The following is a 63,707-nucleotide window of genomic DNA, read 5'->3' on the forward strand; positions in this document are numbered from 1 at the left end:
TTTTTTTTTTTTTTTTTTTTTTTTGAAAGGGGGTGTGTGTGGTGGAAGGGAGAAATAAGGATGAGGGAGGGACGAATCCCATCCGAGCCCATATCCACATGTATGGACATTTGTTTACCAGTTTTATAAGCAACAAAAAAGTTTGAAAGTAGTGGCAATTTTTGGTTTTACAGCATAAGAATAGCAATGACTGTTCAATGATGGTTAAACCTACAGAAAAGTACTGGTATCACAAAGGAAGGAGGCAAAGTCAGCCAATTTTAAAAAAAAAAATGTAAAACTGACAACCCATTAATCCCAGGGGTATGTGTTGGCTATTTTCAACCCTTCAAACTAATAAATGGCCTGGACGCTAGGCAGTGTAATTAGGGCATATGCCCAGCAAAAATAGGCAAAACCAAAGCCAGGATTTTATTGAGCAATTCAATGGTTCAACCCAAACCCAACACATCCTATCCTGACTTTTGCAACACAATTAGTTGAATCAATGGATGTGGGTTCTTTCACATTATCAGTGATCAGCTGAACTCCACCCACTGCAACCCATTCATACGATCAAAGGTTCTTCGCTGAATAGGCTGACCCAACTTAGAAATTGATACCTGAACTTTGGCATCAAACAAAGAAAAATTGCCAACATGAACCTTCTATTAGGATCTCACTGAGAAATGAAGGCCTATGAAAAGGTAATTTTCTACACATCCACCCCGCCCCATGTGGTACTCGGCATAAGGAAAATATTTTGGTCCCCATTTTGCAAACACAAACAGGGGAGGCTACTACCAGTTTCCATATTTTACCATCTAATGTTAATGATTTCAGGTTATTCATAACCACAATAAAGTAAGAAAGTAAAAAATGACCTAATGATAACAGAAAGTATGGCCTTAAGATGCACAAGGAAATAAGAGAATGAAATTTCTGGAGCTACCCCCAATTAGTGGGGATAAACCTTGTCGAGTTGAGTTGGGTTTAATTAACTAGAGATCACAATGCACCACTTGTTTCCACCCCTTTTCTTGAGAATACATTGTATTAGAGGGTAAGAAAAAGAAGAGGGGTAGGAAATTCCTGAACTGCAACAAACCAACAGGAACTACCTGAGTTCGAACACAAACCAGAGAACATTACACAAACATGTCTTCCCAGACTCAAAGAGAAAACACTGACTAAATGGTTCGTAATGCAGCAATCCTTTTTATAATACCCTCAGCGCATTAATGGCTTTCAATTTTTTACATTAAAGCACCAAGGATTGTAAGTGATGCCTTTACTCCTTTTGCCCAAGCGCAGATTTCCAGGAAGACACTCTAAAGATTGTAAATGTTGGCTCATGAAAGAAAAAGCTCTCAAATAAAGGCATTCTTTTATGACAAAAGGAACAGAGAACTACTAACTATTTCCACACAATAATGTAAATACCACAATTCCGTGTAAAAAACATACCTGAAAAAGGAAATATTGGCAGTGATCATTGGTAAGTGCCTGAGAAGATTTGATAATCTGATGGAGATCGGTATCCATGAGTTCGTAAACCAGATAAACATCCTTGAAACTTCTCCTATGGATAGGCATCATAACATCCTTCAAAGCAATCACATTCTCATGTCTCAGATGCCGAAGGAGCTTCAGTTCCCGCAGGGTCCTTAATGCATCAATACGATTGTCGAAGGCATTATTAATCTTCTTAATTGCAACTTTCTCATCTGTTTCTCTGTTGATAGAAGAGCACACAATACCATAAGCTCCTCTACCGATGGGCTTAATGGGCACATATTTTGTATCAATCTCAAACAATGTTTGCCACATAGAGTAGTAATGTTTCCCTCGTGATCCCATCCCATTAGGTGGCTCGACCAGAGTAGCCATTTCCCTGCAAGCAGCGACAATCCAGACAAGATCATTGAACAAGGTGAAGAACCAATTCCGCGATAGATCATTCAAAAGGAAAATAGGACTGCTGATAATGCATAATGGATCAAAATCACCATCCTAAATGATTTCTCATCTAGGATTCTGCAACCAAGATAATATGGGATTTAAACTCGTGCCATAAAAGATCCGAATAAAGCTTCCATCTTATGAGTTACCGAAAAGCAGAACCCAAAAAAAAAAAAAAAAAGGAAAAAAATCAAGGGCAATACATAAGAGATTATTCTCATGAAAGTTACCGAAATCAACGGTGTTTGTCTTAAAGTTTGGAACCACTAGGACATTAATGAAGATGGGGAAAAAAGAAATCGTCTCCCTAAAAAGGTGCGGGGGCGACGTCAACACATAAAGCAAGAAAACAGGGTAAACGAAAGCAACTGAAGAGAAACACAGGTGAATGGATAATTAGATAAAGGGTTTCTTACTTGTAGCGAGAAAGTAAAGCTCTAGATATCCGTCACGAAATCTTCGAATTCTTCTCTACTTGTAGCGAGAAAGTAAAGCTCTGCGATTCACGTCAATGTCTGAAATCCTACATCTTCAGAACAATCCCCAAGTCCAAGCTCTAAGCTTTCTACTGTAATTCTGGTGATAAAATTGAAGAAATACGCTCGATCGAATCCCCCTCACCCAATAAGGAAATATCGAAAAAAGAAAGGAAAATAAAAGGTTAATGGAATGGTTTAAGAGTATAAACTATCCCCAACGAATCCCCAAGGGTAGAGGAACCTCTTCTTCCCTCGAAGTCGAACTCCACCCCCATTCGCTCAAATTGGTTTACTGAATTCTTGGAAGAAAACTTTGAGATCCGAAGGTTATTCAGATCTAGAAAGCTAACGATATCCTTTCAGTTCAGTCATGGCGATCGCAGTCGGAGATACAGAGAAAGAAAACGGTGGGGAGTTTAGGAATCTGGTATCAACCTGGATTTCGCTCCGCTAACAACAGCTAATCAATCGTCTCTTTCTCTATCAAAAATTAAAAATCACTAGACTTTGGCTGTATTTATTCAGATTATCAGATCGACTTCCTTTCGTACCCTTTCCTTCTCCGTCTCTGCTTCTAATTTCTTACCAAAACGAAAATAGAAAGCTTCTAAATTCTAGATTTTGTTTTCTCCAAATCCAGGGACTAAGGTTGCCAAACGGTTAGTTCCGTCCGGTTTGATTCGGGTTGAATCGGTCTTCAAGCTGAACTGAGCCGGGAAAATTGGGTTTCGATTGATTTGGTTTTTATCCTTTTGTACCGCTTTTGGTCTGGTTTCTCAGTTTTGATCCCGTTTTCAATTGGTTCAATTTGGTCCGATTTCCAACAAGTGTAGCTGGACCAATAGGGAACTGATTTGATTTGACTTGGATTTGTTTATCAGTTTGACCGATTTGTTTAGGTTTGACACCCTACCAGATCCAGATCCAGATCCAGATCCCAACCTCTCTCTCTTCCCTTTTTTTATTAATTCCCTCCACCCCACCTAAAAAAAGCCCACGTCAACCGGCATAGTGGTAACTCTAGATTATCATCTAAACTTTACTCAATTAAAGGATGATTTGGCTAATTCAATCATATAGAAATCTAGATAGTTATGTGTCGATGTGAATTGTGCATGTATCTAATTTTAGTGTTAGATTTAAATATGAGAAGGGGTTTTCCAAGACGCTTAAATGAAGAAGAATTTACACGTCACACTAATGATAATGCAATAGAGTGCAGAGAATGATATCATCTAAATAGAGCTCAAATGGATCAAAACAGGAGATAGTGTATCGATGTAAACCTCATATCTCATTGTATAAGAGGATGTATGTTGAAATCTATACTCTGGTGTCGTGGGCTTCTTATTTGTCTTTAAATATACACCCTCATGTAAATGTAATGATATATTCCTTATCTAAGATTGTAGATTCTGCGTTTGCAAGTGATAAATGACAAAGGAATAACTAACTGTGCTAGCGTAGAGATACCCTCTTGAGTCTTTGACAACAATTTGTCCTTTTCTTTTTTTAATTAAAAAAATGATCGAAATTAAATAAAATATTAAATAATGCAAGAGACACGTGTTTTCTCACAAGATCCTTTGTTACTTTATGTGAGGTTGGGCACTCAAATAAGCAAAAGTCTTCAATTGCGGAAAAAATTTAGCTGTTATCGGGTTACATCTATTAATAGTCAAATAATGGAACATTTCTTTGATGGACACAAACTTGGTTGCAACTCGGGCAGAGTGTCCCCATAGCCTTGATATAATGGGTGAAATGACCACCCTACCTTTTATGAAAGGTAAAAACCCAACACTGTATAGAGAGAGAGAGAGAGAGAGAGAGGGTATTAATGTACTAATGTAGGCTTGTCAATAGGTTGGCCCAATCGATTACTGTCAGGCTTAATCAGTTCCCACAAATTTAAAGTTCCACATAATTTTCGTCTATTTACGAAATTGAGCCTCGTAGACTAGGGCATAAACATGTTTTTATTTGGTCGATTGATTCTTGAACCAAATCGAGCTCATATTAATCGAGTTTTAAACTAGTTAAAAGACTAATCAAGCTATAAACAATCAATTATCGGTCGATCATAGTATTTGATCATTCCAATCTGATGATTGTCAGAACATTACCCTACATTGAAAACACTTAATTTTTATCGGTATATTTGCTTGAACCCAACACATTCAATAATTGATTATTTATATTTATCTTGAACTTTAACCGGTGAGACCTACTGGTGCAAATCAACTTTTGACACCTCTATGCTAGTCTACCTTCTACATTAGACTCATCTTGGTGTAGTGTCCATCCATGAACGGCCAAATAAAAGCCACAGTTTTCTTTGCTGAGGAGTACGGACCCCTCACCACCCACCAACCTAATCTTAGTGGATCAATCTGTTGCTACTGTTCTGTTCTTTAATTAATATTTCATTTTCTTTTATCCTCAGAAAAAAATAAAATAAAACTGAAGTTTTTCGCCCTAAGGAGGAAAACAAAACCGATTGAAACTGGTGGAATTGGTTAATTTGAATGCAAAATCAGTTAACCTAGGCTCTGTTTAGTATGATTTCTATTTTTATTTATTAGCTATTTTTTTAGAAATTATTTGTTACAATAAATTATGGATCACAAATAATATTTATTTGGTTACTATTTATAAAATAGATTATACAATGAGAAAATATATTGCAGTTTTCACTTCAGATTTGAGCTTCGAGCGAGAGAAATAATAAGATTTGTAGTTTTTTATTGGAAAAGTGTAAAACATACTAAAGTTACCTAATTACTATTGATTTTGCGTAGTTTAGCACACACACGTGCTCATTTAAGGTAGCAAAAATCAACATAAATGATTTGTAGCCACAAATCACAAATAGCTTGAGAGTAATTTGTGATTTGTGATTTATTTTAATTTATTATTAATAGAGATAAGTGCTTTAAATTATACCAAACACTTGTAAAAATAGAAATAAATCACATAAATACAAATAAACATCATACCAATGAGAGCCCTAGATTTTTATTATGTTGGATTTCTAAACTATTTTTTTAACCATTTTTCCTTGTCATAGTAGCACAATTATTGTCGAAGTTACACTTTGTAAGTGTGCGTGGACATGTATAGAGACACACACTAATACATGGGTGAGTATTTTGATTAAAGGGAAAAGATTCTCTAAGCTATTGAGGCAAGATACGTTAACACCCCTCAAATGCATGTCTTTTTCCTCTTCACATGAAATAACTTTACTACCTTCCCATATATGGTGCCATTTTATCGCATTCCATTAATGCAATTATGTTGCTTGCTCAAGAACCCTCCTCTCCTTGATTGAATTATGTTAAAATTTAACGCGTGGCTGGTCCCAACAACGACTTATCAATCAAATAGTCAAAATAGTCACATCACATGTTAAGGTTTTTTCTCTAACATAAAATCTTGGAGGTTAATTAAGAAATTCAAAACACAGGCCTAGACATGAGACACACACATCACATGTTTGGGTTGATTGTTAATTGAAACCCCAATTTAAAATCTTAGTTAGGTATAAGTAAGTACAAGACTTTTAATCTTAAACCCTAAAAAGTTTGAAGTAAAAAGAAAAATCTTTTTTATGTATTGTAGGGGTGTCAACGGTCCGGGTCGGTGCGGTTTCGGTCCGGTTCCACCGGTTTCGGTGTGAGTTTGGAAGAGACCGAAACCGACCCAATAAGGATTTATCGGTTTCGGTCCGGTGTCGGTTTCGGTGCGGTTTGGGTTCGGGTTGGTACCGGTTTGGATTTATTAGGTTCATTTCGGTTTGGATCGGTTTTTTAAACCGGTATGAAGCCATTAGGAAACAACCAAATGATGAATTGTTGAACTTCGATTTCTTAAATCGATTTGTAACCGGGTTGGTTTTGATTTTTGGTCTAGTTTGAATTCGATTTTCCATACAAATGTATACAAAACTATTCAAATTTAAATTTTTTTAATGAATTTTGGAGTGTTTCGGTTTCTTACCGGTTTGGTTTCGGTTTCGGTTTCGGTCCGGGTTTTGAGCCGGTTTCGGTTTGGTTTCGGGTTCATCCGGTTTTCGGTGCGGTTCGGTTTGGTTTTGGGGTCACAATACTTGAAACCGAACCGAACCAATAAGGCTTCGGTTCGGTTCGGTCCGGGTTGTTATCGGTTCGGTCCGGCCGGTTTTACCGGTTCGGTTTAGGAATTGACACCCCTAGTGTGACAGGGAGGGAGAGTGTAAGAACAGCATGGGAAAAAACGTAGGTATAAGATAATGTAAATATCCAAATAATGGGTGAAACAAGGTCGAGTTCGATCGGGTTTCTTAAAACCCTAACTTAACCCTAAGTCTTTAAAATTCAATTCAGGCCCAATTCAACCTTGTCGGGTTCATGTTTAAACCCAACCCTGTCGAATTCATACCAATCCAACCCGACCCTAATTGATCTTGTCAGGGCTGGATTGGGTCGGACTGGGTTGGGTTGACTCTGGCTTCTGTAATGGTTGGATTAACCTGTTTTTTCCATTTATATCATATAAATTAAATCATTATAGAAAAATAAAAATACCAATGAGAGCCCTAAATTCTAATATAAAAATTCAAGGTTAAATTTCGCATTGGATTGGGTTGGATTGAGCCGTGCTAAGGCCTCAACCTGAGTCCAACCCAATTCTGACCCAGGGTTGGGGTTTTTCAAGCCTAACCCGTTCTTAGGATTAGAAACTTAACTCAAACCCTATTTAGGTTCAAAAGGGGCCAAAACAAGTTCGAATTATCAAGACCAAAGTTTCACACTTAATCCAAACACTTGTTTAAAAGGTAAATATAAGGATTTTTTTTTTTTTGGGAACCTAAACATGTTAATAAGGTTCTTCAAACATCACTTTTCAAACTTAGGATACTGAAACATCACTTTCTCCAACTAGGGTTCTAGGTGCAATTAAATATTTTCACTTCCCTAGATGATAATTTGAAGAATGATCGAGGCACCTCAATTTAAAATATTATGCATGTGATAGTTCTTTTTTTTTTATTTAAGTTTAATTCTTTTATTCTAATGTTAGTACAAGTACCAAGACTCACTCCGTGGCTTCAAAAATTTAATAAGATGAAAGTTTTGGTCAATTTTGGCCTTAATCCAAATAAAACCTATACATATTTTGGTAAAAAATAAAGAATATACTAACAAGACCCAAGATGTGACCTTTCTTGTGTCATCCTTACCAACATACAATAGCATCATCGCGATCGTTTACATCCAGGACTCTTATGCAAGAGAGAGATGCCAACGCCATGGGATTCATGAAGCATCATGCATGCTATTTTATTTATTTATATTTTATAAAGGATTTTTTTTTTTTTTTTATATTTAGAATAAGTAGAGATTCACCAATGAAAAGTAAGAAAAGTGATGCAGAGAGAACTTAATTAGTGCTTGAACATGTGACCATTTGGTCATAATAGAGTAATATTACTGTTGTACGTGTATACTCATTGTTAAAATTTCAGTTTGAAATGTGTAAAGAAAGTAGTTCATAATTAAATTAATTTTTTTTCATAACTGTTTAAAATTACCACTTGAACGAAATGAATATAAAAATAAGAAAATTGGTTTCCATAGAGGAAGTGTACATGGTCCTGCACCTAGAAACATGGGAGGGTGAAATGATTGGCTCCCTCTCTCTGAAATGAAAATATGACGCCTCTATTGATGCATCCTTGTGTGTTACTATTGGCCCTTGCCATATGCAGGAGCTACACTTTCCTACATGAAACACTTCAATCCGTGTATATATTCAACATTTCTGTATTCGTTGGAAGCATTATAATTTTGAAGAACTAATATCATTGTTATATACTCTACTATACTAACACTTTATATTTAGAGCATATTTGTGTATATTCAATTGTCATTGGATTCTTTATTAAACCTGGACTACGGCCAACATGTATATTTGTCTCCCCCCGCCTTTTTTATATATTTTTAAGCACATCCACCCATAAAAATAAATTTTTTTATACTTTTTGGAGACGAATAAAAACAAATATACTTTAATTAATTTAAGGAAGAAAGAATGCTACCCGCTAGCATGCGTCTATGCTTAAACATAACAGATCTGAAAAGACAACATTGTAGATGCTCACGCATGCTCTCCCATAACTGACTGGCGTGTACTTGGGCCAAAGGGTAGTGTTCTCTTGCCCTTAATTTAATTTAATGTGTAATTTTTTTTTTATAACTCTTCTATGCATGCTCTTGTTGGAAGATGGCCAACATGTGTATTATCAGATCTAAGCAATATATAATATATACGTTTTTTTCTTAATACATGATCTGCTGCCATGATCCACATGAAACCTTGAAAAGTTTGATTATTTAATATCTCTTGGAGAGAAGAATTTCATTCACCAAGTTGTCAAAATTGACATGGGAGGGGCCACCAGGAGCAGTGGCCTCCTCTGCTTTCTTCTTCCATTCCATGGCCTTCTTCTTCATCTCCTTACCCTTAGCCCCCACCATCAACTCCCTCACAAGCCTCTCAACATCTTCCCTCTTCACATCTGGGTGAATTTCATCCCCTATCCCCCAATTAACACATGAATACCTACAGTTGGTTAGTTGCTCAGCGAAGAAAGGCCAACAGATCATAGGCACACCACCACAGATGCTATCAAGTGTAGAGTTCCAACCACTATGTGTTAAAAACCCACCAATGGCTGGGTGACTCAGGACTTTCTCTTGTGGGCACCAACCCCCCAACATACCTCTCTCTTTGGTCTGAGTCATGAACTCGGTTGGTAACACGGCCGAGTCACCCACCACAAGATTAGGTCTTATGATCCACAAGAATGTCTGCTCACTATTAGCGAGTCCCCAAGCAAACTCAGTGAGTTGTTGAGTCGTCATTACCGTGATGCTACCAAAATTCACGTAGACCACCGAACCGAGTTCTTTGGAATTGAGCCATTCAAGACAATCCGATTCTTCTCTCCATAGATTGGAACCTATAGACTTCAAATCATCATCAATCTGCAACTGGTTCAACAACAATTGTAGAGGTCCAATGGTGTAAACACGAGGCAACATAGTGGAGAGTACATCCAAGATGTCTTGATCAAGGGCATCAAAGGTGTTTAAAATGACTGCCGTAGCTTTCTTGGTTCTCTTTGTTTCTCCATTGATGAAGTCGAGCATTAAGTCATTGGGATCGGTAGCTCGGGCAGTACTGGGTAGATCTCTCAAGCGCATGTTCTTCATTCCTGGGATGCAGTCAATGGGAGTGTCTAGATACCCATTTGTCAAGTAGCTTGCATCTAGCATGATATAGTGAACAAAGAAACAACAACATAGCAAATTAGCGATAGAAATAATCCCACATCAGGTGTGAGTAGCCCGATGTGAAGGCATGCAAATCCCTCAGGGAAGATCACAGTTCCCACATGTATTTCTACATTGTTAATTTGCATTTCAAAAGACTGATCTGATGAGAGGCGTTCAAGATAATTGAGGAATGTGGGACTAACAATCCCCCTCAGGTTCACACGTTTGCTTCTACATCGTAAATTTTCATCTCAAAAGACCGATATGATGAGAGGAGGTGTTCAGAGGTAAATGAGTGGATGTCACTAGAAAGGGGATAGTATCGGACGAGATCATGTAAATTTTCATTTCGAAAGACCAATCTAATAAGATGAGGTGATCGATCACATGTATATGACAGAAAGTGTTTTCTCCTCAATATCTATGTGGGATTAACATGCACCTTTTCCTAATAGCTAGCTTTCAAGGATGAGTTCTACCGAAGTTCCAACATGCCATACACAAATTCACATCTAACTAAGTATTCTCATGAAAAGATTTTCCTTACCTTTGAGAGGTATAAAGCCTTTTTCCATGAGGAAGTGATAGTTCAAGTAAGCGAAAAAGCCACAAGCACTATGCGTCCAAAACATAACTTGAGGGACTCCAAGTTCCTCAGCTGCTTGAAGAGTGAAGCTCATGCAACCATCAGAAACTATGCCGGTGACCGGAGGGATGTTGACATCGGCGTTGAGTTGAGAGAGGAGGTTGCGGAAGGGAACTAAACAAGTCTTCCTGGTGGAGTCACATAGGGAAGGAACGTCTTGGGTAGTATCAATGTTATCTGAATGTGGGAGACCATCAGGAATGGTGTGGAAGTGAAAGTCAGGTAAGCCCTTTAGAGAATCAGGACCTCTTGACTTAAGTAAGCGTCTGTGATTGTATTCAGTGTTGACAAAGGTGATATGGAAGCCTCTGTGATGAAGAAGCTTTGCTACCTTGAGCATAGCGCTAAGGTGGCCTTGGGCTGGGACTGGGATGCATACGGCATGGGGCTTCTTCTCCTCCCTTACAGTAGAACCCATCTCTCTCTTTGGAGGCTTAGTGCTTGTGGAGGTTCGTGGATTTATGCTTCACAAGAGAGACAGAGAGAGAGAGAGAGAGAGAGAGAATGAGTTGTTCCATCACCAAACCCCAACCCCCAACAAGAAGTGGTTTTTGGAAGGAGCAAAGGAAAAGGTAAGGTTTGCTGGTTTGGATAAAAGTAAAGAAAATGCTTAACCAGAAATAATCGTGGGAGCCGTGTACTCAGACGTGTGTGGATCAGATTCTTTTATGAGAATGATTGGAATGGTTTCTGTACGATCTGATCCGTACAAATGGAATTCATTGCATAACTTTTTCCTATCGTGGATCAGAATCGTATAAGAATGGTTCTGTACCTGGTCCATGGTCCACTTTCCATTCAGACTACCACCTGCATGTATGGGTAGATGAAATTTTGTTAGCAAACTCGGTCACCGACTTATTGAGTGAAAAATACCTTAATTATAAGGTAGGTTGTGACAAAGCCTACCCACTCAAAAAAAAAATATGTATATTTAAATTTTGAATTAATTAGATAAACATACCTTCATGGGTGACCTAATCACTACTTTACATTTTTAGTTTCCTTATCAACTCAATTAGATAAGAGTGTGAAGCCAAAAGATTATAACACAAATAAGATTCTTGAGTGACCAAATTTTTTTTTTGGACCGAAGAGTGATCACTTTTGCTAGGTTAATAATTAATTTTTGTCGGATCCTATCGAGAACCCATAGGCCACTAGAGTCTTATTCTAAATCAAGAAAGGGAGGCCGCCAGGGGGGGTGTGAGGAGTTCAGATCCTTCACGTAAAAATAAATCTCCTTGGTCTAGGGTCTTTGTTAACAACTCATCTGAATCGGTTCAATTTTGTGAGTAACAAAATTCAAGACATCATACCCCCAACACTACTGATCACATCTGAATGTAGCGGTCATTTCGATGCTAGATCTACAGATTAACTGCACCTTAGGTTGCGTTTGGTAGCCAAGAGAAGAAAAGAAAAGAAAAAAGAATCTAGAAAAGAAAAGAAAAGAATTCAAAAAAAATTGAATTTTAAGAGAGAGGTATACACATAGGAAATCATTGTGTAATCATTCATTTTTTTGTTTTATTATCTTTTTATATTTTCTCATGTTTTCTTGTGTTTTTGGCAAGAACTTTTTTTGAGGGGAAGAAAATTTCACAATTCCCAAGACATACCAAATACGAAGAAAAATTCTTAACCTAAGGAAAAAAGTACAAAAAATATTATTTTTTCTTTTCTTTTCTCCTCTTGGCTACCAAACACAGCCTTAGTGGCGACTAAATTAAAATATATAAATTCCATAACTCTTTTGGAAGACATGGCCGACATGTTAATTAGAAAAACCAAACACTAATAATTTTATTATAATAAAACCATATGATATGATAAATTTACTATAACCAAGACAATATCCACATGCAGCGCAATTATTGGATCCTCCTACTAGTGACAATGGACGCCATTAATTAAAAACAATTAAACATAGGAAATGAATTAGATTTCAATATTTTTCTTGGGAAGAAGCACTTGGTTCACCAAGTTATTAAAATTAAGGTACGAGGAACCACCAAGAGCAATGGCCTCCTCAGCTTTCTTCTTCCATTCCATTGCTTTCTTCTTCATCTCCTTACCCTTATCTCCAACCACCAAGTCCCTCACAAGCCTCTCAACATCTTCCCTTTTCACATTATTATCAATCTGGTCGCCGATCCCCCAATGAACACAAGAATACCGGCAATTCGTTTGTTGCTCGGCGAAAAACGGCCAACAAATCACTGGCACACCACCACCTATGCTTTCAAGAGTAGAGTTCCAACCACTATGCGTTAAGAAACCACCTATGGCCGGGTGGTTCAACACTTTCTCTTGTGGGCACCAACTCGCTAACATACCCCTTTCTGTAGTCCGATTCTCAAACTCGGTTGGCAACATTGCTGAGTCACCCCTTACAAGATCGGGTCTTATGATCCACAAGAATGTCTGTTCACTATTAGCGAGTCCCCAAGCGAACTCAACGAGTTGCTGGGCTGTCATAACCGTGATGCTTCCAAAATTCACGTAGACCACCGAACCGGGTTCTTTTGAATTGAGCCATTGGAGACACTCCGATTCTTCTCTCCATAGATTAGACCCAATAGCCTTTAATTTCTCATCCTGAATCCGGTTCAGCAGCAAATGTAGAGGACCAATGCTGTAAATGCAAGGCAATAGAGAGGAGAGAGCATCCAAGACATCTTTCTCAAAGGCATCAAAGGAGTTTACAATAATGGCTGTAGCTTTGTTACTTCTTCTTGATTCTCTATTGAGAAAGTTGAGCATGATGTCATCGCGATGGGTAGTTCGAACGAAACTTGGGAGATCTTGAAAACGAATATCCTTCATTCCTGGTATGCAATCAATCGGAGTGTCTAGATACCCGTTTGTCAAGTAACTCAAATCTGTTAAAAAGAACATAAGTGATTCGATACAATATCTCATCCAAAAATTTTAGAAATGAGGATCTCAATAAACAAGTATTAATGATATATACCTTCTAGAGGTGTAAGGCCTTTTTCTATGAGGAGGTAGTAGTGCATATAGGCTAAGTAGCCACAAGCACTAGGTGTCCAAAACAAAACTTCAGGGATTCCAAGTTCCTCAGCAGCATCAAGAGTGAAGCTCATGCAACCATCAGAGACTATGGAGGTGACAGGGGGGAGGCCGTCGGTGGCGTTGAGTTGGGAGAGGAGGTTGCGAAAGGGGACTAAACAAGTCTTGACGGTGGATTCACATAGGGCAGGGATGTCTTGGGTGCCATCTATGTCTGATGGTGGGAGACCATCAGGGATGGTGTGGAAGTGAAAGTCAGGTAAGCCATTTAGGGAATCAGGGCCTCTTGATTTGAGTAAGCGTTTGTGATTGTATTCAGTGTTGACGAAGGTGATATGGAAGCCTCTGTGATGGAGAAGCTTGGCCACCTGAAGCATTGGGTTTATGTGACCTTGGGCTGGGTATGGGATGCAAACCACATGAGGCTTCCTCTCAGTTACAGGACCCATCTCTCTCTCTCTCTCTCTCTCTCTCTCTCTCTCTATAAGTGGTAAGGGACTTGATCATGGCTTCCTTCCCTCTCTCCCTCGGGTTTTATATAGGGAGAAAACAAAGTTTGCCAAGGCAAAAAGTGGACTAATAATGTTGAAGAATAGCATCTTAGTTGGAATTTTTCGGTAATTAGAAGTACTAAAGAAGGTGGCATGAGATTGGTGTTTCAAAGTTAAAGTAGAAAATTCAAACTCAATATTTTTATAGTATTGTGGATCTTAGATCTAACCTTCTACCAAAAAATAAATAAAATAAAAAAAATCTTAAATCTAATAATGGCCTGAGTGGTCCAACTAGAGAGGAGAGTTTTGCCTACGAAAGAGCAGGGGCGTTTTGGCTGTGTTTAGGAGTGATCTTTCCATCTTCAACAAGTCGATAGTGATCTCAATTTGAAAGAAAGAAAGTCTCAACATGGCGATCTAACTATGGCCCGGCTGATCTCATTGGAAAAGAGAGTTTTTACTCTGAAAGAGGCAAGGGTGGTATTGTATATAAGATCATGACGGTATTTAGGAGTTATCTTTTCCTTTTCAACAAGCCGGTAGTGATCTTATTTTTGAAAGAGAGTTTGGACGTAGCGATGTATACACAGCTTCATAGTGGAATGCTACTTGGCGAAAGTGCTGAATCCATAAGTTTTAATCTTCTCCCTTGTCTTGATTCAAAATATTTTAAAAGTAAGAGGCAAAGGAAGGGTTTAAAAATAATTTATCATTTAATTCTTTTCATCAACTTTTTTATGATAAACAAATCTTTTTTTTTAATTACATATATAAAATTATTCGGATAAAATTTTCCAACAATTTGGGCATGCAACAGGAATTGCCTGTGATTCAATCCTAGCCTACCATATATGTTGAGATTGTGTCCCATCACATGGTGAACAATAAAAAAATTGAATCCCAACTAAAATGGTGGAAAAATCCCTATCACCCTAGTTTTTAGGAAAATTTTATCCTTCTTATCTTGATTGAGAAGAAATATGTCATATTAAAAGGATTAAAATAAAAATTTTGACAAAATTTTTTTCTTTATTTTAATAAAGGAGGTTGTTTACACTTGGTTTAGGGACAAAGGTGTTAATTAAGGACCATTAGTGAATCGCTGTTATTATTATTAAATGCCCTATATTTTATCTCTTTGATAATTTAATACTCACAAGAGAGAATGGGAAACCCTGGCCGGCCAACTTTAAGAAAGATGAGACAATATATAAAGGGGAACTTCCCTTTTAGATGGTTAACCTTGCTTACGCCACCATCCACGAAATAAGGACATATGCAGCGGGATAGGCGGATGATCTATGAGGTTAGTTCTTATTATATGAATTATTGTATGCTATTTTATTTGATAAATCTCTTATATTCTATTTTAGGATGTATAATTGACTAATTGTCACTAAAACTGTCAACAGTTATTTAATGTAATTTGAAGGAAAAATGTGTTCGTCTAGAAATTTGCCACTTGTGTCTAGAGATATCCATCTGCTCCTCATCAAATATGGAAATGTTTATCATTATCGATGCTTTCGTATTTGTTCTGACTAGCCCCCTATAGTGGTGCAGGGGCCATTTTTCTAATGGAGAATTATTTCTCTAATTTGAAAGTGAGTTATCATTATCTGTATTTAACTTTTTCCTTCCCCTCCCCTCTTTGAAATGATCCCCTGACCTTTCTCTATGGAAAAAAAAAAAAGAAGAATGAAATGGGTTTTGAGGGACATGGAGAGCTTTAGATTTACTATACGGAAAGGATTTGTAAAGCCACCGAGTCGATGAAGACTCCAAGTTACTGAGACCACCCAAAAGTTTCACACAGAAGAGGAATGACCTTTCATGTGGACAAGCTCTTGAGAAGATAGAGAAGGGTTAGAAGAATGACCATACTCAGAGGCGAATTGTATTTGATTTGGTAAAAACACTAAGTTGCTTGTGATTCGGACAAATTCGGATCAAATCTAATCATTTTTTTTTAAGACTAAACAAGTTTTCATGAGTCTTAATCACCTGATTTTTCTTTTTTTTTTTTTATTCAACTCGAGTGATTTGCCCACCTAGTTTTCATAGGAGACTTGAATTTGTGAACACACGGAGGTTGAGTCTTGAACAACCATTCCCGCTTCTTCTTTTTCAAGGTCCGGGTCTGAGATTCCATTTTGTTGCATAAAACTTTTCATATATGGAATGCAGATCTGGAACCTAGCAAAAGAAAGAGTAGGAATAGCTTGCCCTAGGTACATGCTCAAATGTCAAGTTTCAGCTTTGATCAAGTTTTCCACTTTTCAGATATGTTCCTAATGTAACAGTATACTATTGAATCAAATGAAAAGACATTGCTGAGAAAGTGATGGTTATTTATGGATGAAATGAAACATTTGATTCATGTAATAGGTGAAAATTTTTCCATTCGTTAACTGAAAAAGATATGTGACCATAAAAGTTATTTTAAGTGGAACAAAATTGATGGCATGACAGAGTCGTCGAAACACTTATTTTGTTGAAAATATAAGATTATGTAGAGTAGTCATAGTACAGTAGTTGAGCATGGACATTCAAGAGAAGATGAATGGTTTAATCTCATTATGAAAATTTTCCTGATTCATTCATATATGACCTTTCATCCAATGATCCACCTAACAAAAGAATAGTTGTGGGTTCAAAAAAGGGTTTCTACCAAGCATGTAGGAATCATTTTCTCATAAAATATAATTTAAAGATATATATATATATATATATTTATATATTGGTGAAATAATTTAAAGATAATTAATAGTTAGAAAGAAACTAGCACCATTCTATATTTATGTCTCTCCAATGAAATAACATATTACCTTTTACTGTAGGATGAAAGAGAAACAAAACCATGCACCCAGCAGCGAATGGAATCCCCCTCCCCCTCCCCTAGCTAGCTTTATCAAGTTGAGCTGTAATATGATTCTATCATTGGAAACTACCTCTGGTGAATTGGGTGTGTTGTGCTATGACCATGATGGTTCTCCTTTGCTGACTATATCTCAACCTGTTACTTTCTTAGATACTTTGACTAGGAAGTATTGGCGGTATTGTTAGGCCTCCAATCAATTGTTGAAATATTCTCCCACCATCAAATTATTATAGAGTCTGATAACTCAAATCTTATTTCACTCCTTTACAATTCACATGAATCCCCTATTTTCACTATTATTGGTATTTTGGAGGATATCAAATCTATGGTATCCTGTTTTACCAGTTGCTCTTTTGTTTGTATTCCTAGGAAAGTGAAGTTTGTCACACATCTCCTTGACAGGAAGGCACTATCTATGACAAATAAGACAAATTATTCCTTGGCTCTTTGAATACTGTAATGAGGATGTCTTGAACTCCACTTGTACCCATTATCAATGAAAAAAAAAAAAAAAAAAAAAAAAAAAAAAACTATGCATTCAACCAGAAAACCCAATCCCTATTTAATATTATCAAAATGTCATGGTCCCTTCCCTTTCATGCAAACAAGGGTGGATCCAAGTAATGAAGACCTCATCCACTTGCCACGCGTCAACCCTGGATACCATCTTTGTCATATTTTTATTTATTTATTTATTGTCGTATATAATAACATTTTCTTCCAACACTATAATTGTGAAAAAAAAAACTTTTTAATTACTTTATATTAATTTTTTTTAGGCACATTTACAGTTCGCCACTTGTCCAGAGTTGACACTTAAAATAATGAGATGGGTTCTTTGAAAAAACGGGGTTATACCGGGTACCGATTCATGTGCACAACGATCACGTTTCCATTGACAACTTGTGATCATGATGCTGTCACATGGCAATGCTGTCTTGGCTCCCTATGTCCATTGGGTTATAATAATTTAGGATTTTATTATTATTCCCCATTTGAACTATATTTACTCAAATTTTTGTATTTTTTATTTTTTTTCCTGATACTCATTTGCTTTTTAATTTTTAAATCTTTTTATTTTCCTACTCTTTTTAAATACCCAGATTACTTTTCCTTTTCATATATTTTAAACCAAACCACTTATAAGTTTTGTCTCATCCAACTATCAAGGATATTGACATAGCTGATGTGTCCTTAAGAATATTATTTATTTATTTATTTTATTTTGTTTCATCTAATCATCAGGGATGTTATTTATTTATTTATTATTATTATTATTATTTACTCATCCATCATCATAAATTTAGCAATCTATTTTTTTTTATCGATTTTAGATTGGTATCGGTCTCAGCCAATCTAAGGATTAAAAAAAAATTAAAAAACGTGTGATACCCGATTATAACATATGATACCGATATAGATATAGATCGGATACAAAATTTATTCTTTTTGAATTTACAATACCCTTGATGATTGGATGAGACAAAACTTATTAGTGGTTCAATTCAAATCATGTTTTGAACCAATCAATTTGATAAAAGTGTAACAGGTTACAAGTGAAAAGGAAGATTAATATGGGTATTTAAAAAGAATAGGGGAGAAAGAGATGTAAAAATAAAAAAACGGGGGAGTATCAGTAAAAAAGTAAAAGGTAGGAAAATTTTAGTAAATATAGATCAAGTGTAGGGAGTGATAGTAAATTCCCTTAATTGTTTTTACTATTTTACTCGTGGTCCATACCGATCCATTGATATGGGGAATGGTCAGAAATCCGTATCAATCTCCGCCAATATTGATAATTAGAAATTGATTCCTCGAATTGATCAGAAATCAATCAAAAATTGATATCCATTTGTTAAGAACTTATATCTATTAAGATCGGTCATATGGGGGTGGGGAGTTTGTTTGATTCCACAATGATTTCACAAGAAAATTAATGTGGATTGATATAGTCTTAGTTCTTTCACCTTATAAACTGATTTATAGAGTTATTGGGACCGAGAGGAATAAAGTAAATGTAGGAACTGCATAGGATTTGATGAGGTTGAAGTTAAAGGTACTTAATAGTAAGAAAGAAAGTGAGAGTGGTGGTTAAAAATTCAAAATTCAAGATTTTTAATGGGAAAGCATTTCTTATGGGAGAGTGCAGTTTTTTTGCATGCACGAGAGCCAATGGGAGTACAAAGATGTTATTTTTCATTTCATGGGAGGGGGCAATAGGTATTTCATTTCCCATGTGTCTGGTTGCAGGGGTCACACTCTCCCCACGAAACCTCTTTTCCAACTTCTTCATTCTTTTTTCGGGGTGCTAATATTTTCATTTTTAATTTACAATGCATCTTTCGATATTTCTTGGTATGGTGAACTTCCATTATGCACGGGACATTTGCCTCAAGCTAGGTCTGAGATTCAATTATTTATTTATTTTTTCTTTTTAAAATTTTTTACTTCTTGGCACTGGACCTTCATCCCAAAAAGCGTATGATTCTAACTTCGACTTCTCTCTTTTTTTTTTTTTTTTTCCAGGGCCATTCATATGGGATATGTAGTGGTCTTTATTGCTTTGAAAGAAAATTAAATGGAAGGCTCGGATACCCATCATTAACACACAAATTATTTTTTTCAATTATTTCACCATCATACTAATTAATAGGCAACAAATAACAAGGGAACGTGCAGCAAGATAGGCTGATCATTTCTGACATTTGTGCCTATTATAAATTGTATTTAACTATCTTTTAGGGTGCAACTTTTTGTCAAGTAATTTTATTTTTATTGCTTTTTTATATCTTTTTATTTTTTCAATAAATAATATATGGGAAAAGGCTCTTTGGGCGGAAAGTATATATTGAGCTTTTTCCTATGGATTATTATATTAATTTTTAAGAAGATAATAATTAAAAATATCAATATAAGAGGGTGTGGAATACCCTGCTTGCTATTTGCTTAGAAGACTTTACCATAAGATATTAAAGGATAATTAACAACACCACCCTTAAATGAATGCCACTATTATAAAAACACTCCATATATAATATCAAATTATATTCAGACTTTATCATAACTGGCATAACATATATCTTATATGTTGATGTCAGTGATTATATATTTTTTAAAATATCAAAATACTCTTGCCAAATGTGAAGTGACTATTATACCCATCTGATAACTTCCCATCCCTAAATCAATACCTTCATGTTCGGAGCACCGACGGTCACTCTGTGCAGAGCAGCTACAGCGGCGACGGCGAGGTGGAGGGACTCGCGGCGACCAGCAGCGACTCGGATGAATTAAATTCAAAGCATAACCAACCTCGTCATTCACACAATCCAAAACTTCTATCGAAAAACAAACCCAGATGTCCTTACTCAGCCGCTATCAATGGCTGATTACCCCGACGATTTAGACGAACTCCTCGATAGTAAGTTCAAACAAAAAACCCTCTTTTTGTTTCTTCCTCTCGACTTTGTCACCCAATCGGTTTGTTTATTGACCATTGAATGTGGTTTTTTTTTTCCAGGTGCTTTGTACGATTTTCAGAATCTCAACCTCAATTCCTTTGTTCAAAGGTATGAACTTTTCTCGCTTTTAATCTTTAATCAAAGTTCCGCAGTAATGGTCTTGGATACCTGGATTTGAATTATTGTTTCATTCGTTTAGGAGTGAAGATGGTGGAGAGAAGCCTACTTTGCGGTGGGGTTCAAGGTTTGGGTGGTGGGTTGCCTTATTTGAGAAGTAAGAAGAAAGGGAAGCAGAAGGTGTCCAAGGAATCTCATGTTTCAGAGGCGCTTGAGAAGCTGAGGGAACAGACTCAGGAGGCTGTGCGGGAGTTAGAGTCGGCAACGGCGAAGGCCGGTGGTGATGATTTGGGGAAGGATAGAATGATGGAGGATTTTGTTAAGCAATTTGAGGAGCTTTCTGGGTCTCAGGTTTGCTTGGATTCTGAATTGGGTCTACGGTTGTCTTGCTCTCAATGTTGTGCTGCTGAATTTTGCGTTTTAACTGTTCTATTCAGTCTCTTTTCTTTGGAATTCTGTTTATGTTGTGGCTCTCTCTCTCTCTCTCTCTCTCTCTCTCTCTCTCTCTCCTTTGCGTTTGATGGCTTTCTCAACTGCACGGCGAAGGTGAGTAGAGGTAGGGGTGAAAAGGACTTGGGTAAAAACACGAGTTTTAGTCAATAAGGTATAATAGTACTTTTAATTCCTCATTTAACATCGAGTCACGGGAAATGATCTGAATGTAATTTGATATTAAAGGAGGTGTCTTATGATGATGATGACATTCTCTTGGGGAGTAACAAGTTAAGGACAAGGGCAAACCCCACAACACAAGCAACCTTACAGATAAGGCTAGAGTGATTGCTCTACAAACCACAACAAAGTACAAGACAATCAAACTAGCAAGAGTAGAGGGAGAGCTAGGGGGAATTGCATATGGATATCACAAGATGAAGTGATATGCCAGTTTCTTGGAGAACCAGGACAAGAGGAAAGAATGAAAGGGATTGCCCCTTTGTCTTATTTTCAAAATTATTTAATGTAAAAAAAAAATTAAATAATTTGAGAAAGACTTGTCATTTTGTCATTATTGAAAATTATTTATTTTCAAAAAGGCTTGTGAAATGATAAGATTTACTTTTAGTGGAAGGAAAAAAAACCTATAAATAAAAGCAAAATGGTGATATTATAATCTTATTTTTACCAATCTTAGTTACGGCAAGATTTTCCCATTATTTAATGTATTAAGAAAATATTTTAACTTATTATGGGTGACGCACCCATATTTCTTTTTATCTTATTGATAGGCATGAGAAGCTCTCCAAACTAGCAGATTGTCAAAATGCCATGGATTGACAACCACCTCCACAGAAAAAAAAATAAAATAAATAAAAATAAAAAATCTTCAATCCAAATGTAGAGAAATGTCCTGAAATCATCAAGAGTTCTCTGGTAGAAAAGCCTTGGTAAGAATTGTTTAGAATAGTTGTTAAAGTTGTGGTGTAATTCTGGACGAAATTTAGCTGTTGCCCAGGTTGCAACCCCTATGGCAGCCAAAGAAATGGAATCTAAAAGGGTATTTTGGAAAATACAACAACCTATGAGGGTATTTGTGAACCTAGGGAAAAGTGAATTATTCCATTTCTTTGGCTGCCAGCAAGGGGTTGTAGCTACTTGGCTGCAACCCGGGTAGTAGCCAAATTTTTTCCGTTGATTCTATGCTTATCGTGTGATCTAAAGTTTGAGATTTTTTTTTAATCTTCCCCCGATGGAAGAATAATATTTAGGCTTTGGTAGATATTTTTTATATGGAAGAAAAGATTGTCTAAGAGTTAAGGCAGCAATGTGCACTCTATTGATGCTTACACTTGCGTTCCCATTGGTCTCCATGCTGGTGGAGGGACCAACTCCCAGAGATAGAACACTTCCCCTTTTTATATTTACATCTTGGTTGTAGATGATTCTTGTTTCAATTATTTTTATATTTTTGGGTTTGTATTCCCTTAGCTTTCGTGCACTTATAGTCTCTTTAACCATCAAATTGCTTTTCTTTTTGTACTTTTTAAGACCTAAATGTAATTAGAAAGGCATATTGTAGCATTTTCTATTAAAAAATAGGTAACGATCGCATTAGGCTCCAAATTAATTTGACATGTGATCAATACAAGATACCTAATTTTGAACGATTAGGATTTTTTTCAATTTGCAAGCTACATTACAAACCGGGACTATGAACCACACTCTCCATTAGTCCATAACATTTTCTCATATTATATATAGGATAAAGATGATCTGGCCAACACGAAAATCTACCATGTGGCATATCAAATAGGGCACAAATTTTGTGGAGAGATTCGAGTTTTTTCTCAATCAGAAAAGACCAAACAACAAAACAAGGTTTGAAGGTCTTCCAAAGGGTTCGCACCAAATTTTATGGAGAGATTTAAGTTTTAGCCCAATCAAAATTGACCAAATAACAAAATAAGGTCTAAAGGACTTATGAAGCATGCGCACCAAGACAGATTTAGGAACGCGTTTCAAGGTATCGATATCCTATCATCCGATACATATTGATATTGCTGGTACCTGATGCAATAGATGGTATCAATCCGTACTGAGGCAAAATAGTCCAAAATTTGAGGGCAAAACCATTTTTTCACGAAAAAAACACATTAGGGCCAAATTGGCAAGGGGGAAGGTACAATATCAAGAAGGTTCTCCGAAAAGGAGGACTTCCACACACCCAAATAAGGGTAACACACGGCCCACTTACAGATAGCATAGACACAAACATTGTCATTTCTTCGAACAAAAGAGAAAGAGATTAGAAAAGGACCCTAACTTTCTAATTAAGGCAAGAACATCAACCATCTCATCATACATATGATAAGAGAATTACCTGTCCATCTCCTCTAAACGGCTGTCCCTAATTAAAAGCCTCAAAATACGCTACATCTTTGGCTTGTCTTTCAATTTTAGATGTGGATGTGGATGTCCTTCATTTTCACAATCTTCTCCTCCACCTCTTCTTCTTGTTCTTCATTCTTTCCTAATTATCTCTGTATCTCTATAACCAACCCAATCTCCCTGTCCCCTCTCTTTCCCCCTCCTCTCTCCTCTCCTTCATGGGAGAACATCAGACACGTTCCCCATTAGATTCCCACAGCATCCTTGGTGTCCCTAAAGGTTCCTCCATTAAAGATGTCTGCAAGGCCTACAAATCCCTTGTCACAAGATGGTATCCTGATAAGAATTGTGCTTCTAGCAAAACTGATGAAGAAGATGCCAAGTTAAAAGTCCTTAATGAAGCTTACTTTGAGGTAAACTCACATCCATTACATGTTGGTCATAGATTTGAAACTTGAAAACAGCCTCTCCGCATGCGTACATATGACCCTCACAGACCTGTAGTAGTAGGAGCCTCATGCACTGGATTGTTTTTTTATGTGAAATGCACTTGTCAAGTGCATCCATGTTAATTGAATCTATGTCAATGTCATTATCTTCATGTCTGCATCTCTTCTCAGGCCCTTCACAAGAAACAAGAGGAAGCTAATAATGGGGGAGGAGGGGATAATCTCTTCTACCAGAATCGGAGGAGCGTCGACGATCAGTTCTACACGCCGTCATTCCTCTCTAGGAATACAACCCGAAGATGTCAAACTCCATCGCCGGTTTCTAGCCCACTCACAAGAAGCTTGAGCAGAAACACCACCCCTAGCAGCAGCCCTACTGAGCCATTGTTCTCGAGAAGCACGAGCCGAAAGAGCACCAGCACTGCCAGTCCAATGTCCAGCCCTAATGAAGCACCACCTCTCTCGAGAAGCACAAGCACAAGCACAAGCACAACCACAAACAGAAGGAATACCAACTCCATCCCCATCACCCCTAAGGAGCCACCACTCTTGAGAAACTTGAGCAGAAGGAGCAGCACCACACCTATCATGTTTTCCTTCTCAAATACAAGGACTAAGCCCCCACCAATTGAGAAGCAGCTAGGCTGCACCCTTGAGGAGTTGTTGAATGGATGCACCAAGAAGATCAAGGTCACAAGAGATGTCATTACCAATACTGGGTTAGTAATTTTTTTCTCCCTATAGTCCATGAACCTTTGAGAACTCAATAATGGATGAAAGAATGCAAAACATATGATTCTGGATGACTTTGGTAGTAATGTGATGGTTGGCTCCTAGAGAGACCTACAAAAAAGAGGGGCCTGGGTTGGGACTCTCTAATGCTAAAGTCAGTTTTCACATAACAATATTAAATTGGGAGCCATGAAGAGCAAGATAGAGTTTGGTCTCTTTTTGTTTTTCTTTCCATTTTTATAGGATAAGTAGCATGAAACCCTAATCCCAATAAGGGGATGAAATCTTCTCTGCTTTATAGTTGGTTTGTTTTTATTTTTTTGAAGGTCACGTGTCCCACGCCTATTGGTGAGGTGTTTTTTTGGTGTATCGCTCAGGATTATTAGTTTATCTTGGGAAGATATTCATGGCCATTCTCTGTTGCAGATTGATTGTTCAAGAAGAAGAGCTGCTGAGGATAAAAGTTAAACCTGGATGGAAGAAGGGAACAAAGATTACATTTGAAGGAATGGGAGATGAAAAACCAGGATTTTTACCAGCCGACATCATCTTCTTGATTGCAGAGAAACGTCACCCAATATTCAAGAGAGAAGATAGTGACTTGATCTTATCAATAGAGCTTCCATTAGTAAAGGCCCTCACTGGTTGCACCCTCTCAATTCCTCTCTTGGGTGGGGAGAAGATGGGTTTGTTACTGGATGAGATTGTGTACCCTGGTTACCAAAAGATAATCCCAGGCAAAGGGATGCCTAATCCAAGAGAGCAAGGAAAGAGAGGAGATCTGCGAGTCAAATTCCGCATTAATTTCCCAACACAGTTGAGCGATGAACAACGCTCTGATGTTGTTGATGTTCTTCAAGATTGTGATTAAAAATCAAAGTTGTTTTACCTTAATGTTTCTTTTTCAAATTTTCTCTTTGGCATTCACATTCACTGCCAATACTCAAAATCTTGTACTAGTGTATCATATAAAATAGAAGCTTAATATAGTCATCCATATGGTTTAAACAGAGCATTTCCAATGACCCCTGTATTATGGCCCAATTGCTTTACACCCCACAAGTCTGTTATGGTCCCATATCAACTTATGGGGCTGATCCCGTATCAGTTCATTACGTCCAACCCATGTTCCGGTGGTCATAATAAAACCCCCAACTAGCCTGCACCCCAAGTGCCTTGCGCACCAGTAACGTAGCTTGTTGCTGCTGGCTTTGGGGCAGCCCGCAGCAGCAGACCGTGGCTTACGGCAACAGGTCCTTTTGGTGTTTTTCGGTCGTTCAACTAAGGAAGTTTTGGAGCCAGCAGTTTTTTTTTTCGTTTAGCTGCGATTTGAAGGGTTTGAATGGGCTTTGAGAATCCCTGAAACCATGTCTCCCGGCATTGGGTTCATCGGAGCCTTACCATTTTTCACCGGAGGGCTAGCAGTCTTCACTGGTGGCTGGAGTGACCGGCGGCAGCCTGTGTCTAACTATAGAGCGGTGGCGACGGCAGTGAACTGCTTAAATTTTCTTCCATTAACATAGAAAGGGGATGGGGATAATTTCTCTTTTTGTCGAAAAAAATCCAGTGTTAGGAGGTTGAATAACTCACAAGGACAAAATGCTCTTTTCATTCAACCACTGTCAGCAAACAAAACTATAATACGAGGGGTGTCTAAGTAATTTTTTATTTTCTCAAAATAGAAAAAATAACCAACAGCAATAGCTTCCATTTCCCAAGAGATGTCTAGGCTTCTAGGATCAAGGCCATTCTAGCCAATAACTTGGCCTATGCAATTGCAGCCTGACCTGGATATGATACCATATTCAGGCCCTACGAAAGCCCTGGAAATAACCAAATGGAACACCAGATATGTTTTCTTCACAAGCACTCGTACCATCCTCCGTTTCAACATACAAATTCCGCTCCCCCCCCCCCCCCCCAACCCCCATCCCACCCCTGCCCCCCTGTGCAACCTTCAGAACATTTAAGAGTTTCAATTGCAGGCCAACCAACTATATAATCCATTCCCCTGGTTGACCACCAAGAGTATCTGCCTGGGTTGCAGATCAGTTAACCTTTCCTAACTCAACTGGGTATAACTTTTTAGATACCAGTTTCCCCCAACACTCTTTGGGAGGTTGGTGGAGAGGATAGGAAATCCCCAGTGGTTAGAATTCAGTGTGAAGACAGGTTTATGGTATGAGCAAACATATCAAGCAGGCGTGAGACGTGAAAACAAACTAGTAGCCCAAAAATCCACCATAGTAAAATGTAACATCTGGCTGGACAAAAATAGAAGAAAAGAGAATAGGAGAGGAGGCGACATTTGATTGAGAATCCCACAAAAAACGCAGACCATTTTTCCCACAATGAACACCAAGAAAAAACTAATCACCAACATCAAACATTTTGCAATCAATAGACACCATTATTCATTTATCTTGGAATAAATTAACATAACTTACAATCGATTTGGAAAAAACTACTTGAGCAATACAGAAAAAATGAAGCGAAGTTACATAAATACTGACAGTTAACTATGATCAATCAACCCCTAACCAATCGAATCAAAGCACAAATTACACCAAACATATCACCCTCGAGCATAGCCTTGACCAATCTTTGTTTTCCAGGGGTGTATGGAGGGTATCTTGCTGGTGCATCGCCACCAAAACTTCGGTGCAGAACTGCCTTCTTGTGGCTAAAAGCTTCAAATGAGAACTTTCCGTGGTAAGAACCGGTACCACTTTCTCCGACTCCTCCAAAAGGTAAAGAGGGATTTGCAAGCTGCACCATCAGAATCAAAATACATTAAAGGATTCCCATACCTACTCAAAATACATGTAAACATGCATGTTGTTTGAAAGCTAAATTATTGAAATGCCTTCGAAACAGCTTGTCCAAAACATGTGTATGGGTAAAGGTGAGGGATAAGACAAATGATACTCACAGTTGAATACAAGGAAAAAAATAATACAAAAATCTATACTAATTCATGGAAAATGATTCAAGGAAAAATATATTGCATCATAGGCTCATAGCGGTTGGCATCATAAATGTTAATTAATCAGATCATCATTCCCATGTCCAAACTGCAATTATTTTGGCATACCACTGGTGTTTTGAAATCCCATATATGTATAAATGTTATTATGAATATAATGTTCTATGTGCAGTTCTAGTATACTCACATGGAGAATTGTGTCATTGATGAGCATCCCTCCTGCAGAGATTTTTCCCACAAACTCTTCCTCGAGCTTTTTATCATTGCTGAAGAGATATGCAGCAAGAGGCTTTGATTTCGAGTTAATTACATCAAAGCTATTTTCCAACTTGTCAACCTTTTCCAGAACAGATTAGAAAGAAAAAAAATCATTGTTGTTATCTAGTGCTTAATATATATGACGTACAAATGATAACAGTTTTATCTTATCATCTTTCTAGATAAATGGAATAAATATTATGAATTAGAGAGAGTACCGTGATAATGGGAAGTAACGGCCCGAAAATTTCTTCATTCATGATCTTAGAGTCTTGCGGAGCATCCAATAACATGGTGGGTGCGATATATCTGCAAGCCGTAAAAAGAAGTATTGATGGTCATAATTGTTTGTCCCCTACATTAGCTAGCAAACCCAGAAGGGTAAGGATGATAACAGTGGTAATAACAACACCGATAACTAATATTGGTGACAGCGAACTCACAATCGTTTCTCATCCCGTTGACCTCCGTGGATTATCTTACTGGATACCTTATCCTCATCCAAGAGATTTGACAAGCGTGCAAAATGGTTGGAATTCACAATGCGGGACATATCTTTTGACTGCAGTGGATCCTTCCCAAAAAAATTCTCCAATGTATCCTTTAGAGCATCAATCTGACGAAAAAAGAAACAACATCAATGGAAGAATCCTGGAGAGAGACATTATTCGCACAATTGACAACACAGAAAGCGCAAGAATTTCTACCAATGTAGGAGCAAAAGTTTTTGTGGTTATAATGTAATCTGGAGACACGCATGTTTGTCCACTATTGCTTCCCCACTTTCCTGCAACTATCCTTCTAGCCGCAACCTTCAAATCTCATGGCGAATTCAAAATCAGCATAGCAAAAATCACAGTGACCATAGTTAGCAGTAAAATGAAATGACTGGCCTATTGGCAATATACCACGAGTAGTATAGTTAAAGGCAAGTATTATACCTTCAAGTTGATGTTTGAATCAACAACTAATGGACATTTTCCTCCAAGCTCCAAAACCACAGGTGTGAGGTTCTTTGCAGCAGCAGCCATAATAACACGTGCCACTTTTCCATTACCTGCTTATTTGATGATTTGTTACTTGATCATGATAATGCCCAGGCAAAAAACAAACCAACTATAATAAACCCAACATCCAACCAACTACTTGACATGATTAGTAAAAGCATCCTAGCATTGTTATTTTATTTTTAGATATTTTTCTTAGCAGATTAGAGTAGTTAGAAGAACATGGTGCAGTCGAAAATGACCCAGAGAGAAGTGAGAAAAGATAGAGATGGCTACAAATTAACAAGAAATGTGAGTCTAAATAGAGTTGAATAAGAAACAGGATTCATGTAGCCCAGCCCATTTAGTTGGAAGGCTCAGTTGGGATTTATTAGTCTGATAGAATGAGTCTGTGACTGTATCAATTCTCACAATGGCCACATCTTGCTCCTTATTTCTTTGGTGGCATTACTATAATAAGGCCCTGTTCAATAACACTCCTGATTCTTGATTCCACTGGTAATAAAGTGGGAATGGAATTCGGTTTGAGTAAAACTTGTGCACCTCTGTGCACAGTTGATGGGATGCATTATGATGAAACAGCTTATGAAGCTGCAGTTCAGATCATATTCAATGTATTGCTTATTGAATCTCATCAGTCAGCAGCTTTGAAGTGGTTGACTGTTTGCTTGCTTCCCTTTCTTTGCATCTTCCTTGGCAATAACTAATTCCATTTGGAGGGTGAAAATTAAATTCAAAGCTTTTGATCCTTGCAACAGGTGGACCTTGTAGCTTTTATTTCCTCATCTCTTCCCCAACAGTTAAGGTAGTTTACCACTGATTTATTTTTTCCCATACTGTTTTTCTTTCTCCTATTTATTTGTCTGGGTAATAGAGAGGGAGCAGGGAAATGATAATCCCCCCTGTATTAATATGTATTCACAACTGCATATAAGCTGGCTGATGGATAGTGAGGATGATGGCAATGATTAATGGCAATTTGGTAAATATTGGGAAGGTGTAAAATTGGAGAAAGGTATTTATTTTATACAATGGCATTTTTGTAATAATTAGGTGTAGAAAAATAATTGATTCTGTCAGGTGCATACCAAAATCTGATTCTCATATATTTCTGTTACAGGATCGATACCAGAACACTGTTACCAAATCCTACTCCCAAAAATCATGGAGTCAGGAAAAATCAATTCCACCTGGAATCAGTGGGATGGTTATCAAACAGGGCCTAAGACGCATGCCGTTGTGCACCTCTGCGTGCTTATGGACCTTTTGGGGTTTTGCCGCTATATTTGAAACAAACAAAATATGAGCTTTGTTCACTGGACCATTTTATCCCTAGGGGCCCACTTAGGTTGAGAAAATATGCCCACTGTTTTGCAAGTTGGTTACGCTACTAGAAAGAATAGTCTTTGTTATTTTGTGTAATAGTTACAAGCTATAACACTAAGGCTTTGTTAATTTTCGATAATGATTATGTATTTGTTGCTGAATGGGCCATTGCTTACTGCTAAGAGCAATGTACAGATTTTTGTTTAGTTGCATATCACTTATGTTGGTGCATTCCTCTCATGCACTAGGAAGCTTTGGCACCTTCCACTGTGCCTCTTCCATTAATTACTCTACTTACACCTATACTAGACTCCTACAAAGCTTAAATTTTCTAATTGTATGGCTTTATAAAACAAATTTCTCCTTTCCATAATTTAACCAAATAAGATGAACAATCATACCAAGGAATAAATAGGAGAACCAAATATTTACAGTATTTATTTGAATATAACTATGGTCATTTTATGTTGAATATGATTTTCAACCAGCAAAGCTTGAAGGTTCTATGGATATAAGTTTGACTTTCTGCTCCCTGAAATGATATTTAGTCCAGGGAAATCAAAATGGAAATACCAAACCACCATGTAATTTTTCCATCTGTAGCCATTTTATATGAAAGGATATCCTAAAGAAGTAAAAGTTAGTGAATGGATACAAACCTGTATAGAATATTTTATCCCACTTCTGCTCCAGCAAGGCAGTTGTTTCATCAACAGCACCCTCAACAACTCTAATGGCCGATCTGTCTACATACTCTTCCACGTACTTCGCGAAAAATGAGGATGTTGCTGGAGCAACTTCTGATGGTTTTAAGACCACAGCATTGCCAGCCGCAATAGCACCTATGACTGGATCAATAGATAACACTGGAAGGGAAAATAAATAAAATTTCGTCAGATAAAAGGACAACATGATTTTAGAAGCATATTATACTTCAAAAGGACTATTTGTTCGCAAAAACAAGGAAGCCTTCCATCAAACAAAATACTACAGGAACAAAAAAAAGAAAAAAATGTGGGACAGTCTTCATATATTCAAATAGAACATTAAATCGGAAACAATGGGTGTAAATCTTTGTATTCAGGAAAAAAAAGAAAAAAGAAAAAAAGAATACACTGTCTCATACTTTTCACCATGACTCATGGATCAGTCAATTTTACACTTAAGTTTTAATGGAAGAGAACAAGGAAACTGTTAAGGGGGGAAAAGAAACCTTGGATGCACTCTATTGGCCATGCACATGTGTCCTAAAAGTTGGCATCAAGAGGACCAAACGTGTGTACTATTGACAAAAGGTAGAAGTGGCTAAAGCGTGAGGAGAAAACAGCAGGTTTGAGCCCAAGGTCGTCATCTTATCCAGCCCCTTAAAACATCCACCATGTATTGAAATGCATTCTTCTACTTCAACCAGGGTCATTCATAAGGCCACTACACTTGGGCTGACTTTACACTTGTCTTGGAATGCAAGGAGAGGGAATGGGCATAATTTTTACGAGGTGAAGAAAAATTCACTTAAAGTGCTAGATGCCAGATTAACTCAATCATTATTTCATCTGTATCCTTCTCAAGGAGTGTAAGGGGAACCACAACATTTTCTTCAACAATTGAGATGCATTTAGCCCTTTAGTTAATTCAAATACTGTCCAATATTCAATAATCAATTTAAAAGAAATTAAAGCTTTAAAAGAAAGGTCACTAATCCAAATGTAAAAATAAAAAGAGGTGGGGGGGCGGGGAGAAAATCATCGAAAACTTGGAAGGTGAAAGTAAGAGCTAATGCATCATAGAATCTTTTCAGGTTAAAGAACAAGATTGCCACTTAACTTTCTAGTCCAACAAGGAGGGAAACATGGGCAAAAAATTATAGTCATATTCAATGTACTATCAAGAGTTCTATTTTCATGATTCAATATAGAATTATAATTTTGCTTGTTTTACTGTAAAAGAAGTGCATGAATAGATGACAATGTACTACTTTTTTCAGGCAAAAATGATGTAATAAAAAGAACAAAATGCAGCTATAAGCAAGGGATGATCATATCTAGGAGTGTACTTCCATCTCAATATATTGAAATTTGAAGAAGAAATATATTGGATGAGTTGAATACAATGTAATCATTGATGTAAGAAACCAGATAGAAACATACAGAGAGGATAGTTCCAAGGTGAAATAACCAATACGACGCCAAGTGGTTCTGACACAATTTCTGCAGATGATGGGAAGGTTAAAATTGAACTCTTGACCTGCACAAATGTCAAAACATTTCACTTGATGGTTACCTTTTACAACAAAATAGCATGGCTGATAATTGTTTCCCAAGAAAGAATGGTCCAATAAAATACCTTTTCTGGCTTCATCCATTGTTTTAAGTCCTTAAGCGCATGAGTACATGCAGACTTTATCATTGAAATCTGCGTAGCAAGTGACATGAGTCAAATAAAGAGAATAGAATAGAATAGACGAGTAAATAAGAAAAACACAAAAGTAGTATATCAATTCCAGAACCTCTTGTCCCCCCCCCCCCTCTCTTTTTTCTTCCCCCAGAGGGCAGATCTATATATTGATTCTGAAAATTGGCCAGAAGATCACCTAAACATGCATGCTAGTTAGTTACTAGACAATACCATTCTGAGAAGATGTCAAGATAGCATAGCTTTCTTGATTGCCTATGCATTTACACAATTGAGCAATATATTTTGATAACTAACAACATAATAAAGTTTTCTACACATCCTTCAGTTTTTATACGTGACATCACAGACTTGGGTCCTCCTCTGCGAAGCAGAGGGTAAGGCTGTGTACATTTGACCCTCCCAGACCTTGCAATAGCAGGAGCCTCGTGTGCTATGCTGCTTTTTTTTTTTTTCTTTTAACCACAGACCTGGGTCAAAATCTAGATTTTATGAGAAAAAATTTCAGGGATATACTGCAAAACCTGGTTCAAAATGCCTATTATTTTCAACAGACAGCATTTGGAGCACTCAAAACATAGAGATCTATCCCAGTGTTGACTGGATAAAACTAATTATTCTGCCAGCAGGCAATCAAAATGCCATAAGCTGTTCCATTCCTTATCAAGTCCTGAAAATCCTCAACACAACTAGTTATGTTTCCCTAAACAGCTACTGCTTTCATCCAGGAATTACAGCATCTTTCATCAACATAATGGCACCTGGGTCAAAATCTAGATTTTATAAGAAAAAATGTCAGGGATATACTGCAAAACCTGGTTCAAAATGCCTATTATTTTCAACAGACAGCATTTGGAGCACTCAAAACATAGAGATCTATCCCAGTGTTGACTGGATAAAACTAATTAATCTGCAAGCAGGCAATCAAAATGCCATAAGCTGTTCCATTCCTTATCAAGTCCTGAAAATCCTCAACACAACTAGTTATGTTTCCCTAAACGGCTACTGCTTTCATCCAGGAATTACAGCATCTTTCATCAACATAATGGCACCCCACAGTAATCTATCCGCTGTAACAATAAATCATGCAACCAGTGGCAGTAAAAATAGATAAATTCATTCATTTAAACAGCAACAATCCTCTAATAATATTTTCGGCAAAGCATTCCTGCATCAATTATTTCTCATGTTAAAGATAGATTTTCGCAATTACAGCACATAAATGTGCATATCTGTTACTTTAATGAAAATAATTGCAAAAATTTGTAGCATTCAAAAGATTTTAATATATAAATAAATCAAAATAAAAACCATCCACATCTGAATCATTTGAACCTTCTCCAACCTAATAGAATATCATCTTGATTTCCCACCTAAAACCCCCTTCACTTTTCACTTTATAGCAGCAATTTCTTCGCTAAACTTCAATAAGTAGGTCGCAATCATGTGTTCTAGCAATTATTTTTATGCAAAATAAGACAAAAAAAAAAAAAAAAAAAAAATCTACACATTTATAACCAGAGCAATCTCTCCTACCCAGCAACATTAGGGGAAAAAAATTATTTCAAATGAATACTCTGTCATGACGTTGACTTAATTACCCTTCACCACAATCATTTTATAAAAGTACCAATTAGAATCAAATTGCAAAAGATCGAAACAGAAACACAGCCATGTTCTTGTATGAACCATGGATCTTGAAAACATAGAAGAGACAGAGAGAATCTAGAAAGGACCTCGGTAACATGAGCCTCAGTTTCCGGCTTCGAAAGATCCTTATAGAGAGCTTCAACGAGTTCATTTTCCTTTTCGGAAACTAACTTCGCGATACCCTTCAACTGCGCTACTCTCCATTCATAGCTTTTCGTCTTACCGGAAGCGAAGGTTTTTCTAAGCTCTTTCACAAGCGAAGCAGCGGCGTCGTTATCGAATCTCCCCTTCTTGTGCTCTTTCTCCCCGGCCATGATCAGAGATAGAGAGAGAAAAGAAGGAAGATAAGAATGGAAGAAGGAGATGACTTCAGAGAGAGGACGAGAGAAAAGCAGCCAACCGTGATAGAATTTGTCCCAAGTTACAAACTGACAGGTTGTTTATATAAAGTTTTCTTCTGCAATTGCCACATATTTAGCGCCATAGTTTAGTAGTTTATTTAAAACAGGAAAGCGGTTTGTTTCCCACACTGGCGTTTTAGAAAACCACACCAATGAGAGCGGCCGAAGACGCATCAGTCCAATGAGGGAGGTGCCGATTGCTGACCCTTCGTATGAGAAATTTTGTCAATGGGAACATAATCACGGCGTTGAAGGGAAGTTTTTTTCTTTCCCTTTGAAGATGGAAGTTACCTACGACAGCAGAGTGAAAAAATTGAACCCATATTTTGGTTGTGGGGCCATAGTTCATTATGTGAGCGGGTGTGAAAAAGAATCTTCTATCTCGATTTTGTAAAAATATTTTGTTCCATTATAGAGTTGAGGTTTTTTCACGACTTCATAATGAGATATCACAACAATGAGAGGGTGGGAGATGAACTTGTTCGATCTGAGGGCTCAATTTTGTCAATGAAAGAGTGTTCCCGTGTGGGAGCTAATCTAATGGTTTGTTGGGCAAATAAGTATCATGATACTTTGATAAAACTATTAAATTTGAACTCAAGCATAAATGGCAATGTGGCAAAGATTCATTATATAGATAGAGGTTTTCTTATGGGAGAGTAGTGGGGCTCTTGTGTTTGCATAAGAGCCAAGTATAAAAATCATTTACAATGAAGTAGTGAGCGGCAATGAGGATCCAATAGTTATGGTGTATCCCAAGACTCTCCCAGTCGATAGATTCTCACTGTTACTTATCGCAAAAATTTAAACTTCAAGAGCCAATGGGATTGTACAAGAAAACATCAACATAGATTTTATTTTTTATTTCATTAGGGACATGCTGATCATTTCACGGTTCCCATGTGACTACATAAGGCCACACTCTGGAAAAAAATCGTTTACAATTCGGATCTAATATAATTCCGTGAAATACCACCTTCAGGAGGTGACACGTGTATTGATACCAATGTAATGGTCCAGATCTGATTTAAATGATTCTTCACTGATTTAAGGTTTTATTAGTTATACCAAATCTGAACCATTACATTGGTATCAATACACGTGTCACCCTCTCAAGGTAATATTTCATGAAATTGTACTAGATTAGAATTACAGACGATTTTAACCCCCACACTCCACCAAGAAACCAAATTTTCCTTTCCTGAAAATAGTAAGGGAGATGGTTAACAAAGTTTTCGGAAACATTGTCATGTGATCAATCTAGGTTAGATCTTTTCTATTCATAGGTAGCATTTGCTAAATCAAAAGGGTTGGAACTTTTCTATTCATAGGTAGGATTTGCCAAATCACAAGGGTTGGGTTTTTAATGATTTACTTGGCACATGGCTTTCATCTAACGGTTTTAGGTTTCTTTCATTATTTTTATTTATTTATAAAGTAGGAATCAGATAGCCAAGAAATAGATACAGACTATGATGTCTGATACGCAAAGGACATTACTGACACCCAAAGGACATTACCCTCCAAAGCCAAGGGATAGGGAACCCCACACCAAAATATGGGAGATGATTCCCACTTTGAGTTCATATGCCATTTTAGGACAAACTTACTTTTCGTATGTCACGCAAAGCAAATTCGCTTGTCTTGATCAATTCTCAATCTTGATCTTTTTATCTTGATACAGCCAAGGGATAGGGAACCCCACACCAAAATATGGGAGATGATTCCCACTTTAAGTTGATATGCCATTTTAGGACAAACTTACTTTTTTTATATGTCACGCAAAGCAAATTCTCTTGCTTTGATCAATTCTCATTCTTTGACCTTTCTGATCTCGATACATTAATACTGTTTAAAGGATGAAAATATAATAAAAAAAAAATTAAAAGTAGAGGTAAATCTGTCAAATACAATCTTGATCAATATTGAAAGAGTAACAGTTTTGATCGATCCCCAAGTGTTTTTTGTAGGGGAACATGGCTCTTTTATGCATACAAAACATTAGGATGCGGGATGAACATCAATTGGAATGTTATTTTGCATTTCATGAGGTTTTGGGATTGTTATTTCACCCTTATTTCTTTCTTTAATTGGGGAAATGAACACTCCTTAGTTGTGTAGCGTCTACACTAACATGGGGTCAATGAGAAGACATACATGGGCATCCATAGGGGTGGGCCTTGCATGGGAAAAAATAATTATCCATTATTAAATAACTATTTAGCTAAGTTTTGACCAAATACAAGAGTTCATTTGGATTGAATTTTTAATCATAAGTAGTACTTGAAGCTAAACTTTCAAAATTAAATATGTTGCTACTCCCTTAATTAGCCATTAGAATAAATAAGACCCTTCCAACAAAAAAAAAAAAAAAAAGAATAAATAAGACCCGTCAAGAACCCTAATCATCCTAAACTATGAGCTGGACAATTATAATATTTATCCTAGGTTTGGTTTACTAAAGACTAATAGTATCTTAGAAAATCTGAAATCTATGGCTTATGAAGCATCATCTGGTAGGAAGCCAATATTTAGGACAAACATCATGGCATGTAATATAAATTATGCTATCTAATGTGTTTTATCCTTTGTTTTGACTAAAAAAAAAAACAGGGTAAACAAGGGACCCAAGAGGGGCAAACAAGGGGATCATAGGACAACACTTATTGCAATACTAACCCTTAAAATTATTAAAAAAAAAAAAATACTAGTATTACATTTCAATAATTTTGGATTAATAGAGTCGAATCAATATCTTTTTTAGACTTACGCTAACACCCTACTACCTAGCCGCTTGCCACTAAAATAGAAGTACATCCCAAAGTTTAAAGAATTACAATTTATACAGTATTCATTATGTTGACATTTTAATTAGAAGACTATGACCAATAATAATAAAAAAAAAATTATTGTTGAATTGTCCTTTTCACTTCGTAAGAAAGATAAATTTGTGTCAATTTTCATGATTAACTATTTCAAAGTATAGGTAGTTAGATGAGTCCAAAGACCGAAGTATGCAATAGAGTGGAAGATTCAATTCTAATATCTGTTCAAAGAAGTGGGGAAGCCTCTAGGTATGAAGTATATTTAATTATTAAATAAAAATCACCATATTTTTCCACTCTTTCTTTCAAAATCCCACGAAAATAGTTTGTGGAAATTTCCCTGTTCGGCGAGTGAAGCGGTCATTTTCCAAGCATTCAAACATGCTTAAAGTGACTCGGTGTTCGAAGATCCAGACAAGTCGAACCCAATTCAAGGTTTAAGAATATTGAAACAGTCCAAAATCTTCAACACTCGACTCAGTTGATTTGTGTTTCATCTATGGGATTTTCTTATTGATAGATTTATATTTTTATTTTTTTGTCCATTGTTTTATTTTTAAAACTTATTTAATGTAAGAATAAAAAAATGGTTGGTAAAAAATTTTAATTATATTTATTGTACTTCATATATGAAATGATGGATTTACCCTTATTGAAAATATTATATTAAATAATATTAAGTATAAAATAAGGCGTATTTAAATGAATGTGTCAACCATCAAGTTTTTTTTGCTAATGGCAAGTTGTTAATACATCAATAAAGGTATCATTTAGACACTACCTTCATCTATATAATACTATTGTTTACTAAAAAAGAGAAAAACCTATATAATACTATTTAATAATTTTATGGTGCAGTAGTAGTTGTTTCACATCATATGAATCTAGATTATTGAAGCCTATCATTTGGAATTTTCATATGAAATAACCGCCCCTCTCCCTTGAATGTGAAAATCCATCCCTATTGATGCTTCTATACAAGTTGTGACTGGCCTCGTATTGATGCAGTGACCACGCTTCCAGGCAAAGAACCCTCTCCTAAAAAGAAATATTGATTAGGAAAAAATATCAATGTATTATTATTATTTTAAGAAAAAGATCCCTACTACGACAATGTGTGGATGTTTTGCCACACGCTCTCTTGCATTTTGACCAAGTGGATTCTGTAGTGACATACTTTCTCTCCTTTGAGATTGATTTAGAGTAAGAGGTACTCCTAGACTCTTGGCATAGGAAACCACCATTTTACTCTAATTTACTTTCAAAAGGAAAAGGCTGGGCACGCCACTATAGGGTGCCCAATATACATCATCCTCTCTCTTCTCCATGGTTTCAAGTATTGGTATCATATAAGCCATAATGTATCGTTATCGCCTGAGTCTGATTCTTGATCTTTGATCGATTCAGATCGATTACCCATATAGTTTTAGAGACAAACACAGTGAAAAATGGTACCTTTTAAAAAAGCAAGGGCAAAACCAGCCCATACTCGCTGATCCAATCTGATCCGAATCAGTATCGGTATCAGTATCACTGTCCCTGTCCCCTAAATCCATGCTCCTCCTACTTTGGAAAAGACCCATTGCCTTCCTACATCTAGCCCTATGATTGATATAAACAACTTATCAGAAGCTAGGGGCATACCCAACACTTGACATAGTATGCGCTTGTTTTAGTTGAATAGTCTCTTTTTCATCGCTTAGTGTATTTATTTTAAAATAAATAAACAAATACATAACACACATAACGGGTCAATCGGGGCTGGACTTTAAGGAGGTGGGAAAATATAAACAAATAGATCTCAACATCTCAAGTTGATCGAGCTTGAAGATATCCAACGGTGACGATGGCAGAAACTTTCAAATTTTTGAAAAAATATCCTGATTATCAACGGTCAATTTCATTAAGCTTTGAAAATATCTCAAATTTGAAATTGAGAGAGAGAGAGAGAGAGAGAGAGAGAGAGAGAGAGAGAGAGAGAGAGAGAGAGAGAGAGAGAGAGAGAGCTGTTAGAAGGGTTGAAAAACCTAACTCTAACAAGGTTGACTGGGCTGCACAATGACAAAAAGAGATGAAAATAGAAATAAGAGGGTGTGAGGTAGGTTCCTTAGTGTGTAGTATGAAACTCTAGTGGACTATTACTAGGATTTCTCTAATTTCGATACATTCAAAGTTTGGAGGTCAATTTGGTACAATTCCCACATGATTGTTTACTCATGTAAGGATTCAAATTCAAACCACAACTTTCTTTCTGTGAATTCATTTAGGTTACATCTTAGGGAGACCTAAACATGTTTCTTTCCAAGCCATTGCATGCTTGAAGGGAGTAGTTTCTCTATAAGCCACATCTAGTTAGGAATTCAATTAAGAATCAATGGAACTTATGGTGGTAGCACATTGCCCCCCACCCCCAATAGAAGGAGAGAACTACTTTCAAGCCCCTTAAAGTTTAGGTAGGAATTTCACTTTCCGAGCTTAACTAAATTAAATATCCTCTCATATATTGGCACGCAATCTATGTATACGCATTTATTTCATAATTCAATCAACACATTATGTACTTTCCTATATGTAGTTTTGAGTTTTCGTTGATCTATTTTTGTCATTTGAGTTGGCATTTGACATGCGAACAAAAAACCTTAAGATTTACTTGTCCACAAAATTTGGGTCTAAGAAACCTCTCTTTAATATGATTGAGACAAAGGTAGGAGGGTAATTTTAATTAGGATGGTTATCCATGTAATAATAAAATAATATTTCCGAAATTCAAAAGCTAAATCTGATCCATTCTCTCTCTCTCTCTCTCTCTCTTTTTTTTTTAAATCTAAATGGTTTATTCCTACTTAGAATTAGGAGAGTCCATAGTAATACGGCACACATGCATGGACACACACAGGATGTGTGTGAATACAAAATGGGTGTTTGATTGATTTTAGGCTCTAAAATTTGACACTTGGCTAATCTAAATCATGCTTTTTATCCAATGGCCAGAATAAGCATATCATTTGTCCATGTTTTTAAATAGATGCTTTACATTTAGAAAAATAGCACACTTTCATGACAATAATAATTTACCTTTTAATGTAGATTTATATTACCATGCTCCATGTATTGATATCCCACATAGGAAGACTTTCTTGGTGGCCTAATATTTGTTAAGTGCTAGCTAGTTTAGTTTAGTGCCAAATTTTTTGGATAAATAGACTTGTAGACCCCAAATTATTTTGCTCACTCATATAAATTTTAGCCCAAAAATGAAGTTTCCTAATTGGTAAAATAGAACTTTAAAAATTGCAAACAATGGGAGACTGTACAATAGTGACTAGAGTATTATAGACATGGCTTGACACATACGAGGAAGGAAGCATGCTATGATGCTAGTAGATCAAGAGTTATTTGATTGAATTAGGCATTGAAATTTGTTAAATACCTAATCAAAATAATGAATGAACATTAAAAATCTATAACAATGGGAGATTCTATCATAGTGACTAGAATGTTATAGACATGGCCTGACATACATGTGAATGCATGCTAATAAAACAAGAGTTATTTTTAATTGAATTAAATGCTCAAATCAGGAGTTATTTAACTGAATTAGGTGCTCAAATTTGATATTTACCTAATCCAAATAATGTAGATTATCAATATTTAGCTTCTTAAACAAGAAATTAATATGGTCAAGCTCATTGAGTGTATATCATTATATTGTGACAAACTATAACATCCCAAACCCATTTGAGGGGCCCTATGACACACAATAAAAAAAAAAAAAAAAAAAAAAAAAAAACTCAACGCCCTCACTCGGGAGTAAAATGTCATTCCTTCCAATAATTCGTATGTGATAGTTTAGGTGGAGCTGAAATTTTTTATTTATATGAATCTCGAGGTTCTTTGTTTGTCTGTCACTTTTTAGTCCAATCCAAGTTTACTAAGACGTGAAAAAAAATTTGTTAGAAGAATCAGGGACTATAGTAGGGTGTTGTGTAGACATATACATATAGAAAAACAGGTTCACTCATGATTGAAAATTTGACGTGTAACAAATCCGAAAGGTCTTCAGAACATCAATAACAATTTTCAAATCACTCTTTCATATGGAAAAAATACACAAGGCGTGCTGATATATTACCAAATGAAAGAGATAGAGTGTTTTTCTCATACTAATAAAATTGCTTGTTTTAAAAGAGATTATACTCTATTTAATGATAAGTGAGCCCCATCCAATCAACTTTCATTTAATTCATTAATTATTAGATTAAGGATTTCACACTCTACTGTCATGAAGAATGTTTCATGTTACACGCCAATCATCATGTGAGAAACAATTTCATCAATATGGACCTCACAAGGTCAAGGAAGAGAGAGATGATATCAAGAGGAATAATGCTAGTTATGTGAGAAAATGTGAAAAAGAATCCCTACACTGTCAGCGTGGAATATTTTTTTCTTTATTATTAATGTTTTTTTTTTTAATTTAAAAAAATTATTCCTTTGCTCATCTTTCATTCTCTCCCCTTTGGAAATGTCGTCCTCCTCTAGATTTCACTGGAAAGCTAGGATAAGGATAAGTTTTGGGTTGCTATCGGTTTTTTATTGGGTTAAATCGGTTTTAACCCAATTTTTTCAGTTCAATTCGGTGTTTTATCAATTTTGAAGCAATCTGATTTGATTTTAATCTCAAAAAACCCCAACCTGAATATGATTTAATAAACTCATATCGATTTTAATTTGATTTCAGTTGATTCAGTCACAAGGGCCGAATCTAAATCCAACCCAAAACCAATTAGAGTCGCCCAAGTTGAGCAAGAGTATCAAGATTGGGTCCACATGCATCCAAGTTAGTCCTTTAGAAGAAATGTGGGGAGTAATGCCAAGAGAAGATAGGTCAACCAATTAGTTGGTCAAGAAGGTTGGGAAAATTGGGATGGAACCGTCGGGTTTGACTGGTCACACAGATTCCTTACCAAGTCCAATAAGGTAGGTAGACCCAAGTGAGCCAACCCATAGGCCAACCTAGGTTTCTATAAAAAAAAAATAGGCCAACCTAGGTTATTGGGTGGGTCCATAATTTTAGTAGGTGATCCGTATGGTAACCACCTTAGCTTACTTAATTATCAAGCTAAATAATACTGTTTGGCTAAAGCAACTGATCTCTCTCTCATGGTGGAAGAGATCTGTAAAGTTTGTATGAGTTACGGGTCACTTTTTTGGATTAGTCACTGTGACTAGGGGTGTCAATTCTAAACCCGCACTGAGTTGGCAAAGCCCAAAACTGGCATGACCATAACACCAGCCATGTGATAGGAGAGGGAGAGTTTGGAGGGGAACAGTCTTCAGTGGAATGATCATACAAGGTTTATTTTGGCAACCAACTCTGGTCTTTGGATTACATTAGATATCAAACTCAACAAATTCAAGAAAAGAATTCAATTCCAAATGGTTGAGATTAGTAATAGCTAATTATGAAGAACAGGTATAAAATCTGCCATGCTACCAATATGTATGAAATCCCAGTTACATTGATGCTGATTCAAACGCTGGGCAATCTGATCAAAGAAAGAATTATGCCAAAAATATTGCCGAAAAGAAGGGGCCTCACCAAACCTTGGTACATAATTGCCTTCTAGTGGCTAAAAGTAGGGGTGTCAATTTTAGACTTGGCCCGATAGACTCAATCGAGACTGACCTGATTAATAAACATGCAAGATTTTATAAATTGGTCATTCTTAGTGGACTGACCTGATTAATAAACATGCAAGATTTTATAAATTGGTCATTCTTAGTGCACGGTGTAAGCCCGATGGGTGCTCAATTGATCTGATCAATTACAAGTCTGACTCAACTCACATGTTTAGTCCAACCACTTATATGTATATTTTGATTTGAGGATGTAAAATAAGGTATTATATATTGTTATTATTATTTTTTTTTTATCAATTATTGAATGCAATTAAATGTAAATAATTTTCTAAGTTGTTGATGATTTAATCATTATATTAAAATATTTGAAATCTAAGACTATAGAAGCCCCCGTTTAAGGCCCAATTAAAGCCCAATTATGGCCCGATTAGTAGAAGCCCGGCTAGAGCCCAGATGTCGATCAAGACCAACTTATTCCTTAAACAGATAGGTCATGGTGCAAGGATACATGCCTGACTAGGCTTGACCAATACCGACCTAGTCCATTGAGATTCAGCCCATTGTCACATCAATTTGTCATCATATAAAAATCTTACTTGAAACCTTATCCTCGTCCTACGTACTTTGACAAGCTTGCATGATGGTTGGAATTCACAAGGGCCAATAACTAGTGTCAAAAGCGTCTGCGGTGAGGTGTAGTGAGCATCCAATGACTGGGGTGTATGGCCGGACCTTCCCAACCGTTGGATGCTCACTGCATCTTATTGCTCACGACAAACAATTTGGACTCTAGTAACTATCACTCCCCCATGCTCACCTTATATTTACCTTAAGTCCTTTACCCTGAACTTCTTTTTTGATTCACCAAGAAAAATATTAAGTTTTACCTTTCATTCTTCCCTGGTATTTTAAAATCCCCATATTACCCTTTGTCTTTGGTAACCGCATCCCCCTAACTGGTTGCCCCCAATCCCCCATTATCCCACTCCCCACTCCCCACTCCCCACTCTTCACTCTTGTAGCCCCCTCTATCATTCAGGAAACAATTGGATAGAACATTTAAATCAGTTAACCTAACAAAAATTCAATTATACTCTTGAATTTTGAGATATCTATCACAAAATGTTGTTACAGGCTAAATTGTAGCGACATAGAATGAAAAACAAGAAGACAATGGGAATCGTAAAGGAATTTATTAATCTGCGAAAATTTAGGAAATGAAGGGACCCTAGGTTTAGTGACTAAATCATTCTTTAATTCACAATACTGTGATGGTCCGGCCCTGATTACGGTCAATCAGGGCCAACGCCCAGCCCAGCCTGGTCTATTGCAATTAGGGTCAACTAGGCTGGGCTGTCATGGGTTGAGCCCGACAGAATTGGGCCTAGACTGAAATATTCTGACTCTACCCTAGGTTGGGCTTGGAATGAGTTAAGAGACCCTAGGGTTGGATCGAGATTTTGAAAACCTTGACCCAACCCGGCCTATTGACACCTATAAATTTGAGGAATATTTCGTTGAAGAAAACATCAAATTGAGCCTTTTGATAAATAAAACACTTGAGAATCTTTGGTGGACATGCTCCTACATTAACCCTTGTCCAAGTCAAATGGTAGTCAGTTAAAAAAACTCTCTCTCTCTCTCTCTCTCACGCACACAAACAAACATACATGCACGCTGCTAGATTTTTCTGGAGATAGCACATAGTTCAATCAATGAGGGGTTGGGACCAGAGGGCATTAGGATCATATCCAAAAGGAGAGAGAGAGAGATATGGACACCCTAACAGTGTGCCTAGTCTTTTCCTGAAATTAATTTATCAAAGGGAAAAGGGCACTGCCAACTTGCGCCCTCTATGCCTAGAAAGAGGCAAATACGAATAGAACCCGTTGCCCTTCCTTCCAACATGTTCTGAAGATACCTTAACATAGTCTCCCATTAGCCTATATGCTGGTGTAGTGACTACACAAATAGGCAGCGTTCTCTTTCAGAGGGCATCACGTGCCAGGCAAACCCTTTGCACGATCACCTTGCACTTGGCATTACTTTAATAAGGTGTTTGCCTTTGTGCACCTTTTGTGAACTCATGCAGCTTTGGCCATGCCATGCTTAAGGTGGGCTTCAGGTAGCATCAGCCTCACTAGGCCAAACTATACCCTTAGTCTCCAATTATTGCTAGTGGAAGACTTGGGTTGATATCGAGCGTAGACTCATAAAGGGGAATGGGTTGGGCTTTTCCTTGTAATAAAAACGAAAAAAATTAGTAAGGAAAAGTAAGGTTTATTATGTAAATTTCTTATGTTTTAAATGTCTATTTCTTTTCTCAAATTCAATGTTTTTGATATTTTATTTATTTATTTCTATGACAATTAGATTATGCCTTAAAGTTTTTTATATATTTTTTTCGTTTCATTTTTAATAAAATTCTAGTGGCTATCCCGGGTCCCAGATAATATTCGGGATTAAAAAAGAAAAAAAAAAGATTATGCCTTAAAGAAAAGAAAAGAAAAAAAAAATCTTTATATTCTATTTCAGGAGATAGCCCGGGTATCGAATCAATCCATATCAGCATCAATTGTAACTAATACTGATATACAGATACATATAGCTGGTATTGAAAAAAAAAATGCTCTATTTTGAATTTTGAATGATTCAAAGCCATTTCAGACAGACACCGACCGATAAATATTGGTATCATATTTGTTTTGGAACCAATCGGATCCAATACTGTGAACTAAGTCCCGAGAGAAAGCAAAGAGCACCCAAACAAATATTTACAGTTCACTGATGTAGATAATCTAGCCAAAGAATAAATAATAGTGAAATCTATTGTAACCAAATAAAAATTTTTTTTTTTAAATGCAGCAATTAATGAATTCAGTCTTGTACGCCGTGGAAAAGATAGAACATCTTCCAACCAATGATTTAGGGGACAGTGGGATGGTATCGGTTTCTACCGACACCAATCCAAATCAGATCGGATCAGTGAGTATGGTCTATTTTATCTCTATTTTTATAAAAAGTACTATTCTTTGGTTATTTTACCTCTGAAAATCTGGATAATAGATTTGAATTGGTATTAGATTGGGGATCGGTCTCAATCAATAATGATCCAATACAGTTGATCCCAATCCAGTACTTGAAACCATGCTTCTGACAGAATCCACTTCATGAGAAACTATGTATTCACAAAAGAAAAGAAAAAAATAAATAAAGAGAGACAGAAAAAGCTATTTAAAAGAATAATTGAGGGAGGTAAAGCAATTAAACCATTTTAGCCAACAAAACACACCCCACATGTTATTGAAAAGAAAGCAAAAAATAAAAATAAAATATATCATTGGAGTCCGCTTTAAGAGAGAGAGAGAGTCATAAATTAAAGGAAAAAGAACATTATCTTATCACGTGATTTTTACATTTATATATAAAAGTTCATGAATATACTATCCGCCTTCCTTTGAAATTAATAATCTCATTCATGTTAATGCTTGAACGCACATTCTCATTGGCCTTGCTTTGATACAATGGCCACATGGCACTAATAATCAAGTCAACATAAGTCAAGAGAGAAAACCAGCTAAAATCTATTTTAGACAATGAATTCAGTCGGTCAATTAGTCAGTAATGGGGGATATTCACTTTAGATGTGGAAACGAATCATGAATAGGAGAGTTTCCACTCTCCACTACTAATACTTTTCTTTCTTGTTTTGGTGGAGCCCCACTAATAACACTGAAGTCAGTCAATCAGGAATGGACGTCAATTAACAGTGCAGTAAAGTAGAATAGCCCTACCAAAGCAGCGGATTGTCAAAAAAACAAGAAAAAAAAGCAAGCTTAATTAGCGATTAGTCAAGAAAAGCAAAGTTTTGCTTTCCACCAGAACACTATACATCACCTCTTTTGTTTTTTTCCCCACTTACAAAGCATATCTTATTCTACCCAAAAATAATAATAATCATAACTAAACCATAACCTACATTAAATCAGATTCTTGGATAGTTCTTAGGATGAGTCCTAAAGAGAGATCTTACTTTGTGAGGTGAAGAGTGGTGTAGTTAGGGAGGGGATGAGATAACAGTCAGGAAGTTCAAACCTCTTAGTGAGCATGGGTTTTTTACACACCACAATTCACCAACTACACTACACAATTGTTGTTAGACAAACCGTAGTTGATGATGATAACATCAAGCACTATAGGCAACATCACAAACTTGAAAAAATATGAAGAAACTTAAGAAATCAGTGGGTTGAATTATGCCACATGATCACTCTCCTTAAGACTATAAACACCCCTTATGATGTACAACGATTTTTTGCGAATAGGCCTCCAAGATAAAATTGTCCATGATCGGACTTTTAATTGATGTTGCACTCAAACATTTAGGCTACTTGGGGACACTAAGAGTTATGCTCAATTAATGGATAGAAATAAAATCAATAATAGAGAAAGCCAAGGCAAAATAGAAGTTGGGATTCTCTCAAAAATGGTTAGTGAAATGGGTTAAAGCTCCCTCAATACATAGGAGAGGAAGAAATGCTGCTGATACTAAATTTTGTCATCCCAAAACCCCCTAGTAGTGATAATAAAGCCTAAATTTTCCCCTGAAAGTTTTTCAAAACAAAATTATTATTTTAGACCTAAGATGATTTAGGTGCCCAAACCACATCAAAATGGTCCGAAACATTTAGAATGATATTTCCTTAATCATAAAAGGCTAATTCTAGAATTTGATGCGAAGAGGACACACACACACACTCTTAGTTTAAAAACTTTAAAACACATCAGTACCTAGAAGCTCTTTCAACTTAGAGAATTCCCCATTAGCTATCAAATGGCCAAATTATTACTCCATGTGACATAGAATAAACTACAATGTAATGAGAAATTAATATTTTTTTATAATTATTTTATTAATTTCATTTGCTTTTTACTTATTCTGCAGAGTTTGCTTACACAATGAGGGTGACTGAAAAATGTGATGTTTATAGTTTTGGCATATTAACGCTGGAAGTGATAATAGGAAAGCATCCCAGAGAACTTGTCTCCACTTTGCCATCATTATCCTTTTCACCATTGCTATCTATTGAGCAAAACTTATGGTTGAAGGATATGGTTGACCAATGCATCTCACCTCCCACAAATCAAGTTGCTGAGAAATTGGTTTTGCTTAAGAAGCTGACATTTTCTTGTTTGCGCAGAAATCCACAATCTTGGCCAACCATGCAACAAGTGTCTCAAAAGCTATCGATTTGCAGTGTTTCCTAAAGAAATGCCATAAAATAACATTGGGAGCAACTATTGAATCCTAATTAAGGCGAGATTTTAATCCAACAGATGAAGACTTGTGTAGTTTAAGCCCGTGTAGCCCTTTCCTTCCTCTGTGTGGTATATGGTGAAAAATGAGGTTTGTTTATCTTGTATTAGATGCACGTTATTGTGATAACTCATACTATTTCCTTGGCAGTTAAGTCATGACAATTTAGTAAGTTTCTATCACCTTTTCTTTAGGACAAAGCTGATATATATGCCAATGTTCAGATTGTAATTCCTTCTTGGTGGTTTTTTTTTTTATGGTATGATTTTCTGGTGTTGGATTTCTTTAGAGTGTAAGGGAGTGTTGATTTCCTTCAAGGTTGGGGTAAGGCGGGCTATGTCCCCCCCTTGTAATCCTTTAAGGTTTTCCAGTTCCTTAATAAAATCTTAGGGGCTTTCCCAGGTCCTAGATAATATTCGAGTTAAAAAAAAAAAAGTGTTCTACAATTTGTGTGGTTTTTTATTTGGTAACTATTCTCAATTGTGTGTGCATGTGATGTATGTGTTGTTTTATTATTTATTTTGATTTATAATTATTTTTTTAATTGGGCTTCATTCTAAGATTTTAATGATTTTGGGTTTATTTTGGTCAATGGGTTTGGGACGCATCGTAAAGTAGGTTTAGAGTTTATTATTACTTTTTATCTCGACCTTACGAACTTAATTAATGGATGATTGAGATTTTTTTTAGGTTTTAATTATATTTTTTTCCCTTATAAATATTTAATGAGAGAACAATGTTGGAAGAGAGTTATTAATATTGAATTTGTAGTTTCTTCCTTTGAAATCTTACAGAATTTCAATCATTTCCAAACCTTTAACAATTTGAAGACAAGTGTAAAAGAACTTGAATTGTTCCAGAGTACATCCCCACCTTCTGTCATTCGTAGAAGAGGTGTAGTGAGAAAATATCCAACGGCTAAGGTGCATGGCCGGGCCCTTTCACCCATTGGAGGTTCACTGCACCTCACCGCTCGCCGTCGACATTTTGACTCCAAAATTTGGATCCATGTTTCTAAATTACCATATTTGGTATCTTTATTATGACATCCATATATAGAGGCAAACACAATTCCAATTGAAGCATTCAACCTCAAAGATGAGAAGCAAAAACTTTTAAGTAATAGATTTTCAAATTGATTTTGAAAAAATGAAGCATAGAAGAAGATACGTGATCGAAGATAATTTGCAACACAATCATTTGAGTTGACGGAGGACAAAGTTATAATGGATGATATGTATCACAAAAAGTTGAGTGAATGATAGGCAATATTTGAGTGAATGATAGACAATGTTATAGATGATCAATCTACTGCAGAGGTTGATTCGAACGTATATTCTAAGAATATCAGGATGAGGAAGTCTAAAAACCATTCTATTCTCATTCTTAGTCTAAGACCAAGCTCGATTATTTCCTGGAAGAAAACCCTTAAATATTACCCCAAAAAGATTAGGAAGTCTAAATTCTACCTATGGTCTATCAGAATCTTTTGCTGAGTTGCTCTATTATCATGGCCTTTGGATTATTGTGTCAAAGTGGGAGCGTTTTTGGAGATGGCGTGCCTATTAGATAAATTCATGGAATTGTTACAATCAGAAAGGTCTCTCTTGTCCATCTATGCCATCATTGGTCCATCTCTACCATCATTCTAGAGTTTTTACTCTCTCTCTCTACCAAAGACCAATGGCAATGGTCTCATATCAGCCATATGGGGGGTTGATCCCATAAGGGTGAAACAAAGTCGGGTTGGGCCGAGTTTCTTAAAACCCTAACCCAACCCTAGGTCCTCAAAATTCAACCCAGGCCCAACCTAACCATACCAGGTACATGTTCAAGCCCAACCTAGCCCTAATTGACCCTGTCAGAGTTGGGTTGGGTCGGGCTGGGCTCGATTGGGTTGACCTTGGCTTTTGCAATAGTTGGATTAACATTGATTGACTTGTTTTTGCCATTCATATCTTATACACTGAAAAATTATAGAAAAATAAAATACCAATAGGAGCCCTAAATTTTAGTATAAAAATTCAAGGTAAGATTTTAGGCCGGGTTGGATCAGTTTGGGCCGGGCTGAGGCCTCAATCCTAGCCTAACCCAACCCTGACCTACCTTGGGTTGGGGATTTTCAACCATAACCCGCCCTCAGGGTAAAACAAACTTGGCCCAAGCCTTGTTTGGGCTCAGGGCGGGTTCGGGTTATCAGGGCTAAACTTTCACCTATATGATCCCACACTGACTTTCAAAGAGAATTGATGTGGGATGATAGATCTTGCAGCCCCTCACTTTGTAAGCCAATTTATGGGGTTGAATTCTTTCTAGCCTCTATCAGTGTTATTAGAGCAGCTAATCCTTGGCCCAACCCACGATCGGAAGGGGCGACCTGGTGCTAGAACGAGCTTCAAAGAAATGGCTACCTGATCCAGAGTGGGCTGTTGTGGACATTGAGTTTGGAAACATGGTACGGTGATATATAATGGTTCCATATCAACAATATGGGGGTTGATCCCTCATCGATTTTCAAAAGGAATTGATGTAGGTTAATATGGCCTTGGGTCCCATCACTTGTAAGTCGATTTATGGGGTTTAGTTTTTCCATGCCCGTTTTGCAGTGCTTCTCAATCACTCATTTATATATTTTTTTTCATATTTTTGCATGCAATTATATAAGCAACGGATTGGATCTCGTGATCTTGAATTAATGTTAATGGTAGACATCTCCTAGTGCAGTTGATGCTTTGGTACCTTTGTAGTAGATCGATTTTTCTTTGCTAGGAAAGGGATGATTATAGGCTCTTACGGGGTGGTTCTTGTTACGACTTGTCGTTGTTGGTAGAAGCATTGTCAATATGCATTTTAATTGCTTGTGAGAAACTAAGAAAATTCCCCATTATCTATCAGATGGCCAAGTTATTGCTCCACATGGCATAAAATAGATTACAATGTGTAACCCCACATTTTCATAGAGAGGGTTCCCTCCACCGTCAATGTACAATTTTAAATCTTGGAGGGAGTATTATGTGAAAACACTTGAATAAGGGGGTGTATAAGGTATTTTACAGGGGGTTATTATAGTAATCTGAGTCTTAAAATGGGTGCTAGTGCACAATTTCAAATTGCAGTTGGCAGTGAACAAATCTTTTATTCTTATGTTTATTAATTTCATTTGTTTTACTTATCGTACAGAGCTTTCCTACACAATGAGGGTGATTGAAAAATATAATGTTTATAGCTTTGGCATAATAACAATGAAAGTGATAATGGGAAAGCATCCCTGAGAACTCATTTCTACTTTGCCATCGTTTATCCTTTTTATTATTGCTATTTATTGAGCAAAACACATATAGTGAAGGATATAATTGACCAGCGCATCTCACCTCCCACAAATCAAGTTTATGAGAAATTGGTTTTTCGTTTATGAATTTGCATTTCCTAAAGCAACTCCATAAAATAATATTGAGGCAACTATTGAATCTTGAGGTGAGGATTTAGTCCAACAGATAAATACTTTTGTGTAGTTTGAGACTGTATCGTTTACTTTCCTCTGTGTGTACGTATTCGTATATGGTAAAGAATGCAGTTTGTTTATCTCGTATCTTATACACATTATTGTGATGACCCCTATTATTTCCTTGATAGTCAAGTCATGACAAGTTTGCATGTTATTACTACATATCTTTCTTATTTGATGGATTCTACAATTTGTGTGGTCATTTATTTGCTAACTATTCTTAATTGTGTGGGAATATGTATGTGTGTATCTGGATATAATTTTGAAGGGTAATAGTCTGATTACATGAAATTAGCATCCGTTCTGTTAGGCTGTAAAACTCCTTCCCACTCACTTCTTCATTCAAATTTGCTAATGAATTATGGTTTGATCATTCATGTAATCGTGTTTTATTATTAATTTTTATTTATGATTAATTTTCAATTGTAATTGGGGTTAGTTCTAAGATTTTAATGATTTCAGGTTTTATTTAGGTTGATGGTAAGGGTACGTATTAATCGGTCCGGTTATGATGTATACAATTCGATTCAGTTCGGTGCAAGATTTTTTTGTTGAAACCAAAATCGAGCCATTTAATAAATGGTTTCATAGATTAAAACCGAAACCATTTATAAACGGTTTCGGTTTAAACGGTTTTGAATGGTTTTCTTATGTTTTCTAGTTTTTTATCCTAACAATTTCTTTACCTTTAAAATTTATAGTGAAATGGATGTAAATTGTAACATTGAATTACAAATGCGTATGTGCACGTTGCTAGATTTTCTGGAGATAGCAGCACAACCAATGCAGGGTTGGGACGGGAGGGCATTAGGATCATATCCATAAAGGAGAGAGAGAGAGAGGGATGGGCACCCTAACACCCTAACAGTGTGCCTAGTCTTTTCCGAAATTAATTTACAAAAGGAAAAAAGGCATTGCCCACTTGCACCCTCTATGCCTAGAAAGAGGCAAGTGTAAATAGATCACGTTGCCCTTTCCCTCACCGTATACTAAAGATATCTCTACACAACCTCCCATTGACTTATGTGTTGATGTAGTAGCCGCACAGGCAAGCAACATTCTCTTTTAAAAGGCTTCATGAGCCAGGCAGACCCTCTGCACTATCACTTTGCACTTGGCATTACTTCAATAAGGTGTTTGCCTCTGTGCACCTTTTGTATACTCATGCAGCTTTGGCCATGCCATGCTTAAGGTGGGATTCAGGTAGGGTCAGCCTCACCAGGCCAAACTATACCTTTGTCTCCAATTATTGCTACTGGAAGACTTGGGATGATATCGAACGTAGACTCTTAAGGGGGAATGGGTTGGGGTTTTCCTTGTAATAGAAAAGAAAAAGCAGAATAAAAGTCCTGAAGTTACCTACTTATGATATATAATCCAAGGACGGAAAATCACTCATCTAGTAGTCAATAAAATTAGTTAGGAAAAGTAAAGTTTTTTTATTTATTTTTATTTTTTTATTTATTTTTTATTTAATGTAAATTTCTTATGATTTAAATGTCTATTTTTCTTCTCAAATTCAATTTTTTTTGAATTTTATTTTATTCATTTCTGTGACAACTAGATTATGTCTGAAAGGAAAAAAAGAAAAAAAATTCTTTATATTCTATTTCAGGAGATAGCCCGGTTTTTGGGTATCGAATCAATCCATATCAATATCAATTGTGACTTATACCGATATGATACAAATACATATAGCTGGTATTGACATTAAATAAATAAAAAATGAACTACTCTATTATGAATTTTTGAATGATTAAAAGTCATTTCATACTGGTAACGACAGATAAATATTGGTATATATCATATTTGTTTCGGAACCAATCGGATCCAATACTGTGAACTAAGCCCTGAGAGAGAGCAAAGAGCACCCAAACAAATATTTACAATTAATGGAGCTAGAAAAAATAAAAAAATAGTGAAACCTATTGTAACCAATAAAATTTTATGCAGCAATGAAATCACTGTTGTAAGTCATGGAAAAGATAAAAAGAACATCTTCCATCTGAACCCACTTCATGAGAAAGCTATGTTTTAACAAAAGAGAGAGAGAGAGAGGTAATTAAACCACTTTAGCCAACAAAACCCACCCCACATGTTATTGAAAAAGAAAGCTGGAAAAAAAAAATCATTGGTGTCTGTTTTCAAGAGAGAATCGCAAATTAAACGAAAAAGAACTTGACCTGATCATGTGGTTTTTGCGTCTAAATACAGAAGTCCATGAAAATATTAAAATATTGTTAATGATTCTTTTTTATAAAATCATACGAACAACCTATAATATTTAGAATACAAGTATTAGTCATATTAACCACATAACTCTTAAGCACGGGTGTAGTTCCTAAACCAAGATTAATGATAGTGATAATCCTTTCACGGATCTTAGAACACACAAATGTGTAGATATGATTTACCATATCTATGATAATTAATAGGACACTTCATTACATAAACCATAAATGGGAGTAGAAGAGTGCCTGCATATAAGTTGGATTGATCCCACGAAGATACTAAAGTGATGGCTGCAAGTACTATTAACTCCCACTCTCACAATGGATTGGATTAAGAATCTCCTAATCAGAGTGGACCTACAAGTGCCTGTATTCAATAGATCAATCAATAGCCTACATAGAAATCTTAACAAATATCACATACCCATCTCCCCAAGGAAGCAAGAATCCCATTAATACATGAACATATATTCTCATTGACCTTGCGTTGGTACAAAGACCACATGGAACTCATAATCAAGTCAACACTAAACGAAAAAAAAAAAAAAAAAGTAAAAACCAGCTAAAATTTTTTTTTAGCAGATGAATCAAGCCAGTCAATTAATCAATAATGGAGGATATTCGCTTTAGTTGTGGAAATCAACCATGAAATAAAAGAGTCCCCACTCCCCACTAGTAATATATATATATATATATTGTTTTGGTAGAGCCCCACTACTAATACTGAAAGTCAGTCAATCAGGAATGGACGTCAATTAAGAGTGCTGTAAAGTAGAATAGCAGTGGATTGTCCAAAAAATAAAAAGCTTAGCAATCAGCCTAGAAAAGCAAGTTTTGCTTTCCACCAGAATACTATACATCAAATCTTTTTCCCCCACTCATAAAGCAAAATAATAATAAATAACTAAATAAAAAATCAAAAGAAAAATCTAAACCATAACCGACATTAAATCCATTGGATGTATTATACATTCACGGATCTTTTCACCATACGGTACAAGGCATAAGGGAATCACATGGTTAAGATGGGAGTGGAACACCAAATCCCAAGTTTGCATAAACACTAGGCTTATGTGTCTAATCATTTTACCATGAATATATCACATGTATGAAGATATAATTGTAACCATGTGGGAATTAGGGTTTTTGGATTCCCTATATATATTGTCTCGGTGAAAATCCCTAGACAAACAAAGAGGAATCTCATTTTGTGAAGTGAAGAGTAGCATAAGAAAGTTTTTAGGTGGTACCTCTTTGCTTTTTTTTTTTCTCCACAATCTGGCCCCACAGGTATACTGTTCTCACTTCTTATGATTTCCATGAAATCGCTCATCCATCACATATATGTATCCTACTACTAGTCAATATTATCTTTGAACAGCGATTCAACATGCAAGAGTCATCATCTACTAGTGTTGGTCGGTCATGCCTATGTGAGGTACTAGGAGAGATTAGTTTTAACTCTGCCATTTTCGCATTATTATATTGTTGTAAAAATTCATTTAAACTCTATAAAATAACACATGTAACAAGAGGGATCGAATACTTATATGAATCAGACAAATCGTGGTTGATGATGGCAACATCAAACACTAAGGGCCCGTTTGATAACGCTTCTGCTGTTTCTGTTTCAAGAAACGACAGAAACATAAATTTCCGTTTCTGGGAACAGAAACAGAATTTTGGGTGTTTGATAAACTTTATTTCTTGAAACTCTTATTAGCGGCCATACGAGTCTCTATGCATGTGGTTAAACCCAGGTTTCTGGTTCAACACCGACATTCAAAACAAACACCAGAGTTCGATTGTTATCACGGGTGAAGGAAATGGATTCATTCAATACGAGGATATCGGCAGTGATGAGAACAGAGTCGTTATTGAAAAGGAAACCAGCTTTGGGATCAAGAATTGTGGAAGTGGTTTACCAACAAACCTCAAAACTATATGAAACCCTAGATTACCCAAAGTTTTAACACTTACCAAGGCTCACGGTTCCTAGGAAAAAGAGAGACAACGAGCATGCGAGAGAGAGAGAAGAATGGGACAGAGCAAACGAGAGAGAGCATACCTGCAGGTTCGAGCAGCAACAAGGATGGTGGTTGTCTGCTTCGTGCGGCTTGAGACAATGGAGTCGCTAGTCGTGCCTTTCAACTGAGGCCCGAAAATTTGGATTCTGGATGAAAGAGATGAAGGGCCTCCCGGCAGATCAAGATTCAGAATTAGGTTACGATTTACCGGAGAAGTGGAGAACTAGGGCAAAATTTGGAGTTGATTCCTCATTGATTGGGGCCTTGCAGCGGAGTGCCGCCGGCAGATTGAGATCCAGAGTTCGATTACGATTTACGAATGTAAGAGGTAGGACCTGAGGAGTGGAAGAAGCGGCGACGAACCTGGCCGCCCCCTTCGCGGGACCCAGAGGCGATTAAGGAGTCCAGTAGCTTCACTATCGTTGAAGGGAGGCGTACTGTTGAAGAGGGTGACGATCGTGGTTGGTGTTCCACCAACGAGATGAAGCTCCCCGTCGTCAGGTACGCCGGAGAAGCAGAGCTCACCGTCATCGGGTACGTAGGAGAAGCAGAGCTCCTTCAAAGAAAATCAGAGGAAGGGGGGTGTCGATCTTCGAATGAACATGATAAATTTTCATAGATTTTTAAGTTGGTGTGTCGGTCGATCGTGGAATTGTGCCCCTTTTTTGTTTCGAGAAACAAGCGAAACAAGCAAAACTTGTTTCGTCATTCATGTTTCTTGAAGCATAAATTATTATAAATTTCAATTTATGTTTCAAGAAACAAGTGGAACAGAACACTTTTACCAAACGGTATTTATGCTGTTTCTGTGTTTCTGAGAACAAGAAAACACAGAAACACGTTTCTGGTTACGTTATCAAACGGGCCCTAAAAATAACATTTCAAACTTGGAAAAATATGAAGAAACTTAAGAAATCAGTGGGGTTGAATTGTGCCACATGGTTACTCTCCTTAAGACTATAGACGTACACCCCTTATGATGCACACCGAGTTCTTGCAAATCGGCATTTTAGATTATAAAAAAAAAAAAAAAGCCCGTGATCGGCCCTTGAGTTGATTTTACACTCAAACATTTAAGCTACTTAATTGGGGATACTAAGTGTCATGCTTAATTGGACAAAAATATAATGATAATAAAGAAAGCTAAAACAAAATAGAAGTTGGGATTGTCTCCCAAAAATGATTAGAGAAATGAGCTAAATCTCCCTTTATATATAGGAGAGGAAGAGATATGTTTATAAACTTGGAACAACATCCTTTTTAAGGATTCGAATAATTTGCACCGGCCTTGTCCTCATCTCAACTTCATAGATTTTAGAGAATTTGTCTTCAAAATTCTCTTTGATGGGCAGCCTCACCTCCTAAATTCACTTAGATCATCTTACATTTGTGCACCATGCATGGTTAGTGGTTTCCATACTTATAAAATATACGGCTAATTAAGAGTTTATACTCATCTTTTGCTCATTATGGTGAACGCTATTTCCCCATCTAATAAAAAAGAGCCAAGTTTAGTAGCACTATACAAATCATTCATTGATTTCATTATTACTAATGCATTATAGCTTACGGAGCTAATTCAACAACCATACTAATGATAAAGGGATCATAAGAAAGAGTTTTCATGGATGTACTCATTCCGCATCAGAAAAAAAAATCTATCACATAAAAATAAAGCTAACAAACCTAGATTTGTTTCAAAACTTTTTTTTTTTTAAATAAATAAATCGACGATTGATTTCTAAACATATATAAATAGATTTCAAATGGACATTCCAAATGTATTTTGGATTTGAAGGAAGAAAATGGCTAAAATGGACCAGGGCTTCCATAAACCATAAAGCACAAGATTTTGAAACAAAAATTTTTAGTAAAGAAGGCCTCAAAACTGCATATTGGGACACACAAAAGCATGTTGTAGAGCATCTCCGATACTGATACGATACCCTTTGGTACATATTTTAAATATAGGCAATCAATACAGTTATCAATGTCAAGACTATCTTTAGCATATCTTATTGTATCTTTGATACGATACGATACAATATGATACAATATTTTCTGATACATATCTTAAATTTAGCCAATCGATACCAATACTTTAATTCTTTTCCAAAAGTATATAAAATATTAAGCTCTCTTAATAGGCAAAAGGGACAACTTAAGACAAAAGGGACAACTTAGCAACCTATAGGTAATTTTACCATGCATGGTCCCTTTATTACCTATGTACCTCTAAAAAATATAGATGTCATTAATATTTTTATCATTACGATGATCATATGAAATTTTGTTGCTCTCCAAGTAGTAAAAACTTATTTACCATCTGGGTTTGCAGTCAAAGAAATGAAACCAAATCGTATTTTGAAAAGACTAAAACATAAGAGAGTATTAATTTGTGAAACAATAAGAGAAATGAATTATTCCATTTATTTAATTGCGAACCCAATTAGCAGCAGAAAAAAGATTCATTCAATTTCGATAATCGCCAACAGTGATACAGTAACAATACCTAAATCCATGAATTTTATTGAACAAGGGCATCCATGAAGGAAAGGAAAAGAAAGGAAATAGGTTTTGGAATTCAGTTTCTTCGGGTAATTGACCTCTCGAGTTCTTCGTTGCATTACTCAATACAAAAAGCATTCCAGGCATATGGTAAGGTGCACATACTAAAGTACAATACAAAGTCCCTAGCTATACTTTTTAGTGTAGAAATGATATAAATAGATTATCTGGGGCGGCTGCATCATCCTTGTAAAGTTGTGCTTTAGATCTTTTGACTACTGTGGCATGTGGATGGATCACTTTGTAGACCAGTAAACTCTCATTGCAACAAGACTTCATGCAAAGATGTGTGTGTGTGTGTGTGTGAGAGAGAGAGAGAGAGAGAGAGAGAGACAGAGAGATTGTTTTTGATGGATACCAAAATCATTTTAAATTCTTACCCAAAAAAATCATTTTTAATGGGTCCCATGCACCCATATGTCGACCAATGGGAGTTTAGTGGGCTGATCCATCCACAGCCCTTATAAAAGGATCTGGAGGCGCTAATTGGAAACCACCCCAAGTCCCCCAACCAACAAATCCATTTTTGTCTACTGTACTTTCCTAGGCGAAACCATGTCTGCACCGTCACCCTTAGTAAGAGAGAAACTACTCTGCCTCGTCCTCCTCTTATTGGTCCTGTTTCCCATTTCCATTGCTTCTTCTTCTTCATTCAGAGTTGCCTCTTCTCCTTCCCCTTCCAATTATGGTTTTCAACGAGAAGCAATGGAGGCTCTCATTCAATGGAAGGCCAGCCTTCTTCGTCACCATGTTCATAACAATTCCCTACTACTACTTCCTTCATGGATGATGAAGGCAAACGGAAGCATCAACGATCCATGCAAGTGGGAGGGCATTACTTGCAATGAGGCAGGAGGACTCATCACCATAATAAACCTCTCGAGTATGGATTTACAAGGTACGCTTCATGACTTCAACTTCTCATCCTTCCCTAACCTCCTACGTCTTGATCTCCATCACAACTCACTTTTTGGACCCATCCCACCGACCGTTTCCAATCTTTCCCAACTCACCCACCTCAATCTCTCCATCAATCACTTCTCTGGGAACATCCCGTCTGAGATTTCCCTATTGATGACTCTTAGTGAGCTTGACTTGCACTACAATAATCTCACCGGCTCAATCCCTACAGCTATAGGCAATATGAAGAACCTGACAATTCTTCATTTCGGTGAAAATCAACTTTCTGGTCCCATTCCTTTGGGAATTGGTAACCTTCGTAGCCTCACTGTGCTGAATGTGTCAATGAATTACTTCTTAAATGGTTCTATCCCTTCCACCATTGGAAATTTAAGCAAGCTGAAGTTCTTTCACCTTGATAGAAATTCACTCTCTGGTTCCATTCCTGTGGAAATCGGATATATGACCAATCTTTATGAGCTATTTTTCCGGAATAACTTCCTGACAGGTTCTATCCCTCCACAAATTGGGAACTTGAGATCTCTTATTCGACTTGATTTGGGCAACAATAATCTCAGTGGTTCATTTCCAGCTTCTTTGCGAAATTTGAGCAAGCTAAACATCATATACATCTTTGATAATTCACTCTCTGGTTCCATTCCTATAGAAATTGGAAACATAACCAATCTTTATGAGCTACATTTGTCGAATAACCTTCTGACAGGTTCTATACCTCCAGAAATTGGAAACTTGAGATCTCTCACATTACTTGGTTTGGCCAACAATAGTCTCAATGGTTCAATTCCAGCTTCTTTGGGAAAATTGAGCAAGCTGAAATTCTTTTACCTTGATAGAAATTCACTCTCTGGTTCCATTCCTATGGAAATCGGGAATATGACCAATCTTTATAAGTTATTTTTCCGGAATAACCTCCTGACAGGTTCTATCCCTCCAGAAATTGGAAACTTGAGATCTCTTACTCTACTTGATTTGAGCAACAATAGTCTCAATGGTTCAATTCCAGCTTCTTTGGGAAATTTGAGCAAGCTAAACAGCATATACATCTTTGATAATTCACTCTGTGGTTCTATTCCTATAGAAATTGGAAACTTAAGATCTCTTACACTACTTGGTTTGGCCAACAATAGTCTCAATGGTTCAATTCCAGCTTCTTTGGGAAATTTGACCAAGCTGAAATTCTTTTACCTTGGTGGAAATTCACTCTCTGGTTCCATTCCTGTGGAAATCGGATATATGACCAATCTTTATGAGCTATTTTTCTGGAATAACTTCCTGACAGGTTCTATCCCTATAGAAATTGGGAACTTGAGATCTCTTATTCTACTTGGTTTGAGCAACAATAGTCTCAATGGTTCAATTCCAACTTCTTTGGGAAATTTGGGCAAGCTGAAATTCTTTTACCTTGATAGAAATTCACTCTCTGGTTCCATTCCTATGGAAATCGGGAATATGACCAATCTTTATGAGCTAGATTTGTCGAATAACCTTCTGACAGGTTCAATACCTCCAGAAATTGGAAACTTAAGATCTCTTACACTACTTGGTTTGGCCAACAATAGTCTCAATGGTTCAATTCCGTCTTCTTTGGGAAATTTGACCAATCTAGTTAATATCATCCTCCATCACAATCAATTGTCCGGTCAAGTACCACAAGAAATCAGTAATTTTACAAAATTAGAGAAGTTGGACATTGCATATAATCATTTTTATGGGTATTTACCACAACATATATGCAAAGTTACATCACTCATACACTTTTCTGGAGCTTATAACTATTTCACAGGCCCAATTCCCAAAAGTATGAGAAATTGCAGAAGCCTAACAAGACTCCGTCTTGACAATAACGATCTCACAGGGAACATATCAGAAGTCTTCGGTGTTTACCCGAATTTAACTTATATCGATTTGAGCCACAATCAATTGTATGGTGAGGTTTCAAAGAATTGGGCAAAGTGCCTAAAATTAACAAGCCTAAAAATCTCAGGAAACAAGATTTCCGATCGAATACCACCTGAGCTTGGAAACTCAACTCAATTGCAAGGGCTTGAGTTTTCTTCAAATCTCTTGGTAGGCCAGATTCCAAAAGAAATGGGGAGGCTTAGCTCTTTACTGATACTAAAGTTGAATGATAACCAACTCTCTGGCACCCTACCTGAGGATGTGGGATTGTTCTCTCAACTTCTACAGCTTGACCTCTCAATGAACAATCTAAATGGATCTCTTCCAAATCAACTAGGGAAATGCAGGAATCTTATTTACTTGAATTTGAGCAAGAATAAATTCAGTGGAAGCATTCCAGATGAAATTGGTAATTTAGTTGCCTTACAGATGCTACTGGACCTTAGTGGAAACTTGTTCACAGGAGAAATCCCTCCACAGCTTGGAAGCTTGGATAAGCTTACAAATTTGAATCTCTCTCATAACAAGCTATTCGGTTCCATTCCATCAACTTTCTCTGACATGATTAGTTTGATAACCATTGATGTATCTTACAATGAGTTAGAGGGTCCTCTACCTAATAATCTAGCCTTTCAGAATGCTACAATAGAAGCTTTCAATCATAACAAAGGCTTGTGTGGCAATGCTACAGGTTTGCAACTTTGCATTTCTTCATCAACTAGAAAGCAAACCCTAAAAGAAAACCACAAATCCTTGATTCTTATCCTATCTCTTGTAGCAGTATTGCTTTTTCTCCTACTTGCATTCCTTGGGACTTTTTTATTTTTTCGCCAAAGAATGAAAAGCATAGAGGAGGAAACAAGTGCAAACCAACAACATGGATTAGATGTGTTTACAATATGGAACTATGATGGGAGGATAGCATACCAAGACATCATTGAAGCAACTGAGCATTTTGACCCCAAATATTGCATCGGCATGGGAAGACATGGAAGTGTATATAAAGCAAAGTTGTCATTAGGTCAATTGGTAGCTGTTAAGAAGTTCACCTCTTCTTTAGATGAAGATGAGATTTCTGGCCAAGAAACTTTCAGAAATGAAATTCGTATGATGACTGAAGTGAGGCATCGAAACATTGTGAAATTTTATGGTTTTTGTTCTCATGTGCGGCACTCATTTTTGGTTTATGAATATGTGGAGAGAGGAAATTTGGCTAAGATCCTAAGCATAGAAGAAGAAGCAGCAGAATTGGATTGGACTAAAAGGTTTAATATTGTTAAAGGTGTAGCTGAAGCTCTGTCTTACTTGCACCACGATTGCTCACCCCCAATAATTCATCGAGACATATCGAGCAAAAATATATTGTTGGATTCAGACTTTGAGCCTCATGTCTCGGACTTTGGCATTAGTAGACTTTCGAAATCTGATTCATCCCATTGGACATCTCTTGCGGGAACATATGGATATTTTGCACCAGCTTCTCTCTCTCTCTCTCTCTCTCTCACACACACACACACACACACACTCACACACTCTTAGTGTACAAACTTTAAAACACATCAGTACCTAGAAGCTCTTTCAACTTAGGGAATTCCACATTAGCTATCAAATGGCCAAATTATTACTCCATGTGACATAAAATAGACTACAATGTAACAAGAAATTAATATTTTTCCTAATTATTTTATTAATTTAATTTTTTTTTTACTTATTCTGCAGAGCTTGCTTACACAATGAGGGTGACTGAAAAATGTGATGTTTATAGCTTTGGCATAGTAACACTGGAAGTAATAATGGGAAAGCATCCCGGAGAACTTGTCTCCACTTTGCCATCATTATCCTTTTCACCATTGCCATCTATTGAGCAAAACTTATGGTTGAAGGATATAGTTGACCAGCGCATCTCACCTCCCACAAATCAAGTTGCTGAGAAATTGGTTTCGCTTATGAAGCTGACATTTTCTTGTTTGCATAAAAATCCACAATCTCGGCCAACCATGCAACAAGTGTCTCAAAAGCTATCAATTTGCAATGTTTCCTAAAAAAATTCCAGAAAATAACATTCGGAGCAATTGTTGAATCATAAGGCAAGATTTTAATCCAACAGATGAAGACTTGTGTAGTTTAAGCCCGTGTAGCCTTTTCCTTCCTCTCTGTGTGATGAAGAATGTGGTTATCTTGTATTAGATACACATTATTGTGATAGCTCATATTATTTCCTTGGTAGTTAAGTCATGATAATTTAGTATGTTTCTATCAAATTTTCCCTTAGGACAAAGTTGATATATATGACAATGTCCATATTGTAACTCCTTCTTGGTGTTTTTTTTTTTTTTTTTTTTTTTTT

At 36.6% G+C, this 63,707-nt stretch overlaps 6 protein-coding genes and 1 long non-coding RNA gene across 8 annotated transcripts in view; 3 read left to right on the top strand and 4 right to left on the bottom strand.

The window, feature by feature from the left end:
* LOC122092125 (mitogen-activated protein kinase homolog NTF3) overlaps nt 1–3,011 on the bottom strand; it is a 5,506-nt gene extending 2,495 nt beyond the window's left edge. The window contains exons 1-2 of one of the 2 annotated variants that reach the window (XM_042662449.1): nt 2,417–3,011; nt 1,447–1,873 (exon numbers count right to left, since the gene is read on the bottom strand). In XM_042662449.1, the coding sequence (XP_042518383.1) occupies nt 1,447–1,869 (423 nt within the window). In that variant the 5' untranslated portion in view covers nt 1,870–1,873; nt 2,417–3,011. Of the gene's footprint in view, nt 1–1,446; nt 1,874–2,357 lie in introns of both variants that reach the window. The other variant, XM_042662448.1, reaches the window with a different exon arrangement.
* A 5,690-nt stretch (nt 3,012–8,701) lies between these two features.
* LOC122091257 (7-deoxyloganetin glucosyltransferase-like) lies at nt 8,702–10,936 on the bottom strand. Its single transcript, XM_042661122.1, has 2 exons — nt 10,290–10,936; nt 8,702–9,735 (listed from the first exon to the last, which is right to left on the bottom strand). The coding sequence occupies exons 1-2, from the start codon at nt 10,804–10,806 to the stop codon at nt 8,798–8,800; spliced, it is 1,455 nt and encodes a 484-aa protein (XP_042517056.1). The 5' UTR covers nt 10,807–10,936; the 3' UTR covers nt 8,702–8,797.
* Nucleotides 10,937–12,169: 1,233 nt separating this feature from the next.
* Nucleotides 12,170–13,928, bottom strand: LOC122091311 (7-deoxyloganetin glucosyltransferase-like). The gene is made up of 2 exons (XM_042661181.1): nt 13,366–13,928; nt 12,170–13,273 (listed from the first exon to the last, which is right to left on the bottom strand). The coding sequence occupies exons 1-2, from the start codon at nt 13,871–13,873 to the stop codon at nt 12,330–12,332; spliced, it is 1,452 nt and encodes a 483-aa protein (XP_042517115.1). The 5' UTR covers nt 13,874–13,928; the 3' UTR covers nt 12,170–12,329.
* A 6,049-nt stretch (nt 13,929–19,977) lies between these two features.
* Nucleotides 19,978–20,847, top strand: LOC122091313. Its single transcript, XR_006143914.1, has 3 exons — nt 19,978–20,220; nt 20,320–20,368; nt 20,460–20,847. It is a non-coding gene; the product is annotated as an uncharacterized LOC122091313 (long non-coding RNA).
* Nucleotides 20,848–23,233: 2,386 nt separating this feature from the next.
* Nucleotides 23,234–25,396, top strand: LOC122092166 (dnaJ homolog subfamily B member 1-like). The gene is made up of 3 exons (XM_042662507.1): nt 23,234–23,616; nt 23,824–24,371; nt 24,811–25,396. The coding sequence occupies exons 1-3, from the start codon at nt 23,422–23,424 to the stop codon at nt 25,253–25,255; spliced, it is 1,188 nt and encodes a 395-aa protein (XP_042518441.1). The 5' UTR covers nt 23,234–23,421; the 3' UTR covers nt 25,256–25,396.
* A 1,377-nt stretch (nt 25,397–26,773) lies between these two features.
* On the bottom strand, nt 26,774–34,458 carry LOC122090817 (aldehyde dehydrogenase). Its single transcript, XM_042660539.1, has 10 exons — nt 34,110–34,458; nt 32,305–32,373; nt 32,109–32,205; nt 30,621–30,827; nt 28,570–28,685; nt 28,336–28,440; nt 28,072–28,244; nt 27,847–27,937; nt 27,558–27,707; nt 26,774–27,153 (listed from the first exon to the last, which is right to left on the bottom strand). Exons 1-10 carry the CDS (start codon nt 34,335–34,337, stop codon nt 26,914–26,916), a joined length of 1,476 nt encoding a protein of 491 aa, XP_042516473.1. The 5' UTR covers nt 34,338–34,458; the 3' UTR covers nt 26,774–26,913.
* A 24,587-nt stretch (nt 34,459–59,045) lies between these two features.
* On the top strand, nt 59,046–63,097 carry LOC122092240 (probable leucine-rich repeat receptor-like protein kinase At1g35710). Its single transcript, XM_042662575.1, has 2 exons — nt 59,046–62,836; nt 63,080–63,097. The coding sequence occupies exons 1-2, from the start codon at nt 59,096–59,098 to the stop codon at nt 63,095–63,097; spliced, it is 3,759 nt and encodes a 1,252-aa protein (XP_042518509.1). The 5' UTR covers nt 59,046–59,095.
* The last annotated feature ends 610 nt before the right edge of the window (nt 63,098–63,707 follow it).

This window comes from Macadamia integrifolia, chromosome 10, assembly GCF_013358625.1.
Source record: "Macadamia integrifolia cultivar HAES 741 chromosome 10, SCU_Mint_v3, whole genome shotgun sequence".
Lineage (NCBI taxonomy): Eukaryota > Viridiplantae > Streptophyta > Magnoliopsida > Proteales > Proteaceae > Macadamia > Macadamia integrifolia.

Coding starts and splice junctions, on each gene's coding strand:
- LOC122091257 (XM_042661122.1), bottom strand. CDS start 10,806: ATGGGTTCTACTGTAAGGGAGGAGAAGAAGCCCCATGCCGTATGCATC. Junction 9,736..10,289: donor AGGCTTTATACCTCTCAAAG/GTAAGGAAAATC, acceptor ATATCATGCTAG/ATGCAAGCTACTTGACAAAT.
- LOC122091311 (XM_042661181.1), bottom strand. CDS start 13,873: ATGGGTCCTGTAACTGAGAGGAAGCCTCATGTGGTTTGCATCCCATAC. Junction 13,274..13,365: donor AGGCCTTACACCTCTAGAAG/GTATATATCATT, acceptor TCTTTTTAACAG/ATTTGAGTTACTTGACAAAC.
- LOC122092166 (XM_042662507.1), top strand. CDS start 23,422: ATGGGAGAACATCAGACACGTTCCCCATTAGATTCCCACAGCATCCTT. Junction 23,617..23,823: donor TTAATGAAGCTTACTTTGAG/GTAAACTCACAT, acceptor ATCTCTTCTCAG/GCCCTTCACAAGAAACAAGA. Junction 24,372..24,810: donor GATGTCATTACCAATACTGG/GTTAGTAATTTT, acceptor TCTCTGTTGCAG/ATTGATTGTTCAAGAAGAAG.
- LOC122090817 (XM_042660539.1), bottom strand. CDS start 34,337: ATGGCCGGGGAGAAAGAGCACAAGAAGGGGAGATTCGATAACGACGCC. Junction 32,206..32,304: donor AATGGATGAAGCCAGAAAAG/GTATTTTATTGG, acceptor ACATTTGTGCAG/GTCAAGAGTTCAATTTTAAC. Junction 27,708..27,846: donor CGTTACTTCCCATTATCACG/GTACTCTCTCTA, acceptor GTTCTGGAAAAG/GTTGACAAGTTGGAAAATAG.
- LOC122092240 (XM_042662575.1), top strand. CDS start 59,096: ATGTCTGCACCGTCACCCTTAGTAAGAGAGAAACTACTCTGCCTCGTC.